A 60,948-nucleotide genomic window follows, 5' to 3' on the forward strand; every position below is an offset into this window, starting at 1 on the left:
ATACTCCGATCCCTCCTCTTCCAGGGGCTGGGTCTGGATTTCCTGGGCCAGGGCACATCAGAGGTTAAAAACCTGAGGCTATAGGTGAGCTCTGTTGGGGTTGGTCCTGCTTAGAGCAGGGGATTTGGACTATATGACCCCCTGAGGTCTCTTCCAACCCTGATCTTCTATGACTCTGTGCCAAAGCTAAAGAGGCTCCCACATTTCCTGAGCTGCCCACAGCCCAGATCCATGGCCTCCCAGCCCACAGCACAGGGGGCATTTTGGGGGTGCTCCAGCCCCCCCATACTATTCCATGGCTGCTGCATGGCCCGCTGACTGCCTCCAGGACTGCCCCAACTTGCGCTGTTGGTAGATCTAGCCCAGGCTGTGGGGACAGGTGAGGCAAGCCCTGTTCTTGGGCCTGGACCTCGCCCCAGCTCTGGGATGAACTGGCGGGTAAGCCCGAAGTATCCCAGCCGTGGCAGCTGGAGACAGGCTTCCCCTTTGCGTCTAGCTGACTTCCAGCTATTGCTCAGCATCACCATGGACGGCTGCCCCGTTCCGCCCCAGAGGTGGCTGCATCCGCTTGCCGGAGGACCCGGGTATTCCTCAGGGTTTGACCCCCTCTGTCTTCCCCTTGCAGAATCCCCACCCCAGCACTGGGCGTTTGTGCAGGAGAGGACGTGTACGGATTGTGGGGGCCGTGTGCCGCTCTGTGTGTCCAGGCATGTCTGGTAGAGTTTGTGTAAATGAACTGGCATCAGGGCTGTTGGTGGGATCATGAGTGGGGCCACCTGGGTCTGTGTTGGGGGGCTGTGGGGATGTTGTAGGTGTTGTGGGATGTCTGTGTGTCGTGGTATGTTTGTGTGATGCATGGGTTGCAGGGGGGTATAATGCTGGGGTTATGGTATGTTGTGTATGTATGACACAGGGGATGTGGGGAGATGTGTAGGGGTGTGTGATCCAGGGGTTATGGTGTGTTGTGCATTGTGGTGTGTGATGCAGGGGTTGTGGTGTGTGGGAAGGTGATGGGGGGGCTATGGTATGTTGTGTGTTGTGGTGTTTGTATGATGCAGGAGTTGTGGGGGCTGGGGGAAGTGTGTTGCAGGAGTTGTGGTGTTTGTGTGATGCAGGGGTTATGATATGCTGTGTGTTGTGTGTGTGATGCAGAGGTTGTGAGGTGTTTGTGTGGCAAGGGTGTTGCAGGGGTTGTTGGGTGCTTTAGTGTGTGTGTGAAGTAGAGGTTGTGGAGTGTGTGATGCAGGGGTTGTGATGTTTTGTGGGGGAGAAGTGTTTTACAGGAGTTGTGTGTTGTGGTGTGTTTGCTGCAGAGGTTGAGGGTGTGCGTAGGAGTGTTTCAGGGGGTATGTTGTGTCGCATGTTGTGGTAAGTGTGTGACACAGAGGCTGGGGGTCTGGAGTGGTGTGTTGCAGGGGGTGTGGTGTGTGTGTGGAAAGTCTGTTGCAGGGGCTGTTGTGTGGTGTGTGAGAGTGTAATGCAGGGGATGTGGAGTGTGATACATGTGGCATGGTGTGCTGTTTTGTGTTGTGGTGTGTATGATGCAGGGATTGCAGGGAATATATTGCAGGGGATGTGGTGCGGTGTGTGGGGGAAGTGAGCTGCAGGGCATTGTGTTGTGGGGCGTGCGTGATGTAGGGATTGTGGGGTGTAGGGAGGGGAAGTGTGTTGCAGGGGTTGTTTTGTTTTGGTGTGTGTGTGTGATGCAGGGAGTGTGGGGTGTAATGCATGGTGTGTTGTGGGGTATGTGTGATGTAGGGGATGTTGGGTATGTGTGTGGGAAGTATGCTCCAGGGAGTGTTGTGTTGTGGGAGGGTGATGCAGGGGTTGTGAGGTGTGGGGGTGTTGCAGGAGGCGTGTTGTGCTGGGGGTGTGATGCAGGTGAAGTGCGGATGTTGCAGAGGGGGTGTTGTGTTGTGATGTGGGGGTGTGATGCAGGGGATGTGGGGTGCATATTGCAGGGGTGTTGTGTTGTGGGGTGTGTTGTAGACGGTGTGGGTGTGTGGTGGGGGGTGCTGTGTGGTGGGGGTGTGATGCTGGGGTCATGGGGTGTGTGCAGGCAGTGAGTTGTGTTGTCAGGGGCAATAGAGGGATCATGGTATGTGTGTTGCAGGCCGTGAGTTGTGTTATGTTGTGGGATTGTGATACAGGGATAGTGGGGGCAGGGGTTTGAAGCCAGTGTATTGTGTTGTGCGGGTGATACAGAGGTCGTGGGGTGTGTGTTGCAGGCAGTGAGTTGTGTTATGTTGTGGGCGTGTGATATGGGGAGGATTGCAGGCAGTGAGTTGTGACATCTTGCAGGGTGTGTGATGCAGGCGGTGTGTTGTGTTGGGAGGGTGTGATACAGGGGGTTGAAGGTCGTGCGTTGTGTTGTGGGAGGTAATATAGGGGTCGTGGGGTGTGTGTTGCAGGCAGTGAATTGTGTTATGTTGTGGGGTTGTGATACAGGTGGGGGGGTTGCAGGCAGTGAGCTGTGTCGTGTTGCAGGGTGTGTGATGCACGCGATGTGTTGTGTTGGGGGGGGCAACGCAGGGGCTGGGGGGGCTGTTTCCCCAAGCGGGGCGGGGGCGGCTCTGGCACACCCTGGAGCTGCATTTCTGTGGTTCCCAACCGCCATGGCAGGGAGCCCCGTGGGCAGCCCGGCGGCGCTCGCTCTGCCCGCTGCTATTCCAGTGTGGCCGGCTCCGTTGGCCTGGGCAGCACAGATCTGGGGCAGCAACCCGCCACCCCCAGGCTCGGCTGCCCCCAGGCCAAGCCCCTCTCCCTGCCAGCCCATGGCAGCCAGACACTCTCACTGGGCAGGGTGCTAAGCACCCAGCACTCAACAGCTCCCTGGGGAGCGATGGAGACTCCCCACGCCTACCCCCACTGAGAAAAATGGCAACTGCTGGTGGTGGGAAGCTCACAGCACCCGAGGTCCAGGTAGGCACTGGCAGGGCACTGCTGGGGGAAGCTCACAGCACTGAGGTCCCAGGTGGGCAGTTGCCCTGCATTACTGGGATCCAGTAGGGATTGGCAGTGCCCGCTCTGGCAGAGTGGCAGAAGAGAGCACAGCAGCCCAAGATGAGCAGCAGATGGGAAGCAGGGAGTCAGGAGGGGGTGGAGATAAAAGCCCCACCTGGCACAATCACTGCCGACCCCGAGCTGCTTTCCAGACCGCACATACAGGACCACTGGGCTGCACCCACCACTGACATGCCACCACCTCTAGGATGGGGCACAGCAGCTGCTTCACACCAGCATACACAAGAGTTTTGAGTAGGAGGTGACGAAGACTTCAGGGGCAGAGTCCTCCCTCCTGGGGCAACTGGGAGGCCGTTCAGACTGGTACTCAGGGGCAGGTGGGCCCCAACCTGGAAGAGCAGCCCGCATGGTGACTTGCAGGGGCACAGGTCCCCTAGGGCCCCCCCATCCTTCCTCTAGGGCGACAGTGACTTAGGCCAGCTCTCTCTTATGGAGGAGGAAGGCGTTACCCAGGCTGGCCCTGGGTCTGGGCCCCTGGATCCCCTGCCCTGTCCTTGCAGAAGGTGCCCACTGGCCATTAATGATCCTGAGCCTCCACATTGCATCTTGGGCATACTCCGGACTCAGAGAGGAGAGCACCCTCTGCTGGCCCCCCCACACAGCGCCCCCTAGAGCTGCCCTGGAGCTGGCACTGACAGAGGGGAGAGCGCCCCCTACTGAGCTCCCTGCAGCACCTCCCTATTCCTTGGGAGACTCCCAGCCTAGCAGCAGCCCTCCCCTCAGCCCCCGACCCTGATGAGCGTAAGGGCCCTGTAGACTGAGAGCCCGACTCCACCCGCGCAGCGTCAGGTGATGAGCAGCAGGAGAAGGGGAGGGAAGTTCAAGGGCGAAAGGAGGACAGAGATTGGAGAGATTCGGGCCGGCTGCAGAGGAGAAGGCTCCTGTGCCGGGGTGGGGGCAAGAGGGTTGTGTGGAGGGGCAGGGAGGGAAGGGAGGAGAGAGAGGAAGTCTGGGAGGGAGGTTTGGGCTGGTGGGGTCAGAGCCAGCGCCAGGGCTGGGGGATGGGTTTGTGCTTCTCTAGGCTTGAGAGCAACCTGTCACCATCACCACGGCTTTGTGGGCAGGGCTGGGGCTATCAGTCTGTCCATGTCTCTCTCCTATTTCCTTGGCATCGGCTGCTCCCCCAGTGGCTATGACTCTCTGGCGCTGATTCCTGTGTAAACCCCCCCTGAATGGTTTGTGATCCGGCTGCCTGAGAGAGGCATCTCGCCCCCCCACCAGCCGCCCCTGGGACCCCCAAACAGGCCCTAGACTAGCCATCTGGGGCCGGGAGCTGGCTCTGTGCCTGGCATAGGAGAGCCCCAGCAATGAAGGGAGTGCTCAGAGCTGCTGCCTAGGGGCTGCAGAAAGGCCAGTTGGTGAATCGGACCTGGGGCTCCCTCCTGCAGGCTTTACACCATGTGATTCCTTTAACAGAGCTCCTCCCAGTCAGCACCAGTGTGAGACCAGAGCCCAGCGCCGAGTCCTGCTGGAGGCGGGCTGGATCTTCAGGAGCCTGCCTGGGGGCGGAGTGGGGCTGGCGCTCCAGCCGTGCCCGCTGCCTCTGGGGACCAGCCTGCCCTGCCATGGCTGTCTGACATCGGTGCTTAGAGGCCTGACCGACCCGACTCGTCTGCCAGGCCTTCCAGTTCTGAGCCACAGTGCTCCCCCTTACCTCAGGACGCCGATGGGAGCTGGCAAGCCGCTTGCGGAGGTACGGGCCAACCCAGGCTTGCCCTTGTTCAACTATCTGGTTTTTAGCCCACCAGCCACACCTCTTTCCTCATGACACCCACTGTGACTGGGGCTGCCGTTCCAGGACGGGACAGCAGAGTCCCTGTGGCGGGAAATCTGGGGCTCAAGCCCAACCAGCTCCTCGTCACAGACCCTCCCGCTCGCCCGCCCGGCTTCGACCTGCCCCAGCGGCAGTGGGCCCTTCTCAACCGACTCCGGAGTGGGCCAGGCCTCTGCGCAGCCAACCTGCCCCAAGACAGTCCAAGCTGCAGCTGCGGCGCCGATCAAACAATGATCCGCGTTGTCGAGACGGGCCCACACCACGAACCAAATTCCGCGGCGGCCTCCGTCAGCAACACTTGGCTACTGAGGTCGCTATTGCAAATGTCTCCCTTACACTAGGGCTCCGACACTGGGCCTTCAGTTGGTGGGTTTGTAAGATCTCCCCCCCTGGGCTAAGTGATACCAGGGTGTGAATGAAAATCACCCTTTGTGTCGGTCAGAGTCTCAGGGCCCTGCCTGTAGCATCCCTCCCAAGAGAGACCAAGGGTCAGGGGGCAGTAGCTAGCTGGGGTGTATCTCCACTTCTCTTCCTCCCAAGAAGGAGATAACCCAGTGATGCTTAACATCCTCCCCTTGGGGGCCTCCCCGCCCTGCCATTTAGCAATGCAGATGCTGCTGCTGTTTGCAACCCAGCTGCCGTCCAGGGGTCTCACTCGGGGTACAGAGCGATCAGTGGCATGATTGCAGCCCATGTGGAGATGTACCCCAGTTAGCTTTGATCTAAGCCGACTCCTGTAACAATAGCGGTGAAGCTGCAGCAGCCCAGTTGGTGCCCACTCGAGGCTGCACCCAAGGTCCCAGGTTAGCGTTATGGGCTACATGTGCAGCAATCCCACCTCCTGACTGCGGGGTAGAGAGACAAAGATGACCCACGATGTCAGTTCTGGGCGGGCTCAGAGTCAGCACAAGGCCAAGGAAGTTCTGAAACGCCCAGAGCTTGGCTCCGCGCGGGCTGCCAGCTCCCCGGCTCATCCGTCCCATGCTTGGCTTGGGAACATCAGCCAAACCCTTGCCCAGCCTCCTCCTCTTTTGGTTGTCGCTGCTCTTGTGCTGACGCCGGAGGCTCGGCTTTTTCCAGCACTGCGGTCCCCCAGCGAGCGGGGAAGGCCAGGGTTCCCAGGCCGCAGGCTGACGGCAGCGTGTGGTGCTTGGGGCTCCAGAGCAGGCCGGGCCCCGGCCGCGCCCCTCGCTCCTGGAACAATTTCCGATTGGGTTGCTTGAGTAAATCCACCAAGAGTGGCCACTTCCTGGAACGTTCTCCTGTATCCGAAACCACAGGAGAGGGACCCCGTCGCCAAAGGGAGCGAGAATGTGATCAAACCCAGATGGGGACCGGGGCAGGGAGGAGGGAGCTACACACCCACTCACCCCACTCCCAGAGGCGTGTACACATACACACACCCCCTCCCCCACATCACAGGCGTTCACATGCACACACACACACGCTCACACAAACGCACACACATACAAACAGAGACACCCATGTGCAGACACTCCCACATGCTCATATCCAGCCACATACACACAAAGAGAGATACGTTCCCCCTCTTATAGCACACACACAGAGTCTGTCGCACACGTTCACACGTGGTGGTGCACATGGACAATGATCCGACACATGGAGGATCTGGCCCATCATTGGCGTTTCTTGCTATGGACACAGTTTGTTCTAGGTTTTGCCTCTTACCGGGGCAGGAGGAGATTCTGGGTGGGGAGGGAGAGTGAGAGGGAGAGGGGAGATGGTGAAACCAGCCTAGTCAGTTTCACTCCTGGGTCCTGATTCTGCTTTTACACAGATCCTTGGCTCCGCTCCGTTGAAGTCACGGCAAAACTCCCACAGACTTCGCTGGAGCCAGCCTGGTGTGAATCCAGAGACCGACACAGACAGACACACACACAGAAGGGATACACACTCACACAGTCAGTTTCACTTTCCTCTTCCCATGCACTAATCCAGGCCAATCTGAAACAGAGGAAATAGAGAATTCCCGCCCCACAGACCGGGCCTTCCAGCTCCTCGGTGAGATTCGTTGCACCCCCAGAAATTCATGCCTTTTGCCTCGTTCTGTGCTTCCCAGTAATGTGAATGGCTGGTGCCAGGAGGCAGCCTAGATGGCTGTTCCTATGGCAATAGGCCCATTTGATTCATGTCCACATGGGGCTTCTCAGTGTTTCTGTGCTGCAACCATTGGCCATGTGGAGCTTCACTGCAACAATAAGGCTACCACTCAGATACCTGTTCCGCTACATGGGCTTCTTCCTCCTGGGCCAGTGGAGAATCCCCATTAGGTGTTAGCATTATAGAGCCTATGACACACAGTTGAACAGCTCTGACTCTAGTGGTTAGAGCAGAGGAATTGGAATCAAGATGACTGGGTTCTGTTCTCAGTTCCTGGAGAGGAGAGGGGCCTAGTGGTTAGAGCAGGGGTGGGCTGGGAGTCAGGACTCCTGAGTTCTGTTCTCAGCTCTGGGAGAGGATGGGGGGGGGGTCTATTGGGTTAAAGCAGGAATGACTGGGTGTCAGGACTCCTGGGTTCTCTTCCCAGCACAGTCAGGGGGATGGGCTCTAGTTGTCCAAGTCAAATGGGAGTCGGGACTCCTGGGTTCTATCCTTGCCTTTGTCAGTGATTTGCTACGTTGCCTTGAGCAAGTCACATGTAGAAAGGGGGTGATGACACCCATCTGCCAGGGGCCATGGGCTGCAGTCATTTCTGACAGCTTTCAGAATAGCAGCCGTGTTAGTCTCTATTCGCAAAAAGAAAAGGAGTACTAGTGGCACCTTAGAGACTAACCAATTTATTTGAGCATAAGCTTTCGTGGGCTACAGATGCATCCGATGAAGTGAGCTGTAGCTCACGAAAGCTTATGCTCAAATAAATTGGTTAGTCTCTAAGGTGCCACTAGTACTCCTTTTCTTTTTGCGTCATTTCTGAGTTTGCATTGCTCCCTGGGGCTGCCCTGCTGCAGTGTCTGAGCAAATTGTGCAGACCCTGACGGTCCCAGAGAGGCCCCAGGCAGCAGACTAGCTCACCCCAGTGCTATTCCCTATGAGGCGATGGGGCTGTGTTAGAGGGTACTGCAGAGACTGCTCCCTGGGACTCATCATGAGGTGCTGGGTGTGGCCGTGGCACTAGGCGGAAGAATCAGCCAAGCTCCCGTCGGGTGGAGGCTGTGCCAAGCAAACCTCTGTCTATCAGCCATTTTCGCAGCCCATGCTGGCCAGGCAGATGGCTGCTGTGGGTGGTCTGCAGGCTGCTCAGACCTCAGCCTGTGATTGCTCCGGCTGCCTGATCTCCAGCAAAACGCTCCCAGCCCGAGATGTAGAGGGCAGCAGCCCTGTGGCGAGGTCTCTGAGACTCCTCCGTCCTCGGGGAGGGGTGTGTACTGGGCTGCTCCCTTGGGGACGTCTAAGCAGCAGGAGGCCTTGTTCTGTTCTTGGATGGGAGACTGCAAAAGAGCAGCCAAGCGTTGCAGCATGGATCAGTAGGGGGATGCTGTCTCCTCTGAGTCAGTCCCGTGCTAACGCCCAAGTGGGTTGCTAGGGGGGCGCTGTGTTGTCGGGAACAGTGGGTGAATCAGTCGGGCACTGAGCTAATACCCCAGGCTGGTGCTAGGGGGCGCTATGTAATAGGGAGTGGGGTGGGTGATTCACTAGGGGGTGCTCTTCTCTCTGCTGAGTGCAGAGCTAATGCCCCAGCCTGGCACTAGAGGACACTGTCTTTCAGACGAGATCTCAAACCAAGGTCCTGGCTGCTTTAGGGTGCCCACATAGAAAGTGTGAAAAATCGGGAAAGGGGGTGGGGGGTAATAGGCACCTGTATAAGAAAAAGCCCCAAATATTGGGACTGTCCCTATAAAATCGGGACATCTGGTCACCCTACTTGTGGCCATTAAAGATCACACAACCCTGACAGCAAAAATCCGGGTGCGAGGCGAGAAGTCCTAGCGAAATTCATACATGGCTAATTTCTGCCTCCCTAAATCCTCCTTGGGCTTTCAGCTGGACGCATGATCCTTCTTCACTGCCTGTCTTACACTGCTGGGTGCTGTGGGCTGGTAAACAGCTGCACTGGCCAAACGGGCATAATAATATTTTATTATTGTGGTAGCACCCAGAGGCCCCAAACCTCTGGGCCTCACTAGACTAGAGGCTGTACACACACAGACCAAGAGAGAGTCCACGCCTGACATCCCAGCCCATCCTACAAACACACACACACAGAGTGCTGGGCCCAGGGACGGTATCACTCATATTCCTCCTTTGGAGTCACATTTTCCGCTCTGAGGGCAGCTCCTTGCCGACTGGCTGCTGCTCGGTCAGGTCTTTCCCTGGCCAGCGGCTTCCCCCCAACTCCCCCAGCCTGGGCCCTGGCTCAGGGCAGGCATTTCTGCCATTTTTCTGCAGTGACACAGCCCCACGTTGCTGGTGGTTTTCTTTAGGTCTTCTCTGCTTCCTCAGCAAACCTCAGCCCCTTGCGCCGGGCCCTGCCCTCTGCCAGCACAGTCTGGAGCCTCACCCCACTTGGGACCAGCCAGCTCATTAGCTTAGCGGAGGGAGCAGAAACGAGCAATGAGCGTTGTGTCGTAACATCTCGCTACAGCTTGGGGAGCAAACTCCTGTGTCCTCTCTGTGTCAGCTGGGCCTGTCCACGTCTACATCTGGGCTTTGCCAAAGGCTTCAGATTGAGGGCTTTCAGGCCTGCCCCATGAAACACTCCAATGTGGGTGCCAGAGCAGTTCCTCCCATCTGGCACAGCCTCCTTGGATCACCCTCTACTTCCCTCTTCCCTCCCACTGGCTCCCTCCCTGCCCCAGGTGCGAGATCCTTCCCCTCTGCCGCTCCCCCTCTTTAGATCCACCACTCCGAATCCCCCCGCCTCCTCAGCTCTCCTGCCATAGGTGCTGGAACTGGGGGTGCTGCCACACCCCCGGCTTGAAGTGGTTTCCATTATACACAGGGTTTACAGTTTGGTTCAATGGCTCTCAGCACCCCCACTATACAAATTGTTCCAGCCCCCCTGCAGCCTGCTGCCGCATGGGAGAAGAGGCTGTGCAAAGTGCGTTATTGGATTTCAAGGATCTGGCTCCCGACATCTCCTTGGACCCGGTTGTTGCTCTTGTGGCGGCTGCAGGGTTCGGAAACCTCCGGCTGGAACATGGGGGAACAGAAAGGAAGCACTATTGGTTCAACAGAGAAATGATCTGTCGATCTGGTATTTCTAAGACACCGATCGCTGTTGTAGCTAAGTTTCGGTGATCATTAGAGGGCAGGTCAGGAAGTCAGGGTTCTATTCTGTCCCTGACTCACTGCGTGACTTTGAACTTTACAGCCCCTCCCTGTGCCTCAGTTTCCCCATAATGAAACTGCCCTAGATATTGTGAAGGAAGTGCTGCTGAAGGACAGAGTATTATTGTTTATTAATATCCCGGACTTTGTGATTAGATGGAGCAAGTATATTTGCAGCAGTAAGCGTCGCTAGATGGTTAAAGAACATGGTTTTGCAGATGTCATCCACTAGATGGCAGCAATGGCCCGTTTTCTGCTCCTGCACCAGGGGAAGCCTTTTTCTCTGTAATTTCCTTCTCGGTCGCCTGAGTCACAGAGAACAGATTGAGGGCTTTGGTAACTATGCGCCACAGGGACGCAGCAACCCCAGATCTAGGCCAATCTCCAAATTCTGTTCAGCCCTCTCCACCTGCAGGTGTCGCTTCATCCAGAGCATTCATGTGGAAGCTCTTCTCCCATCCTATCATCAAAGCAGAGAGGCCTTTGCAGACTGCAGCGTCAGGAGAAATGTTCTCCCTCAGTTTTTTAAATCCATGAATGCAAACAGGACCTTGGAGATCTCCCCCTGCGGTGACTCGGCACCCCAAACTCACCTGTCTTCTGGGCTTGGCCCAGAGTCATTGTGGGAGCATGCTGAGATTGACCAACCTGTCCAGCAAATTTGGCCTGCAAACTGGCCTGCATTTCAAGTGATCCTGAGGCCCTGCAGGTTTCAATCAAGCCCAGACCTGTATTTCTGGGGAGCTCAGAGGGCCTATGTTCATGGCTGGGCCTGGCCCTTGGTTCTCTGGCAAACAGATTCCAGAGAACCCTAGTCTATTCTCTACGGGTGTTTATACCACGCTCATCGTGGGAGTGAGTATCTGAGAGCTTTCCAGTGCTGCATTAAGCAACAGGAGTGACAGCTGTCATGTGTTTGTTCCCTTTAATCTAACCAGCACAGGTAACAAGAGCAGAGACTACAGGTGATGGTATTGGCTCCAGCACGGGCTAGCGACCTGAATACAAATGCAGCATCCCTGGCAGGTTTGTACTCAGATGGCAAGCACATGCTGAAGCCCAAACCATCATGTCTACACTGCTACCGTTACCCACCCATGAGCTAGATTAAAGCTAGCCCAGGCATGCCAGCCCCTGCTACAATCAGACGTTCGCTTGCAGCATAAACGGACGGAGTGGGAGGTGGGGAGGTTTGGGATAGTCTTTAGTTCCTCGGGGAGTTCATTCTACAATCCCCTGAGAACCCTCTCTCTCCTACGTATCCCATTTTGCACCATGCAAAGTTGGCAGGTTTAGGTGACACTTAGCACTGAGCACTAAGGTTTGTTCTACGTCCGAAATTCAGCACTCCAGAGTACAAGGGCTTGATTTCCCACTGCCCTACACCCTGAGTGTCTGTTACACCCATGCGAAACTGCTGCTAACCTGATTCAATAGCATTCAACAGCCACTTTCGCACTGGAACCAATGATTGACACGAGGGTGAGTCGGGGCCTAATTCTTTTGGAGAATGCCTACATGGGGATAAAAAGTGTGGCTTTAAAATACATATGTTTGAAAACCTCAGGGCAGGCATGGCAAGTGGTAGTTTAACATGGGTTAGCAGCCTGGCCAACCCCAGGTATTCAAAAGCATGAGTCAGGCCCTGACAAAATTATGAGATTGTCTTAAAAAGAGTGATAGTTTAAAAACAAATACATTTGGGGTTCTTTCTGTTGGTCTTCTGGATTTTGAGCCTGTAGGGGTTATGTTTTCAAGCTTTGCTACAAAGCCAAGAGGGCTAGAAACTAACTTGTTATATTTTTTTAATGAAAGCTGAAATTCTCATGTAATCACATGACTCCAGGAGCTGGGGCTTTAATCCTCATCATCTAGCTCTTATATAAGCACCTTCTATCCTAAGGATTTCTAAGGAGGTCAGTATTGTTATGGGTTGGGTTAAAGCCATTAAATCGGTGGGTGTAACAGCTGCCCTTCCTTAGAGAAAAATGTAAGAAACAATTAAGCTCCTTTATGGAACCAGAAAGGTGAAACAAGAGCAGCCTCCACCCATTTCACAGGCACATGTAAGGCAGATGTGGCTGGTGGGGTTTCGCTGAGTATCATTTTAGTACAGGGGTATGTGTAAAAGAGAAGCAGCAAGAAAACACCACAGCCACAGAGAAGGAGCAGGAAGCCAAGCCCACAGCATGAGCAAACACTGGGAGTGTGGCCTGAGAAAAGCCTAGAGAGAGAGCTTTTTGGGCTGGGTGCTGGCTTAAAGGGGCTTGGAATTGTGAGCACAGAAATGGTCTCTTTTGTTGTCTAATTCCTCCTCTGTGGTTCAGGGAAACAGACTTTGTACGTTCTATGTAAAGCAACAGGATTGCATCAAAAGACACTGGGATCCATCATCCATTTCTCCTCCTCATGGAAACAATGGGCAGGACTTGGCTACCCGCTCAGGTCAAAAAGGGGTAACAGTATCATCATTCCCATTTTAGAGCTAGGAAAACCAGGGCACAGAGAAGTGATTTCCCTAAGGGGCAGCAGAGCTGGGATCAGAACTGACGCCTTTTTAGGCTCTAGGCACTGCTCCCACCACTAGGCCATGCCGCTTCCCTTTTAAAAAAATACCAACTATTCCGTGTCTCATAGGGAAATCATGTGAATTGGCAGCACCGTCTTGCTCCACCCGCACTAAGGTTTTAAAAACACACTGTTTACCCTAGTCTAGATATCGCCTTAAAGATGCTGAGCCCTCCACACTTTGAATTCACCAAGGCCTTTTCAAGGCTGGGAGAAAAGACACAGTTCTAATCACATTAATTGCTCCCTGTTATTCTGTAATTCTGTCTGCTACGCCACTGACCACTTCGGGCTTGTCTACACCTGAAACGCTGCCGCGGTGCAGCTGCCCCGCTGTAGTGCGTCAATGTAGACACTACCTATGCCAACAGGAGGTGTTCGCCTGTCTGTGTAGATAATCCACCGCCCGGAGAGGCAGTAGCTAGGCTGACGAGAGATTCTCCTGTCCACCTAGCGCTGTCTACACCAGGGCTTAGGTCGGTTGAACTGCATCGCTCAGCGGTGTGGATCTTTCACGCCCCTGAGCGACACAGTTTTACCAACGTTATGCGGTGTCTATGCTACACGCACACAACGACACAGCTGCAGCGCTGGAGCTATGCCACTGTAATGCAGACACTTGCTACAGCGATGGAAGGGCTGTTTTCATCGCTGTAATAAAGCTGTATCCTCAAGAGGCAGTAACTAGGTTGATGGAAGAATTCTTCCATCAACATGATGGTGTCTGCACCGGGGCTTATATGGGCTTAACTAGCTGGCCTGGTCTACACCTAAACCTTAGGTCGATTTAGCTATATTACCCTAGGGTGTGAAAAAAAAACTTTCTCTCACTGTAGCAAGAGTCTACAATACTCTGGCACTACAGCATCTGTAAGTGTAGACATACCCTCAGAGGCATGAATTTTTCACACCTCTGAGCGATGTAGCTAGGTCAACCTAAGGTTTAGGTGTAGACCAGGCAGCTATGAGGGGTCACTTGGAACACCTTAGCCATAGTCTGCTACCAGGCCTGAGAAAGAGGAAGTGAAACTGACTAGCCTGTTTTGCTCTCTCAGAATAGGTGAAGTGCAGCTATTCTTTGTGTGGCAATAATCTAAAGTGTTATTACAATACCTGATGGCCCTGATTCACTATCTATCCCCATACACCTCCTCTATCTACCTATCACACAAGTAAAGACTATGGGGGAGCCTAATCTTTAATTTAGCCTGCTAACTTGTGACAACTACAAACTGCCTTGTCTTCACTAGGGTTTTACTTGGAGGTCATGGTGGCTAATCAGCTGAGCAGGAGTTCTCAGCGCGACACTGTTGGCCAAAAGGGCTAATGCGATCCTGGGCTGCATAAATAGGGGCATCTTGAACAGGAAGGAGTAGAAAGGTTATTTTACCTCTGTATTTGGAACTTGTGCAACCGCTGTTGCAATCCTGTGTCCACTGCTAGCGTCCACTGTTCAAGAAGGATGTTGATATATTGGAGAGGGTTCCGAGAAGAGCCATGGGAATTATTAAAGGATTAGAAAACTTGCCTTATAGTGATAGACTCAAGGAGCTCAGTCTATTTAGTTTAACAGAGAGAAGATTAAGGGGTACTTACATAAGTAACAAATATTTGATAATGGGGGCGGCAATCTATGAGACAAAGGTCTAACCAGATCCAAGTTGGAGCGAGACAAATTCATATTGAAATAAGATGCACATTTTTAACAATGAGGGTGTTTAACCTATGGAATAATTTACCAAGGGTTGTAGATTCTCCAGCACTGGCAATTTTAAAATCAAGATTGGATGTTTTTCTAAAAGATCTGCTCTGGGAATTATTTTGGAGCAGGTCTCTGGCCTGTGCTATACAGGAGGTCAGACTAGGTGATCGCAATGGTCTCTTCTGGGCTTGGAATTTATTAATCTTGATCCAAAAATCTTGCAACCTGTGCAGATTGTTCCCATATTATATATTGATTGTCTCCACCCCACCCTGCCCCCAGCTCTCTTGGCCTGGTCCAAGGTCTACAGAAGTTATTACTGAAGACCATTATGTTCAACAATAGCACAAGGGGTTACTTAAGGATGCAGATGAGAATTGGATGGTTTAGGGGGTTGGAAATGGGATAAACCTTCTGGATAAGATTTCCAGCAGTGACTTGATTGGGGGAGAGAGGCTGGTATTCAGTGGGGCCCAGCTTAAAGGGGCTGATTCTCAAGAATTGCTGGGCACCCGCCCTCTGAAAATCAGGCCCCTTTCAGGTGACTCATGCTGGGCTCCTAAAATCACTGGCTTCCATCTCTAGGCTGTTCATTGACATCTACCCCAGGTAGATGAAGGTTGTTGCCATCTGAAGGCTGTCAGGTAGCTTATGGGAAAGGAATTTGTGTGTGTGTAGCAGGGGGATTCTCATTTGCTAGAGGCACAGGTATCCATACTGCATTAGCCACTAGCCCAGTGATCACTGTGTAACCCTCTACTGAACGATCAGGCCAAGAGCTGAACGGATCATGGAGACTGGACTCTGTTAGGTCACGGACAAAGGTCACAGACAGGAGGAGGCGTGTGTCTGGCGGTGGGAAGGAAGTTTGTGGGACATCTGCCCACACTGGCGGAATCAGATGTCTTTTGTTCTCCAGTCTGGCACGTTGCACCAATGCTAAATTCATTTTAAAAACATAAGGCAGATTGGGGTTTTTTCCCCCCCCTTTGTTAAATATTGGCACGAAGTCCTGGTCTGGAGGAGGATCCGGCCCTTGGCGCCATTGTAGTCTCAGCATGGAAATTGTAAATTAAGAATCTCTGTTTCGGCCACGACACACGAGTGTCTCTATCTATCTAGCAGAGGCCAGGCGCCGCCATCGATTCCACCTCTAGGGAGTGTCAGATGGGCGCTCCAGGATGCTCTAGCTTTTGAAGTGCACTGTCTGATCCTAAGATAAGGCCAAAGGGGACTGGGGCAGGAGGGAGATGAAATAGACAACTCTAGAGATCAAAGGATGGAGAGATAGCAGCCTAAAATCCAGAGAGAGGCTCAAGGAAGTGCCAAAGGGATGTTTTCTCTGGTTTAAAGGGGCAATGCAAAACCATATTCAAACCCACTCAGAACAGACACAGGATTTTAGAGGGGAACTGAAAAGCTTCAGAGCCAAACTCTCCTGAGCAGATTGCGCTTCTCATTCACGCCCTCACCAGAAATTGAACTCCTTTTTCTGCCCCCACAAGCTACTGTTAGGATTTTGATTATGGGTCCCCTCTAGCATCCCCCAACACAAAAGGCACCCCATTGTGCTGGGGGCTGCCCAGTGATACTCCCTGCCCCCAAAGCGCTTGTAGGCAAGACAGATAAAGGGTGGGAGGAGGAGGGAAAATGAACAAGGAAAAGCACCAAGATCTCCTGACTCCCCATCCAAGGGCATACTCCTCCCAAGTACACTGCCTCTCAGCTGTTTAATTCACAGCATCACAGGCTTTGCTGAGTCCATTTCAATGTCAAGTTGCTGCAGCTGTGGATGCAGCTAGGTACTTGGATGTCCAAACAGCCTAAGTGCAGAAGCGTTTGCAATGATCTGTGCCTGCATTTTAAAGGCACTAAAAGGGAGGCCGGTGTCTGTACTGCTCATAGAAGCCCCTTTCTGAGGTGCTGAATGGCTCAGTGGCTGCAGAGTGGTCTAGGGCAGGGGTTCTGAAGAGAAATTATTTGGTGGCCTCAGAGTGCGGCCACCAACTCTTGCAGGTAGCCGCTCTCACACTTTTCCTTAAAATATTTAATTAGCTTTAGGAAAAATAAATAAATGTGCACATAGACACGTCCAAATCATTGTCATTTATTATTTGCGTTAGTAAGTCTGTTGTGAAAAGCGATATTAACAAACGTACAATTATAATTTTTCACAGCAGAATTACTCAGCCTTGGCAAGTCTTGGGCAAATTAAGCTCTGGTTGGGGTGTCGGGGGGGCAGTGGGGGCCAGAGGTGATGTGGGTGGGTGGCTGGGGGAGGCAGTAGGGGGCTGGAGCCTGAAGCCCAGTGGCCAGAGGACAGAGCTGAAGCCTGGGGCCCACCACCGCACAGCCAGAGCCCGGGGCTGAAGCCTGAAGCCCTGTGGCCAGAGCCTGCCGCCCCACTGCCCCAGGGCTGAAGTCCAAAGCCTGAGCCCCATTGCCCATGGGAAGGCGGGGAACTGACTTGTTGCCTGCTCCTCCAGCATTGTGCCCCAGGTGTCCCCAGAGGTGGGCAGGACCCAACCCCTGCTGGCAACCCCAGCAACCAACACCAAGGTGGTGCATCCAGGAGCACCAGGGAGGGGCTGCAGCTTTGCTCCTCTGCCCCCCTCCCCCAAATCACAGCCCAGGAGGCTCTGGCCCCAAGAAAAGCCCCAGGTGGCTGCATGCGGCCACAGTGGCAGCATTTGAGAAATGCTGGTCTAGGGTGCCTCATGCTTAAGTTGCTCATTTGAACCCAGCCCTGGTTTAAAATGACTTGTACCAGCTGACAGGAGTCTGGTGGCTTGGGCCAGTTCCCCGGGCCTGGTGCCTGTACCACAGTCAGCAGAGAAGCCAAGGAGTGTATGAGGCCCAGAGAGACTCTCTCCCCACGTCTAGAGGGGATCACCGGTGGTTGTGTGGGGGGAGGGCTGTTGTAGGGGGGGAACCGCTCAGACTGAATCTGCTGTGTGGCTGGAGGGATGACTCCAGGGATGTCAATCCGGCACTTTTCACAAGTGTGACATGCACTTAAAAATACAGGCAAAGAAATAGCCTATTAGTGTGAAAGTATTGCCTGATGCTTAGAGCAGGGGAGTGGCTAGGCAGACTTCGTGGCTCTATTCCCAGTTCTCAAATGGGAGCTATTGTCTAGAATGCGGGGGGGGAGGGGTGTAAGCATCAGGACTCCTGGGTTCTTTTCCTGGGGAGTGGGATCTAGTGTTTGGTGAGGTGGCTGCAGATCAGGGCTCTTGGGTTCTGTTCCCAGTTGTGGGCGGGAAAATGGGCCTAGTGTTTAATAATACCTCACTCTTATATACCCCTTTTCATCCATAGAGCTAAAAAAATAAAAACACTTTACCACAGAGGTCAGTATAATTTGCCCCATTTTACAGAAACCGGGAAACTGAGGCCAAGAAGTGACTTGCTTATGGTGGCCCCACGGAGCAACAAATAGAACCCACAGATCCCGAGCCCCAGGCTAGTGCTCCATCGTCCACTAGGCTTCACTGACTTGTTAGAGGAAGGTGGATGGACACCAGGACTCCTGGATTCTATTCCCAGGTCTGGAATGGGGATTGAGATCTAGCAGTAGCTGGGACAAGGCATCAGGACTCCCAGGTTTGATTCCTGGCTCTGCTGCTGCCTTGCTCCAAGCTACCTTTGGCCCCACTCCTGTGCTGTGCCTCCTAAGAGACAGGGCACTGGATCGGCCCTCCTGTTGCTGACTCAGGGCACAAAGGCTGTGGAGGGGGAGGTGCGCCTTACTTTCAAGTTTCAGAGTAACAGCCGTGTTAGTCTGTATTCGTAAAAAGAAAAGGAGGACTTGTGGCACCTTAGAGACTAACCAGTTTATTTGAGCATGAGCTTTCGTGAGCTACAGCTCACTTCATCGGATGCATAGCAGTTTCCACGATATGCTATGCATCCGATGAAGTGAGCTGTAGCTTACGAAAGCTCATGCTCAAATAAACTGGTTAGTCTCTAAGGTGCCACAAGTCCTCCTTTTCTTCTTACTTTCAAGGTGGGCAAAGGGAGAGAGGGACAGTTGGGGTGCGGGAGAAAGGAGTAGGGTGACCAGGTGTCCTGTTTTTTAAAGGGACCATCCTGTTTTGGGGGACTTTTTCTTATATAGGCGCCTATTACCTCCCACCACCCACTGCCCCGTTTTTTCACAGTTGCTATCTGGTCACCCTAGAAACGGGAAGTCTGCGGGAACAGGACAAATGGATTCAGCAAGGCTCACTGCTTCCCATGTGGCAAAGCCAGCATGGAAAGAGGGTGACCCGGGTGGGTGGGGGGATGTTGCTCTCTGATCCGCCCCCCCCCCCCCCCCCCATCTAAGGCAATGTCCCCATACCGCAATGGGAGGAATGCTCAGCTAGAGGCTGGGGAGATACCTCCCCCCACACCCACACCCACTCCCTGTGGGGAGGAGATAAGCCTGTGGGGAGGGCTGGTGCTTCTGTCTAACCCCTCCCTGTGGTGTGCTAATCTAGATGACTAGCTGGGTGAGTCACCATCCACAGCACACAGTGCATGTGGGTGTGATGAGGAGGCTCAGGGAAGGGAGTGGGGGCTGGGCTAGTGCTTCTAAGCGGGGACTGGGAATCAGAATGCCTGGGTTCTGAGACCGTCTGCAGGAGGGAAGAGGTGGCTAATGGTTGGAGTGGGAAATTGTGGCCCTTCTGTGTGCCTGAGTTTCCCCTCCGGGCAAATAATACTTAAGAGGCGAGTGTGAGGCTTGACAAAATCTTGGCTGTAATGTGCTTAGGGGACCCTCAGATGAGAGTCACTCGAGCAGAATTATTATGGAGCCTGCTTTCTGTGAGGCTGGAGGTCAGACCTGCGACTGGCTGGGGCTCAACTCAGCAAAACACAAGGCTGCCTTGAGTCCATCCACTGTGGTTCGCTGCCCAAGAACATTCCCTGCCTGGATTTTGGTGGTGGCAGTGGGAACAGGAGGAGGGGTTGCAAAAAACCCCACCACTCCTTGCAGAAAGAGACTATTAACTAGCAGCTGCTCAGAATAGCTGGGGCCACCCAGCAGCTGGGTGTCTGTGTCTGTGCAGTCTCTGAGGGCAAGTCAGAGCAGCTCAGGCTAGAAGCCACACCCCGGCTGGCTGGGGTTTCGGGCATGCCTCACAGAGGTTTGCTTATAAAGCTGACTCCAACACTGGGCCATCCCCCTGCTTGCCAGCCCAGCCCCAAGCGGGAGGGGAAAAGGGATGAGAACTGGCAGCTTCACATGGCTTTGTTGTCTTTTCTTGTGTGTGGCTTAGTGGGATCAACCCATTGAACCGGGTTTTAAAGAGACAGGCCACCTTTTCAAACCATGGTGAAGGGTTGCTACAGGTCAGCTCCCTAGGTCATGGCTGTTAGGAACATTCATAGATTCTAAGTTCGGAAAGTTTCACTGTGGTCATCTAGTCTGATCTGTATAACACAGGCCACAGAACCTCCCCAGAAAATTCCTAAGGCAGATCTTTTAGAAAAACATCCAATCTTGATTGAAAGCATGAAGAGCGTCTCCTAGGAAGTACCTGTTGATTTCTTTTCTCCTTTACATTCTCCCTCTACTGTTATTTCATGGTGCTTGTACTCATATAACTGTAATATAATATATAAGAACACCTAGCTTTGGTCTGTTGCTTTTCTTCTGTTCTCAAAGCGCTTTACAAAGGAGGCTGGTATTGTTATCCCCATTTTACAGGAGGGGAAACTGAGGCACAGAGAGGCAAAGTGAGCCAGCAGGCCAGTAGCACAATCCAGGTCTTCTGATTCCCAGTCAAGTGTGCTATCCACTAGTAAACACTGCCTCCCATACTATGTTGGCTAGCATGTTTGCAGGCTGCTTTCTACTGGATGCAGAAGGGGTCAGGATGGGAGACTGGGCTGGGATTCAGGAGACTTGCATTCAGTTCCTTGTTCAACCACAGGCTAATCTAGTTCAATTGGTACAACTTTTGTATGTGTACAAGGCCAAAGAGAGGGGGGAAGGGGGAGGAATTAAGGCACAGAGAGGAGTCATACAGCAGGTTATTGGTACAGCTAGGAAAAGAACCCAGGTCTCCTGAGTCTCCATTAGCTTCTTTTGGTGGCATTATTCAAAAAAGTATTATTATCCCTATTTTACAATTGGGGAATTTAGGTCCAGAGAGATTGGGGCCATATTTTCAAAAGATCGCAGCTCCTGTTTAGGCACTTAAATTAAGTGGCCATATTTGTCCTCCATAGAAGAGCCGGGAGTAGAACCTATGCCTCTAATAGTGTGAATCAAAACTCACGCACTTAGCCATGCCAAAACAATCTACCAAACCTCCCTAGAAAAAAAAAACAGTATGTGATCAGGTTGCTAAAGCCTGTATTCTAATTGATATGCACAAAGGGGCCAGAGTTAAGGTTGGAGGGACAACCTTAATGTTGGCATTTGCTACTTGTTGAGTGTTTAACTTTGCAAACTTAATAATGTTTTTGAACAAATTTGTTGTTGTTGTTGTTGTATGAGACAAGGTGGGTGAGGTAATATCTTTTATTGGACCAACTTCTGTTGCTAAGAGACATGCTTCATAGAGTTCTTCAAATTTTCACAGTGGGTGTGGGACGGTTGTGTGTAAAATATACGCACATCCACAAACACATCAGCAGCTTTCACCAAGACTCTCCAATATACTTTAAAAACATGAGGCCTTGTGAAAAGAGTGCCCAAATCCCATAGGCCAGGGCTACACTAGAAACTTTTGCCAGCATAACCATGTCGGTTAGGGGTATGGGGTTTTTGCAACATTACGATACTGGCAAGAGCCCTAGTGTAGACACAGTTATACCTGCATAAAAGTGCTTTTGCCGGTATAGCTTATTTTGCTCACTGAACCAGTATAAAAGCTATACTGGCAAAAGCACTTTTTGCTGGTATAAATTGTCTCTCCAACAGGAGAGTCTGCTGGTATAGCTATAGCAGTATGGCCTCAGGCAGCTTTGAAAATCTCAGCCTTAATAAGTAAAGCCACCTAGCCCTTGCTGCCTGGAGGCAAATTGTCTCTCTGTTCTATAGAGGGGGGAAACTGAGGCATAGACCAACCATGACTTATCCAGCAAGTCAATGGTGGAGCTGCGCAGAGGATGTGGGTTTCCTGACTCCCAATTCTGTTCTTTAACCACATCCTTCCTTCCCTCTGTGATAATGATCTAATGTGAGGAGAGGGATGATATTTAACTCTGCAAACCCTCTTGGGATATGGTTGGTATGACAGATGCTCTGCAGAACGAAGCTGCGTTGTAATAAATAGCTAGTCATCCCAATGGCTCATGGGCTGCTATTCCACCAGGTTTCTGTTTTCCCTATAATATCTGGTTTCACTTCCTGCACCAGTAGTTCTAGTTCCTCCATTTTGTTACCCAGACTCCTTGCATTGGTGTACAAACATCTTAATTGTTGCTGCTTGGCTTCACCCACATTCCTCGACTAATTGGGTACAGTCATTCTACTGCCTATCTGACTGGTATCAGCACTATCCTTCCTCTTCATGTCCATTCGCATTGTCCACTGCTGTTCCTTTCTCCATTGCTGTATCCTTTCTTACTGTATTTTGCTCCCTCTCAATGTTCAAATCAAGTGTAGAGATTACCTGAGCATCTCCCAGCCGTCTTCCCAGAATTTCTATCTTAAATCTCTTTTAATCAGTTGTGCTGGCCTCCATCCCAGAAGCCTATTTCCTTCAAGTGGAGTCCATCTGATGAGAACAGTCCTCTGTCCATGAATGCCTCCCAGTGATCAAACATCCCGCCAAAGCCCTCCTTATAGCACCATTCCCTGGGCTATCTGTTGATCATGTCCTTCAATGTCTTCCCTTTGTTCTTGTCTTGTAGGGACAGGCGGAATCCCACTTAAGATCACCTTAGCCTCCATTTCCTTAAGCACCTTCCCCAGTCTGGCACAGTCTCCCTTAATACGTTCAAAGCTCTCCTTAAAACTTCCCTGTATTGTGAACCCTCCAGAACACAACAGCTAGATGTCTGGTGTGCTCTGACCACTGCTTATTAAAATTACCTTGAGCACTTCCCACTTGTTTGTTGTATTCACCTGTTGTCTCTCATCTTATATTGTAAGCTCTTTGGGGCAGGCACCATGTTTTTGTTATGGGTATGTACAGTGCCTAGCACAACAGAGGCCCGATCCCTGATTGGGGCCTCTTGCCACCACAGTAATACAAATAATAAGAACCAGTTTGAATTTTTGCTTGTACTGGATCCTTGTATTTTAAAAACCCGTCGGCGTTATTTTAATCACTAAAGCTGTTGCAATCTGTTGGCTGGGACACACTGTTACTGGTCTTTTGCTGCTCTCTGATCTCCAGGAGTGAAAAAAACAAAAAACAGTTCTGTCGGAGGTAGAGTGAGGTCATATTTAGTGATGGCAGAATTTTCCAGCTGCTGAGAGAAAGAAAAAAAAAGGCAAACAGCAGTCACTCTTAAGAGAGTCAGTCGAGGAACACTGAGAGGGATCAGACCAAGATTTTGACCTCTGACCTCTTGGTCTCAATGAAGCCTCCAAAATCAACAAGAAGAAAATGTTTCACTTCATCCCATCAGCATCAGGAAAGCCTATCATGTACTGCTGCAGAACTGTTCTGCTCATTTAAAGGGATTGTACTCATGCTGTAGCCACTGGCTGAGTCCACCAGACTTATTTGTATTTGTCATCATGGCACGAACAATAAAATACATCAAATTGTCTGCAAACCTTGCCATTTTCAGTTATCTCCATTTTTTATGTTGGTGTATTGCATTGCCACTAGACACAAGTGCAGTAGCATTCTAGTTTATGACTGGTGTCTGTAGGCGGCACACAATAAGAAGAATTGTGAAAGAACAACTGCAGAAAGCTGCTGCCAGCCAAACAACAGCAACAGCAAAAGTGTCTTTATGCCTCTGCCTTGGGCCCATTCATCTCAGCTAGGTGTGAACTCTACCCATTCAGCACCTCATTCGTTCAAAAAGGTGTCAATTTCACCTCTGTTGGCCCTATTGACTGCCACAATATTAGGATAAATCAAGAAACAACATACAATTGGGAAGGCAGTGCAGTAATTCATCCCTGGTGGAACTCCAGCTTCATTGTTGGATGTCAAAGAGATTCCCAAATGGCTGAGGATGTGAGAGAGATTCCCAAACCTGAGCCATTCTTTTTAGGTGACAAATCTGAGGAACTGTCCCAGATTGAGGTATCATTAAAGGAGGTTTTGGAACAAATTGATAAATTAAACAGCAATAAGTCACCAGGACCAGATGGTATTCACCCAAGAGTTCTGAAGGAGCTCAAATGTGAAATTGCAGAACTACTAATTGTAGTCTGTAACCTATCATTTAAATCAGCTTTTGTACCAGATGACTGGAGGATAGCTAATGTGACGCCAATTTTTAAAAAGGGCTCCAGAGGTAATCCCAGCAATTACAGGCCAGTAAACCTGACTTCAGTACCGGGCAAACTGGTTGAAACTATAATAAAGAACAATATTGTCAGACATATATATGAACATAATTTGTTAAGGAAGAGTCAACATGGTTTTAGTAAAGGGAAATCATGCCTCACCAATCTACTAGAATTCTTTGAGGGGGTCAACAAGCATGTGGACGAAGGGGAGCCAGTGGATATAGTGTACTTCGATTTTCAGAAAGCCTTTGACAAGGTCCCTAACCAAAGGCTCTTACGCAAAGGAAGCTGCCACGGGATAAGAGGGAAGGTACTCTCATGGATTGGTAACTGGTTACAAGATAGGAAACAAAGGGCAGGCAGTCCTATTCAACATATTCATAAATGATCTGGAAAAAGGGGTAAATAGTGAGGTGGCAAAATTTGCAGATGATACAAAATTACTGAAGATAGTTGAGACCCAGGCAGACTGCGAAGAGCTACAAAAGGATCTCTCAAAACTGGGTGCTGGGCAACAAAATGGCAGATGAAATTTAATGTTGATAAATGCAAAGAAATGCACATTGCAAAGCATAATCCCAACTATACATATAAAATAATGGGGTCTAATTTAGCTGTTTCCACTCAAGAAAGAGATCTTGGAGTCATTATGGATAGTTCTTTGAAACATCCACTCGATGTGCAGTGGCAGTCAAAAAAGTGAACAGAATGCTTGGAATAATTAAGAAAGGGATATGTAATAGGACAGAAAATATCATGTTGCCTCTATATAAATCCATGGTACGCCCACATCATGAATACTGTGTGCAGATGTGGTCGCACCATCTCAAAAAAGATATATTGGAATTGGAAAAGGTTCAGAAGAGAGCAACAAAAATGATTAGGAGTATTGAACGGCTTCTGTATGAAGAGAGATTAATAAGACTGGGACTTTTCAGCTTGGAAAAGAGACGGCTAAGTGGAGATATGATTTTCAGCTTGGAAAAGAGACGGCTAAGTGAAGATAAAATCATGACTGGTGTAGACAAAGTAGATAAGGAAGTGTTATTTACTACTTTTCATAACACAAGAACTAGGGATCACCAAATGCAATGAATAGGCAGCAGGTTTAAAACAAAAAAAGAAAATATTTCTTCACACAACACACAGTCAACCTGTGGAACTCCTTGCCAGAGGATGTTGTGAAGGCCAAGACCATAACAGGGTTAAAAAAAGAACTAGATAAATTCATGGAGGATAGGTCCATCAATGGCTATTAGCTAGGATGGGCAGGAATGGTGTCCCTAGCCTCTGTTTGCCAGAAGCTGGGAATGAGCGACAGGGGATGGATCGCTTGATGATTACCGGTTCTGTTCATTCCCTCTGGGGCACTTGGCACTGGCCACTGTTGGAAGATACTGGGCTAGTTGGACCCTTGGTCTGACCCAGTACGGTCATTCTTATGTTCTTATGTTCCCCAGGATGAGAAAATGTGATCTTATTTATAAAATATACTCATGATATTTTGACAGGTTTCAGAGTGATAGCTGTGTCAGTCTGAATCAGCAAAAGTCTCGAAGGTGCCACAAGAACTCCTTGTTCTTTTTGAGTTTTTCTTAAAGCTCCAGCTCCTGAAGTCTCCTGATTACAGGAGAATCAATCTCAGCTTTCATTTAAAAAAATAATACATCAATTTGTAGCCATCATCATTGCAAAGAAAAGCTTGGAAATATAAAGTGAATATCACTTAAAGGTTCAAAAAACAAGAGGCAAAGAAAAAGAAGACAACTTTGGTTATTTTGAAGCCATTTCATGATTTTTGGGAGCCTGAGTCATGATTTTTAAATGCCTCATGGGAAGCTGGGTGGGAAAGAACATGGCATCCATTCTCGCACAGCGCTGGGCCTGGCCTTCCAGTGAGGCCAGGCAGGGAGAACATTATCCACACTAAGGTGGGCTCAGAGCACTCTCGGTGGCAGCATTTTAGGGGACACAGGAGATGTGGTGACAACTTAGGAAACACCATGGTATTTCGGGGCGGCAGGGAGTGGTGCAGGGAGAATTTCAGGGGGATGCACAGGCATCTAGGGGAAACACATGAGCATCTTGGGAGAACATGGAGTGGATGTCTTGGGGGGACGTCTGTGTCTCAGACGTTCATGTTGACATGACAGGGTCTCAGCGTGTTGTGTCAGTATCTTGATGGGAGGCATGCGATGTGACATCTCAGAATAACTTGTCTACGTCCTGGGGGGACATGGAAAGGCTCTCAAGGACACTAGAATTAGGTGACCAGATGTCCTGATTTTTACAGGGACAGTCCCGATATTTGGGGCTTTTTCTTATATAGGTGCTTATTACCCCCCACACCCTGTCCTGATTTTTCACCCTTGCTATCTGGTCACCCCAACTACAATGTCCCATAACATTAACAATGTTTGGGATGACATGGGTGAGTTTTGAGGAGACGGGTATAGTCGTCCCAGTGGGATATGGAGGGCTACACACTCATGGGATGCTGTGATATTTGGGGGTGACCAGAGTCTCTGCAGGCCAGACTGTGACACGACTGGGGTGATGTGTCTGTATCCTGGGGACGGACATACTGACATGGTGGAGGCACGGGCTGACAGGAACTCTGGGAGATGTGTGGCTGTGACAGGGTGTTATGGGGGAGGTGCTGACATGACAGGATCTCAGGGGGACACGTGTTGTTCTGATGGGTCCCAGGGTGGGGATGCTGACACGACAGGGTCGGGGGGGGGACACAGTTGCCATCGTGAGGGAGTCTCAGGGGAACGGGCTGCTGACAGGGCCTGAGTCCTGTGCTCGCTGTCGTGGCAGGGTAAGGAGGCTGTCCTGCTTGGTCTCGGGGACGCGCTGGTAACACGTGTCCGTGGTGGGGACAGCGTCTGTGAGCACGGTGGGCTGAGCGGGGCGCGCCGTGCCACACGCCGCTGATGCAAACACGAGAGCGAGCAGGGCGCCTCCTCTACTAAATGGGGGCGGGGACAGGCGCTCGGAGCTCGACATAAAATGGCGCCTCTTCGCCCACATTCCCCAGCGCCGGCCAACCCAACCCTCCAAGGCTTCAACCGAACCTTTTACAGCCGCCTGCACGCAGTTCCCATAGGTCGATTTCGGTCTGCTCACCATCCTCATTGGGTCTGATCCCTTGGCCGGGATCCCGCCCGATCGCTGATTGGTCGCTCTACATGTCAGACTCTAATCCCGCCTTCTCCCGTCTTTCACATTATTGATAGCTCATTGGTGTTGTCTCGCGTCAATTGAATTTTAGTCCCGCCTTCTCTACATAGCTAGCGTCTTAGAAGCCCGCCTAACGGCCGATTGGTCAAATTTCACATCAATCACAAGTTCGTTCCATGCTCTCCAAGCCTCTCCCGTACGGGGTTTCCTGAGGAGCCCGCATGATCGCTGATTGGCCATCTGTCACGTCAGTTGTTCTTTCGCCTCATCCCTTCGTCCCACCCTTCCCCGAAAGGGCCTTCTGATTTTCTATTGGCCACAGCCTCCGTCAGTTCCTTCCGCTGCCCTCCCTCATTGGGCGGAGCCGCGAAGGGGGCGTATCCTAGGGCCGGGGCTTTTCGTGGACTGCTACCACTCCCTCTTAGAATCCGCCTGGTTTGCCATTAGCCATGCAACCTGTCATCCGCCATTAGTCCCGCCCACAGGGTGCCACCTTGCCTCCTGATTGGGTGGGACCGAGTCGGGAGGCGTGTCTCAGGGCCGGGGCCGTGTCGCACAGCTCCCCCAGTCCCTCCCTCGCCAGCCCTTTGGCGGTCACCGGCGGGGTTAGGCTGCCTCGTCAGCGAGTCGGACTCCCCCGCCCCTCCCCCCGCCCCGAGAGCGACTTGGGCTCGCCCCCCGCAGCGACCATGAGCGGTAAGGACGGCACCACCCCGGCCCCGGGGGACGCGAGTCCGGCCGACTCCGACGGGCCGGCCCCGCCCCGGCCAGCCCCCACCCCCGGGCCGAGGGGACCTGGGAGGGGAGGGACTCGGGGGAGGGGGGAACCCTCGGGGGGTGGGACCCGGGGGGAGGGGGCTCGAGACGGGGGAGGATCCCGGGGGAGGGGGCCGGGGAGGGCCAGGATCCCCGGAGGGAGGGGAACTCTCGTGGGGGCGGTCCCGGGAGGGATTGGTACCTGAGCCCGGGGGAGGGGAGAAACCTCGTGGGGGAGGTCACGAGGGGAGGGGGCTCGAGATGGGGGAGGATCCCGGGGGAGGGGGGACCTTTGTACCCTCGTGGGGTGGGTCACGGGGGGAGGGGGGCAAAGATCCCGTGGGGGGGCCATCCTTCGTGAGGGTGGATCTCGCAGGGACTGGGAGCCCTCGTGGGGGAGGATCCAGGGGGAGGGGCACCCCTCGTGGGGGTGGACCTCAGGGGAAGCGGAACCCTTAAGGGGGGAATCCCTGGGAGAGGAGGTAAGGATCCGGTGGGGTGGGGGGGGACTCTCGTGAGGTGGGGTCCCCTGGGGGACGGTGTAAGTGTAAGGATTGGGGGGGGGAAGCTGTTATGGGAGGGGGCTCTTGGACGGGGTGGGGGTAGGATCCAGGTGGGAGGGGGATCCCTCATGCGGAGGGGTGGCCAGGATCCTGGTGGGAATAATCCTGGGGGAAGGCACCTGGAAGTGGGGAGGGCGGATGTGAGGGCAGGGAGTGGAACCTTCCTGAGAGCGAATCTTTCATGCAGCCTTTGTGGAACAGACGGGGGGGAGGAGGGGGCAGGATTTTTGGGGAGGGGGAATCCCTTGTGTGATGGATCCTATGAGAAAAGGGGCTGGGATCCTGTTCCTTGGGGCGGGGGGAGGGGGGAACTGGGGAACTCTTGTGGTTTAGTCCTGGCATGAGGGGTAGCCCTTGTGGAGAATCCAGGGGGATGGGAGAACTTTGTGGGATGGATCCAGGGTTGGGGGTGGGGGGCAGAAACTTGGGGAGAGAGAGGCCTAGTGGTGCAGGATCCTAGGGCAGTGGTTCTCAACCTTTCCAGACTACTGTACCCCTTTCAGGCATCTGATTTGTCTTGCATACCCACATGTTCACCTCATTTAAAAAACAATTGCTTACAAAATCAGACATAAAAATACAAAAATGGCACAGCACACTATTACTGAAAAATTGCTTGTTTTCATTTTTACCATATTTATAAAATCAATTGGAATATAAATATTATACTTACCTTTCAGTGTATCGTATATAGAGCAGTAGAAACAAGTCATTGACTGTATGAAATTTTAGTTTGTACTGACTTTGCTAGTGCTTTTTATGTAGCCTGTTGTAAAACTAGGCAAATATCTGGATGAGTTGATATATCCCTGGGGGTACTGAGACGTCTTCCAGGGGGTACATGTATCCCTGGGTGAGAATCACTGTCCTAGGGTGTAGAGGGAACCTTTGCAGAAGTGGAATCTGGGTGGAGAGAGGTTGGGAAGGTCTGTGGGAGGGGGAACACTCAGGGGAGGGAGGGAGCAGGTGCAATGGGGCCCTGAGGAAGGGAGGGCATGGGGATAGAGGGGAGAACCCAGGGGGTGGAGAGGGGAGCAGAAGAAGGGACTTGCAAGAGTGGAATGGGGAGGAACCTGAGAGAGGAAGAGAGCACATTCCTCCTGTTTCCTCCTCACTGAGTTTCTGTGCTAACCCCCATTTGTCAATTTCTTCCCCAGTCTCTCTTCTCTACAGCTTAACAGCCCCCCTCCCCTCTTCTGCTTTCCCTTTCTGTCTCCTTCACCATCTCCCCCTTCACCATCCTCTCAAGCCTTCCCTTTACCTCTCTCTGTCCAGTTGAGTGCCTAGATACTAGGGGTGGTTGGTGCCCTTTAAATACTTAGAAAGACCCTCCTTCACCTTTCTAGTCCCACCTCCCTTCTTTCTGTTTTCACTTTCCTGGGTGTTCTCTTTTCCCTTAACTTTCCTGTTTTTAAACTGCTCTCATCACCCTTCTCAACCCTTCCCTGTACTCTGCTTCTTATAAACTTTTTACAGTTTAATTGTAACAGTGTTTATCGTTTTCCTCCCCATGCAGACCAAGAGAGTCCAGAAGAAATGGCTGTTGTGAAGTCTGAGAAGGAAGAAGAAAGTGCTTGTAGCAGAAGCAGTAGTATTGGAGGCAATGGTGAGGGTCAGGTGAGTGGAGTCCCAGCATGGTAGGAAAAGAGAAGATTGTGTATGGTGTCGGTGGGGAATGGGATTTGAAAGGAGGCAGGTTGGTGGTACCCTGGCAGTCCTCATGCACACTGTGAGACTGCAAAAACCCATGACTTCTGTGTGGCGAGGTTCCCTGTGATGGCCCCAATAGTAAAGGGTAGGGGCTAGCTTTGGGGTAGAGAGAGGAGAGTTTTAAGACTGGGGAAATCAGTCACTTCTTTGACCTTGTATAACATATAAAGTGCGTTCATGCATATAATTTCAAAACAAACGCTCCACTGCACACATGTCTTCCCCTGGTGGAAGGAGGAGAGAACAAGCATGTGATGTGTTAGTCATATTGCTTGATGCACACCTAGAAGGTGCTCAGCTGTTGTGCTGATGAGCACAGTATGAGACCCTATAGAGAATGGAATATGGTTGTCCCCCGAGATCATATACAAAACCTCTGCCAGTGTTAACATTTTTGCACCTCCTCCAAGAAATAGTGATGTTAGCCCTTTCTTTAATCCTCTTTTCTTTCTAGGGGATGCATCGTCTCAGGGTCCATAGGTGCCTAGTAGCAATAGTACTGCCTCTTAGGATCTCTCCTCTGGAGATGTGCCAAATATCACGGCAAAGGGAAACTTCCTGGTCTTGGGCTGAACCATGAAGGCAGTTTCTACCATCTCTCCTTGTGTTCATAGAAATCCTTCCTCCTTTGATGTTCCTCCACGTGCTCATGCCTGACAGCCCTATGTTTGCTAGCTGTATTTTCCAGCTGTGTGTGTCACTAAGGGCTGTTTCCCTAATCTTTAGCCGAACACTCCTCCTTGTTTTTGCTTAGTTCGCACGGGGCTGGCGATACTTAACTGCTTCTCCTCGTTTGTCTTTAGGAATCCCAGCCTTCCCCCCTGGCTCTGCTGGCAGCCACCTGCAGCAGGATTGAGTCTCCCAATGAGAACTCCAACAGCTCCCAGAGCCAGCAGGGGGGCTCAGGTGAGCTGGACCTCACAGCTGCTGCCGCTCAGCTTGCCCAGACTACAAATGGTTGGCAAATCGTTTCCACTGTCCCTGGGACATCCACCTCCTCCAAGGAGCAAGGGAGCAACGGCAGCGAGTCCTCACCAAAAAACCGACCTGTGACAGCTGGGCAGTATGTGGTTGCCGCTGCCCCCAATTTGCAGAATCAGCAGGTGCTGACCAGTTTGCCTGGTGTCCTACCAAACATTCAGTACCAGGTGATCCCACAGTTTCAAACAGTTGATGGGCAGCAGCTGCAGTTTGCCACCACCCCAGCCCAAGTTAACGTCCAGCAGGATGCCTCTGGCCAACTTCAGATCATCCCCGGGACAAATCAACAGCTCATTACAAACAGAGGTGGGACAGGCAATATCATAGCCGCCATGCCAAATCTGCTGCAGCAGGCTGTCCCAATCCAGGGGGTTGGATTGGGCAATAACGCCCTCTCGGGACAAACTCAATATGTGGCAAATGTCCCAGTGGCTTTAAATGGTAATATCACCTTGCTGCCTGTCAGCAGTGTTGCCACGAGTTTGGCGCCCACTTCTCAGACCGTCACTTTAAGTAGCTCTGGCTCTCAAGACAGCAGCTCTCAAATAGTGACTTCTGGTTCTGCAATCAGCTCTTCCAACATAGTGACGTCCCTTGCCACCTCTGGTGGTTTTTTCACCAATGCCAACAGCTACTCTACCACGACCACAAGCAGTAACATGGGTGTCATGAATTTTTCCAGCAGTGGGACCATGGGAACAAATGTTCAGGTCCAGACACCCCAGAGGGTTAGCGGCATTCAGAATTCGGACTCTCTGCAGAACCAGGTTTCTGGCATGGGACTTCAGCAAGGTCAGCAGAAGGACGCTGATCAAAATCAGCAGTCTCAACAGCAGATCCTAGTGCAGCCTCAGCTTGTCCAGGGAGGGCAAACCATTCAGGCCCTCCAAGCTGCTCCACTCTCTGGCCAGACCTTTACCACCCAAGCCATCTCCCAAGATGCTTTGCAGAACCTTCAGCTTCAAGCAGTCTCCAACTCTGGGCCAATCATTATTCGAACACCTACTGTGGGGCCAAATGGGCAGGTCAGCTGGCAGACTATTCAGCTGCAGAATCTTCAGGTGCAGAACCCCCAAGCTCAGACAATCACCTTGGCCCCAATGCAGGGAGTCTCTCTGGGGCAGACGGGGCATACCAACACGCTCACACCAATAGCATCTGCCTCACTCCCCAGCGGCACTGTCACTGTAAATGCCGCTCAGCTGTCTTCTATGCCAGGCCTTCAGACCATTAACCTCAGTGCCTTGGGAGCGTCTGGAATCCAAGTACACCAGCTACAAGGGCTGCCGCTGGCTATAGCAAATGCTACTGGTAAGTTGGACGTTTTGTTGAAATGGCTTCTGAATTATTCTTTTTGTTTCTGATCTCGCTTCCTGTAAGGCAGTGTCTCAACCGTTCTGTGCATTAGCTTTGCAGGCCCCCTAGGCAATTGCCCTGCTTCCTACCCCCTAACACTGAGCTTGCTTGTGACCCCCGCCCAGACTTGTCCCATGACCCCCTGGGGGTCATGACCCCACAGATTGATAAACACTGCTAACAGGGGAGGAACCCAAAGACATGAAGTTTCCAGACAACACAGCCAGCTGTGGGAGAGGTGTCAAACACCCAGTCTGCAAGCCAGATCTGACCTTTTTCGTTTATGTGGGCCATGTGACAGGTTCAGATTCAGCAGAATCTAAGCTTCCATTTTAAAAAGTTTCTACCCTTCATAGTTGTGAAGATAAAGTCCTGCACTAGGAACAAAGTATTACAGAGGCAATGTTGGCTCCCTGAATCTTCAGACAACCTGAAATGAACTCTGAAGAGGTGTGAACTAACTGCCCACCCTTCCTTAATCATGGAATTCACACCTAAACCCAATTATGAAGGTTAACTCCTTCATTGCTGATCATTTTAACAAATGAAATGGAGGGAAGTGATTGTGGCAGGCAGGTCTTGTGTTCCAGCTTTGGGGTTTCAGCCAGTCATCCACAGGGGTTAGGATAGAAGGGGATTCCCACTCCCCAGATGCATTTCTGGGAGGTGTCATTTTAATCTCCTCCTTTGGAAGCATCCAGTATGGTCATGGCTGGGGATGGGACATGGGGCAGGGTGGGCCAGGGCTGGGTGGCACCAAGCATCCTGTCTCTCTCAGGTGCTTGGCTGGCTGGTTCTTGCTCACATGCTCAGGGTCTAACTGATTACCACATGTGGGGTCGGGAAGAAGTTTTTCTCAGGTCAAACTGAGGAGGTTTTTCACCTTCCTCTGCAGTGTGTGGATCACTTGCTGGGATTATCTGGGTATACCTCATTTAATCCTTTCCGTGTCACTGCAGGAGCTGCAAGCACTGGTGCACCTCAGTCCCTCTGCCTGTACCATATGGTTGTCTAATCTGTTGGTCTCATATATTTTGGTCTCACATCCTTTGTTGAGTTAGGTGTGCGGGTGGTGTTAGTGGCCTGCGATAGTCAGGAGGTCAGACTAGATCTGTGATCCTTTCTGGCCTTAAACTCTATGACTTTGTGAAGTGTGGGAGTGAAGCCCAGGGAAGGAGGGAATTGGGAGAGACCTGAGCCAGACAGGGAAGAGGGGGATAGACAGAAGGGAGGATGAGGAAAGAAGAGAACAAAAGGCAGAAATAGCAGTGATTCTAAAAGGGAACATGTTCTCCCACTATGTACTGCTGAGAGCAACAATGAAGCCCTGAACAAATTACGAACAACTAAAATTCAGTTTCTAAATAAAGCCTATATTCTCCTCCTGATCTTTATCCAAACCCCTTATTGACATGAGTAAAAGATCCATTGTATGTTGGAGGAAGTATGTGGTCATTATGGAGGCCTAAATGTATATGGACCATCCTTAAAAGTGGAATTCAGTATGGGTTTGACTCCCCTGACCCAAGGGATAAGCCAGACAGGGTTGCAAACTCTACAAGGCAAAAGAGTCAAATTGGGGGAGCATTTATAATATTTCTTCCTCATCTTAAATTAGGAATTTCCATACAGTGACTTGAAGTTTGTGGCCAGAAGGAAGTAGGGGTGGGTATAAAATGCTATGATCTCATTACTTGGAGATGTTCAAACATTGAGACTGGCACAAAGCATCCTGATTGTTTCCATTGAATCAATACTGTCGTCTCACAAGTGGTCCCTCTCAACAATCGATACTGTAGTTGGTACAGCCTTATGGTGTCATAGTGCAATGTGCATTTATGGTCTTGCTAGTCTTGACACTCGGAAATTTTGTTCCTACTTTTGAGACAGAGCATTTCTTAATTTCTTTCACTGAGTGAACTTAATGCTGAAGGGTAATATTTTTAAACTATTGCCTGTACTTGGTAATAGCTTCTTAGGATGGTGCATGTCACATCATTTTGTATCTTACTTAAAAATGCAACCACTCAAGTGAGTCACGTAATTTAGAAGCAGTTTAAATGTTGTGCAATTCAATTTCTGTTTCCTTCATGAAAGAGAATAAAGCCACTTCCTTGGAATTGTTTTGCAGTGTTTTATGACCTGTTGAACTGCTGTTAAATTGATTTGGGTTTTGTATGTCTACAAGCTGTTTTCATATCTGATTAACTGTAATTATTGGTTTTCCACTGTATGAAGTCAATGAAATAACGTGGATATTTCTCATAAGCATTGTGTGTGCGTCGTATAGAGCCTGTTTTTGTCATTTCATTTGTCTGATTTCTGTGTTCAGTGGATTCACTAGTATTGTCTAGTATTCTAACATCGTGGTCCTCCCAAGTACATCCTGTGCAGCCTGCTCTGAGCCTATTCAGCTTGCTTGAAGCATATAGGCAACTCCTAGTTCCTGTATTTGTGAGATGGCTTTGCCCTGGATGGGTGGATCAGGGAGGAACTGTCTTGGAGACTACCCATCAGATCAGGGGTGGGAAAACTTTTTGGCCCGAGGGAATAGAAATTGTATGGAGGGCCATGAGTGCTCACAGAATTGGGGTTGGGGGGGCAGGAGGGGATGAGGGCTCTGATTGCGGGGGCGGTGTCCAGCGTGGGGCCAGAAATGAGGAGTTCAGGGTGTGGGAGGGAGCTCTTGGATGGAGCTGGGGATGAGGAGTTTGGGGTGTGGGAGGGTGCTCTAGGCTGGGATCAAAGGGTTCGGAGGGCAGGAGGGGGATCAGGGCAGGGGTTTGGGGTGCAGGAAGGAGTGCAGACTCCAGCTGGGGGTGCAGGTTCTGCGGTGGGGGTGGGGATGAAGGATTTGGGGTGCAGGAGAGTGCTCCAGGCTGGGATCAAGGGGTTCAGAGGGCGGGAGGGGGATCAGGGCTGGGGCAGGGGGTTGGGGCATGGGGAGACGCTCAGGGGTGCAGGCTCCGGGTGGCGCTTACCTCAAGCGGCTCCCGGAAGTAGCGGCATGTCCCTTCTCTGGCTCCTACGCGGAGGCGCGGCCAGGCGGGTCTGCATGCTGCACCATCCACAGACACCAGCCCTGCAGCTCCCATTGGAGTGCTGGAGGGGGTCATTAGAGCGCGTAAGAGCTGGAGGCGGGCCATGCCACTGCTTCCGGGAGCCTTGTAGAGCGGCCCCTGACCCTGCTCCCCAGCTGGAGCCCCAGACCCCGCTCCCCAGCGAGAGCTCGCTTAAAATGACTGGCGGGCTGGATCCGGGCCGCGGGCCATAGTTTGCCCACCCCTGCATCAGATGGCTTATTTCTGAGCAGCCATGTTCTTTTTTTTTTTTTTTTTTAACCCTGAGAACCATGTGTTAGAGTAGAAAGAGGGCTGCTCTTAGTGGAAAACCCCTCATTTGTGATGACATGTTTGCTGCCTTAAATTTTAATTGTCTGACATAATGCATTCTGCAGCAGAGATGGCCAGAGGCCTTTGTCCTCAACTTGGAGGATACAATGTTCAGGTGACTGGTAGATATTGTGGTGCAGGCTTCAAGAGACCTATGGGAACCTACTTGGATGTTTTTGGCCAAGCTCTCGTGTGGTGAGATATAAATAAATTATAGGCCGAGCTGGAAGTGATGCCTACTGTTAAAGTTGCCTGACGTTTTCTATTATGAGCCCCTGTTGCTTATCACTGTGCCAAACTTTGAACAGTTTGTGCTGGGACTTTCCATGCTTGCACTCTGTGTAAGGACTGTTTTGGGTTTTTTTGTTTTTTGTTTTTTTTTTTTAAGTTTTGGCAGAAACAGTTAATGCGCTTCAGAGAATGAGGTGAAGGGAAAAGTGAAATTGAAATGTTGTCAGGGGTTAGCCGTATATAATCATTAATGTGCCAGCCCTTATTGTCCGCATCAAAACCTAACCGGATCTTGCCGAATTATGACTCTGAGCATCATCATTTGTATGTGCTCCGCAGAGATTGCTCGAGGTTTGCTGCTAAAATCGCTGAACATTCCACCCGCACTAAGAATACTTGCTGACCCATCCTGTACACCGAGCCTGCTCCCGGACCCCACGGAGCTTGAACTACAGATGGGGAAGAGCAGAAGTTGCCACCCTGTCCTCAGGAAAGTGGTGGGAGCTAAGAGAGCAGAGCTGTCAGCTTGGTTCTTCCACTAACTCTATGCACTTCCTGGCTTTTGGCTGTATTATTGAGTAAGAATATTGTTTTTCTCCTTTAACAGAAGTAACTGAGTGGTTGCACAAGCTCACTTATAGAGAGCTGAGGGATAGAACCCTGGTCTCTAATATTAGAGATTCAAATCTTCTCCGCAGCCATTCTGAGTGTGCGTGCGTGTGCGCGCGCGTGTTGGTGCTGTCTGTAACCACCCAGATCTCATTCCCTCGAGAGCCAGGAAGTACAACTGTGGAATCCTGACTTCCACTTTGTTTCACTGCTTTGTGCAAATAGTCGTGTAAGCCAATGGTGAGGTGTGTGTTGTCTGTACCTTTAATGGCTAGCCCACGCAGAAAGCCGAGTCTACCACTGCTATTATTTATACTCCTTTAGCTCAAGTGATAATAGTTTATACTGTGGATCTAATGGTTCTGGGTTCCAACCCTGCTGATCATCCATGCAGGGAATCGGTATGGCTCCATGTGATACAATTTCTGTCTTTCAGTTTTCTCTTAAAGTCCAAGGGAATTAAACGAACTAAGGTTCAAAGTCAAGTGCTAAAGAATTGGCAGGTACAGGTACCAGAAATAAGGGTGCCTATGCAGTCTTAATTCTGCTCCTGTGTGTTCTGCAATTTTTAACTGCATGGTCACGTAGTACTTGTTCTATAGGACTTCTGCTTCTTTCATTGTTGTGGATGAATAGTAAATGGGACAGAGGATTATAAGAAGAGAGGATGTTCTCTTGTGGCAAAAGCACTGGATTGGGACCCAGGAGAGCTGGGTTCTTGATTGTCTCTGTCCTAGACTCCCTGTGTGATCTTGGGCAAGACTCTTTTGTGTACGCAAAAGTGGGTAAAATTAAATTTGCAGAGACTGCCTGAATTCTAGAATTCCCTAGCTCTTGGGTGGCTAAATCCTCTAGGAAGCCTTGGAAATCTCATCCACCCATAATTCTCAGAGGCTATTACATTCCCAGAGTCCCCGTAATGATTTTCAGCCTTAATGGTGTTTTTAATATAGTTTGTTGCATGTAATAAATATATACATAAAATTAGGCTCAATTATTGTGTTGAGGATGTAATAGTGCCAGGCAGTGTTGCCTGGTGAATAGAACACTGGACTGGTACTCAGGAGACTTGGGGTCTATTTCTGGCCTGCTGATGACTTTGAACAAGCCACTTAACCTCTCTCTTCCTCAGTTTCCACATCTGAAAAATGGGGATAATGATGTTTATCTCCTTTGTAAAGTGCTTTGAGATCTCCTGGTCTGAAGGGCTATATAAGAGCTTAGTGGTATTATTATCATCTCAATAGTCACCCTCAAACTGTGGCTGCTTCTGTTTCTTAATGGGAATGAGGATTGTCTCGATGAAGTGACAAAGGGGATTGTGGTCAAACTTTGTCCTACATGCAGCTCCAGGACAACTCCAGAATTTGGTTTTAATTTTACATGTTTGTAGTGTGGGATTGCAACCTTCAGATAGCTCATGAAAGCTTATGCTCTAATAAATTGGTTAGTCTCTAAGGTGCCACAAGTATTCCTTTTCTTTTTGCGAATACAGACTAACACGGCTGCTACTCTGAAACCTTCAGATACCATTCATCTAAGGATCAGTGAAAGAGACATCACTCCTGCTATACGTCTTCTAAAGATGTAATTAAAATGTCATCTGTGTCAAAAAATGTAAGCCTGCATAGAGCAGGGAAGCCAGTTTGAATGTTGATACCTTTTTTGCGATGTGGAAAAGACTTTGTGGACATTCTGGGGCATGTGACACTTACAGAAGTACTCGATCCACTGTAGTTTCTTTTCCCCTTTCTGCTTTACTTTAAGAAACCAACCTTTTAGCTTTAGGCCATTAACTGCAAAATCTGTGGCACACGTGGTGAAATGGACAAGGTTTGCATGTTGGACACCTAGTTAATAGTAAAGCACTTTTATATAGTACTGTAAGTACTGCTTTGCTTTTGGTGTTGGTTGCCTTCAAAAGATAGGGATCGTCTACTGCCTGGGTAAAGTATGTGCTAGGTATACAGGCTACTGTAATGTGTTCCCATTAGGTGTCTTTGATGCAAGGCACTCAGGGCCTTAACTGATGAATGCATGCATGAAAGTACTCAGCTGAGGCTCTTTTTGTAGTGCAAAACAGCTGAGTACAAAAGAGGAGGCTAACATTCATGCCACCTGCCAAGCCCATGCAGCCAGGGGGTGGAGAGTGGAGCTCACAGGGTTTTCCACCTTCCAAACACAGCGGGCTAGTGGCTGGAACAAGGCTGCATTTTTAAATTTCAAATCATTGTTTACCTTTGTGATCTGGATGGAAGCATTCTGTGTGAATTGCTGAAGAGCACAAGCTCTGAATGGCGGCAACTTGGGTCAGGGCACTTGTTTCCTAATCAGGGAGTCCCACAAGAAGCAGCGGCCTGTGTGGTCAAACAGAATTATTGTAATGTGTTTGTTTACAAAATCTGCAATTTCTCCTCCTACACTCAGTTTGGCTGTCATTCGACCACGGGGCAACTTGGGCCCCAATCCTGTAGAGGGATCTGTGCAGGCAGACCCTTACGCTCTCACACTGTCCCATTGCATTATGAACCCCACTGGATATTCTCCTTCTCATGTTCCCCTCAATTGCAGTCTTGAGACATTTTGTAGATACTAGCTTTGAGCCTATGCCATCAGTTATAGTGTGAGTTTCTGCTAAGGGTGGTGTAAAATTTTCACTACTTTAGTTTTCTCTGTAGCTCACGAAAGCTCATGCTCAAATAAACTGGTTAGTCTCTAAGGTGCCACAAGTACTCCTTTTCTTTTTACGAATACAGACTAACACGGCTGTTACTCTGAAACCTTAGTTTTCTCTGTCATTCTCGGACTATTTGTACCTCAATCCCTTGTGATTAGTTTTGCAGCAGTTTCTTTCCTCTGGCTTCAAATAGTGTTTTGTATTCCTGTGGAGCAGTTAGCAGAGATAGTGCTGTCACACTGGGTCTCTCTCTATAACCTTCATCAAAATATGGTGCATCATTCATGCTTCAGCCATGTTTGAGAATGTGAACCAGTTTCTTCTCCTCTTTCCTTTTCCCACTACCTGCACAAGCATGCTGGCAGAAGGAACTTGGCTTCAGGGTTCAGTAAAGTATTTGAATAGATGCATGCTAAGCCATTGAATGTAGGAGAGGAACAGAGCAAAAATGTTGTTTTTAAAGGCCCATGTCAAAGAAATAACCCTTTGAAACATGTTTCCTTGTGACAGGTTTCAGAGTAGCAGCCGTTTTAGTCTGTATCCGCAAAAAGAAAAGGAGGACTTGTGGCACCTTAGAGACTAAGGTTACCAAATGCATCCCTAACTTGCCCAACTGTGTGTCATAACTCTGTTCTTGTGGGGTTTCCCATAGCTGTTGGGTTGCTGGCACAAATACATGATTTTTTAAATATTTTTTTTAAAGAGACCTTGTATCTGGGGGAGATGAGACCTCCACATGGTACGTACTCCTAGGGGTGGGAAGAGGGGTAAATTAGGTTCCACTTTAGGGCAAGGAGCCTGGACAAGATCCCTTTTTAACTTACTGTAATTGTTTCATTGATCACATCAAATTACCCAACTTCAGAAAATAATTCAGTTGTGTAATACTTAACGTTCAGTATCTCAGCTTCTTGTAGATGGTTTGTTTCTCTCCCCTCACTCTCCACAAAAGATAGTTTCATTTTAATCGAAGAAATATCCACAATACTGGTGATCTGAGAAGTCGAGTCCCCACCTTGTATGATTCAATAAGAGGAAACCGGTTTGTTTGGGAGTTTTTTCCCTGAAACTGTCAAAACAAAACCTTGGTACTGCATGGCTGGCTTCAGCCAAATTTGAACTCTGTTCAGCTTCAAACCCTTGATAATAGGAAGTGTGTACTGGAAATACTCAGAACATCTTGCCTCATATTACAGCATTGTATTTGCATAGGCTTTTATACTGTCTTTAAGTCAGAGGAAAGTATAAAGGAAAGCCATTAATTAGTGAAAATGCTCATGTCTTTCATATAACAATGTTCTGGAAATTTTCACTCCATTTAATTCCATCCATTGCAGTGTTCAGGTTGTGCCAATTTTAAAGTCACTCTCCCTTCTGGAGCCAGAATGAAGTTTCTGAGAACTGTAACTGAGTTGATTTAGCAGACAGATACCACAGGGCTGCTGCAAACTAGTCTGCTCAGAGACCTGTTCCTTAACTTGCACCTCGCTTTAGAACTTTGACTTGTACAACTTATGATTCAGGAAAGTATTGGCAGCTATACTGGTTTGACAGGTTTGGTATTCTGTGCAAATGTCCTGCATTGTTTACATCAGATCTGACTGTAAGTAGCGTCTGTTAACAAGGGGTTAGAATGGGGGACAGGGGATGGATCACTTGATGATTACCTGGTCTGTTCATTCCCTCTGGGGCACCTGGCATTGGCCACTGTCAGAAGACAGGATACTGGGCTAGGTGGACCTTTGGTCTGACCCAGTCTGGCCATTCTTATTTATTACTCAGTTGCCACTGTGAAACCAAACTTGTTCTCTTACGTCAGGAAAAAGCGGTTAAAGTTTTGTGAGGTTTTTTGTTTTTTTTCCCCCGAAAGAATTCAATTTAATTTAACTTGCAGCATAAAAACCTCTAACAATTAAAGGATATCATAGAACTTGCTGAGTAGCTTCAAGTCATTAAACACCAAACTAAAATACAATTACTCAATATGCTTTAGTATAGCTTCGAAGCAGCACACTCTTCTTCAAGGAGTACCATGTGTTCCCCACTCAGCTGTCCATAACTCAAAAGAATTAACATAGAGCCTCTCCAATTTACACAAATGACTATGATTGCAGATTAATGAATTTTGCAAATTAGCAAGTTAAGCAAACAAGATAAAAATCAAGGATACTGCATTGCAAAGTGTACTTTACTACTTTATGTGGCTAGTGTAGTTTAATTTTATTTGATCTGCTAGAGTATCTGTAGTGCAATATATTTTAGAGAAATTACAAATACTGGATAGTGTAGGATCTTGCTGTCGTTCTGGGCTATAAAATCTGCTGAGAAATGGGAAGAGAATGGAGTCTTGGGAGAATTATTGGATTTGTGAGCTAGAAAGCTTTTTTTAATGTTTTTCTGAAGCTACCAACTACCACAGACCAAAAATAAACTTTCGTACACAGAAATATTGCATGTATAAGAAATATTTTTGGGTGCGTTTGGATTGGTCACGGTAGTTCCTCTTTTTGCTTTATTTGTACTTGGCAGTGTCGCTTTAATTAAAAAAAATCTTGTGGCTTTTTTTGTCTCTTTGTAGTATCCCTTACATTTCAGAGTTAAAATTTATTTTCTCATTTAGTGATTTATTTATTTATTTTGCTTTCCTCTTTATCCAGGATGGGTTTAACTGTTGCAAACATTGCAGAGTTTGCATAAGACACAGTTGTGTTCGGATCCTACATAAAGGTGAATATTGTGGGCATTTTTTTCAAGGTCAACAGTGGCGGATCTAAAAATATTCTGTCTAGAATCCAGAGGGCATTCCTCATCCAGTTTTAGAACATAAAAAAAAAAATCCCAACCTATCATTTTGCTCAGACCAGTGGCTTGAAAAACAAGAAACCACTTTGTCTGTAAAAACCATCTGCCAAGACTCTCTCGTTTTTGGGTCTTCCGTCTTTAGCATGAGACTGATGCAGAATTAGCATAGTGCTTACAGCATTTTGAACCCCACTCCAGAGGCAATCATAGGCCCCCCCGGTCCATCTTCATACACTGTTACCTACAGGATGTAGTTTGTCTGTTTCCTCCTGACTGTGGTCAGTGAAAGGGCTCCTGTTTTGCTGCATTTGTGTCATCCTCGCTCGTCTTACTTGCTTGTATCTTTCATTTGTACTTCATCCAGTTGGATTAGTAATGGCCACCTAAATTGTGAGACCTTTACCTTAATGCGGTGGCACATTTGGTTACCCTTTAATGCCTGCTTTGCTACCGCTTCACCATTTATTTTTAAGCACCGGGGTTCCCCTTTGACACTTACAATTAAGGTGCTCCAGTGTCTCTGTCAGTGTACTGGCACCTGGTTGGTGTTTCAGCACCAGAAAGGGGTGGGTGTACTTTGTCTGCAGGTATGTCTGGGAGGAAGGGAGGAGGTATGTCTGTGCTCGGCGTGTTCAAACTGTGTTCATACAACAGGATTATGTCCATGATAGGCAGTCTTGTTTCATGCCGGCTTTTGCCATGTCAGGTGAAGGAGCAACAGATACACATGGCCAAAGCAGGGGTGAAACTGCTTCAAAATTAAAGGGACCGTATTAAAATTGGGTCAGCTTCATTTTGAAGATGCTGGAGCTGTACATCCATGGCAACTCTCTCATCAGTCTTATCTGAAAAAATATTCCTTATTGTTTGGAACCCAGAGCATTGAAAAATATACTTGCATAGCTATTAATATACATCAGTAGGTCTCAACATATTTACCGTGGTAGGCCACATATGCAGTTCTCTGTGTTATGTGGGCCGCATTCACACAATATATATACTACTTGTATGACCCTGAGGATGTCACATGGGCTGCAGCTGTATGCTGATCCTGCCGTGGGTTGAGAACCACTGATGTACATTCAATGCTTCTGTAACCTGGGAATGGTCTGTGATCTGGGCAGAATGATTTGACAAGCAGTCTGTATTAATGAAGATGATAAAAGTAAATTGTCAGGCTTTGTTCCTTCTCCATAAAATACCGCTGTATTCTGGTGACTTCAGAGCATTCTGCTATGTGAAGAATGAAGAGTGCATGTCTTCCCTTTTTTTTAGTGGTCTTTTTTCCCCCTCTTGCAATAATTTGTTTATGCCATGATTAGAATCAAATAACTGCTTGCCAGAATGCACCCTTTTTTTTCTTCTGTTTATGAAATGCCAACAGAAGATGGCGTAGAAATGTAGTTTTTTGCATGTTTGAAGATTGGAATGAGGCTAGGAGTCAGTAATGACAGGAAGCTGGGGTTTTTCAGGCCCATTGTTGTGTTTGTACATATCTCTTGTGCACATTTTTACTCATGTAACAGCAGTTCCTCAAAGACGGCACACAAATGATAGAGTGTATGCACAGTGCTATACAGGCTGTTGTTAATTTACGAAGTTAAAAAAAAAAATCCTTGTTTCCCTCCGCTCTGTTGTCAGAGTGTAAACATGTTGCAAGAACTTGAGTAATGAAAATGTTCTGTCCTAAAATTGCTAAACTTTGTAGGGAGCCTGGAATGCTGCTGCTGACTAGTACAGGAGCTCCAAGCCAAGACTTTCAAAAGTGACTAGAAAGCTTGTGTGGGTTTTGTTTGTTTGGGGTTCTTTTTTGGGGGGAGGGGAGCTTACCTTGAGACGACAGCCCTCTTTAAAGGTGTTACAGAAAGTGCTAAGCCGCCTATAGTGGCAAACTCATGCATCCGATGAAGTGAGCTGTAGCTCACGGAAGCTTATGCTCAAACAAATTGGTTAGTCTCTAAGGTGCCACAAGTCCTCCTTTTCTCCTAGTGTAGGTGCTTTTGCTGATATGTCTTATACCTGCTTCCCAAAGGAAACAAGCTGTAGTAGCAAAACCACTTTAACGGTGGTATAAAGGCATAGGGCTTTTGCCAGTAGAGAAATATCATTTAAAAAAATGACACTCTCTAACTGACATTACTGTGCCAGCAAAAATTTCTAGTGTAAACCTGTCCTGAATCACTAGCCACTTAAAAAAACCATACTTCAGTTCATGGCGGTAGCTGTTTTAAGTAATCTAGCAAGTGTTTTCTGGGGCAAGATACTGCATTTGTGTCTAAAAATTGTTACGTTGTGTTTACCTGAGAAGCCAATGCTAGTACGGCCTGAAAAGGAAGGCCAAACTGTCCTAAGAACTTAAATTTAATTGTGTGAATGGGCTAGTCACATGGATTTTATGTGCAGTTTTTTTCAATTGGTTCTAACCTGGTCAGTCAGCCTGCAGTGTTTGTCGTTTCCTTTCCCTTCATCCTTCTCAGTGCTGTTTATATGATGCCATTTGTTTACATATGTTCCTAGCAGCATTGAAGAATTTGGAGTTGATTGTGTATGTTCAGATACCAAGTGACCAGATCAGATAATGAATTGTACTGCGCTTCAAAAATGTCTGAGGGAAGTGTTGTGCAATGCATGGTTGCTTCTGAGAGTTCCCATGGGGGATGCTTCTTCTAGGACTGATATTTTGTTGGGTTACAGAGTAGCAGCCGTGTTAGTCTGTATTCGCAAAAAGAAAAGGAGGACTTGTGGCACCTTAGAGACTAACCAATTTCTTTGAGCATAAGCTTTCGGATGCATATGCTGTAGCTCACGAAAGCTTATGCTCAAATAAATTGGTTAGTCTCTAAGGTACCACAAGTCCTCCTTTTCTTTTTGTTGGGTTAGTTGCTGCTAACTTGTGTAAGTGGTAACAGAAGTGGTAGGGGCCACATGAATGCAAGCAACTTGCTGAAGAAGGCACAGGATATTGCATGGATTCGTGACTTGTGGACCATCTGGATTTCCTCTTGTAGCAGTGGGACTGCAGAAAGATGATTCGCTTTCCCAACGTGTTAAAGTATGATTACCTTTACATAGCTGCATAGAGTTGTACCTTACATCCACATTTGGGCTGAAGTGTTGATTTGACTGTAACTGTTCTTTCTAGCATGCTTATTCTGTGCTTTCACTTATTCCCCGGCATAAGGTCTGATTCCAGCGCACAGAGACAGGGCAACTCAGAATCTCTCCTCTAACCTGTATTCTCAAAGTATTCACTGATGATAACCAACCTTCTGAGGAGTTGTGGTGGCTCTGTAGTTTTCCCCTGGGCTTCTAAAATGCAGCCCCATCATGCATTCACTTTCTGCCTCCTGCCTTCCTGCTTCATAAGCCCCTCTGTATCTTACTCCGGACAGACATGCTGAGCTGCTGCCCTTTTATTTTAAGTTCCCACTTTTGAGGTGCACACTGAGCTTATTTGCAAATTGTGACTGAGCTCCCTCATCCAAAAAATAGTGTTCATTAACTCTTTCCCTGCAAAGTAAACCATCAGGGAAGAGAGTCTGATTCTCTTCCCTCCCCCCCGCCCCCCAAATTGGTTTTGGCTGGTGCTCCTGGCCATATACTGGTTCTTGCAGCCTAAGGCCTCATCTGATTACAGCCATGAGTGCAAGCGCTTAGTGCAGGCAGGCAAAACCACCAATTGCACTAGTGGTATTTTCCCTACTTTCAAACAGTCGTCAGCTCCCTTGGTGCAAATAGTGGCTTTGCCTGCAGACAGTAGGGCTTGTATTGATGCAGCTGTTCTGATGGCTATAAGCAGGGCAAATTCCGTGCTTGGACAAGGCCTAATTTTGGGGGTGGGAGAGGAAGAGAAAACGTGTAATGTTTAAAAGTATATATAGTCATTTTATACATATTCTCTTGCCCACAGTCAAATATGTAGCTTTTCATGCACTTCACAGGTTTCTGGAGCCCTTAACACATGTTAGATGGTCACTGACATCTGAAGTTAGCCATTTATTTATATATTGTTCTTAGCTTGACTCTTGGGCCTTCTGCCATGTCTTTATTCTGATAGGTTTAGGACTATAGTGACACCTGCTGGTGAAAGCAGACTTTTATTAATCAACTAAGAATAGTTGGTTAGGTCTCAGAGGGGTAGTAGCCATGTTAGTCTGTATCCATGTTGTAATCCTCGTTGTAGTAGTTGGTTAGGCAACTTCTTGTGAACCTTTTACCCAATCAGTATTGCTCAAAGTGGGACACTGTTCTTCAGCTGCAGGAATAGAGTATAATACTGATCGTTAAGTGCTGTGTTTTGACTGGAGAGTCTCAACATTTAAATTCTGTGTGGCTGTAACATCTCATATCTCAGTGAACGTGTTTTCATGTTTGAAGTATCTTAGAGTGAAAATTTCACAGTGGTCTGGGTTTAAATCGAATAATTTTTCCTGTCTTGCAAAGATAGAGGTGACCTTTTCACTTCACACCCAATCCCTCAAACAGTCTCATTCTTTCTGTTCAAGTCTTTGCACTTTGTGTGTGTGTGTGTGGTGTGGTGTTCTTTAACAAGCATGTTCTAACTATGGAGAGTGAAGCTTCTCGTCGTTATGTATAGAGAGAGTTATGGGAAATAACAGCTGGGTTGAGGCTGCAGAGCTGCTTGACAAAGAATGTGCGTGGGTGCTGCCTTTGCAGCCTCTGAAGGCTTGTAATCTGTAGCTCTGCTTCTCTCCATAATCACCTCATAATCCCAGAGGAAGAATTGAATTTTCAAAGGGTCTCAACCGAGTCTAAATGACACATGCAAGGTTTTGAGGCAGCTTTTGAAAGTGGGGATCAGTAATTCCAGGATAGCTGCGTTTATCTCTTCCGGGCAGGTTTCTCCAAATACTAGCCTTTGAAAGCACACCCCCTTTTCCATGACACCCCCACCCAACCTCCCCACGCGATATTACACTAGTACCTTGATGCACTCAAAAAAACCCACCTCCGCTAATGGCATAGCATGTGTCCCAGCGCTAGGGCACTGTCTACATGGGCGCATTACAGAATTAAAACTTGCTGTGCTCAGCGGGATGTTTTTTCACACCCCTGACCGAGAAAATTGTAGCGCTGTAAATTGTCAGTGTAGACAAGCCCTAAGACAGCACTTAGCACAAGGCAGCTGCAAACGTGAAGTGAGACGATCCCTGCCCAGCAAGCTTTCAGTCTAAGTAGAGGAGTCCAGCAAAGGATGGGAGGGGAAACAGAGGCATCAAGAGGTGGGGTTGCACGATGCCACGCAGCAAATGAGTACTGGAGCTGGGAACAGAACTCTGGTCTTCTGAGACCTGGACTAGTACATTATCCGCTGGCCCATGCTTCACCTCTCTTCCTTGGTTTTCTGTGTCTTGAAGACGACTTTAAATCAGGAATTTTAAATGGTCCCACACACTCTAATGGGTTTAAGCTAGTCCATACTGAAAGGCTTATTTGTGAGCTCTCTACAGGTCTGTTGTCTATATACTTGAATTGCTTTAGCTAAACTGAGAGAGCCTAGCTTTGGATCTGCTAAGCTTTAACTAGACTGGTCTGTATTGTGCAGAACTAATTCATGTGAATTGTCTGTGTCCAGTTGGTAGGCCTGTCTGTCTGAGTTGTTTTTAATGCACAGTTCCTTAACCTTGTGGTATTGTTTATTGATTTACAGCAGTGGTTCTCAAACTTTTGTACTGGTGACCCCTTTCACACAGCAAGCCTCTGAGTGCGACCCCCCCCCCTATAAATTAAAAACACTTTTTTATATATTTAATACCATTATAAATGCTGGAGGCAAAGTGGGGCTTGGGGTGGAGGCTGACAGCTTGTGACTCCCCCATGTAATAACCTCATGATCCCCTGAGGGGTCCCGACTCCCAGTTTGAGAACCCCTGATTTAGGGATATAGATAATCTTTTAGGATTCTAATAAAGACAAATTACTAATCTCACTTGGTTACAATCTGCATAAATGCTATACTTGTGGTATCCCAGATCCTTCACTTCATAACCGTTCTCCATATCGCTAAAATAATTCCATACTTTATCAGCCACCTGAGTAGTAGCTTAAATGGCTGTTAATGAGAGGGTTAACCTCTCATTTTGCTCATTAGTATTGCACAACAGAGGATTGATTCACTTTTGTACGTGGACATTAACAGTCGTTTTGATTTGAATCAATGCAGACTGTGGCAACTCCACTGAATTCCTAACCATACCTTAGTGCCCAAATTCACATTGCCACAAGAAGCTTCCTTCTGCTTCTAACTGATAAGGAAACTCACAACACATTAATCTCCTTCAGACTTGCCTACGGAGAAACTGTAATGGAGTGGCACCAATTGCAAGCTGACTGGAGCCTTACTGTCTTCATTTATTTGCTCTGATACAAGCCATCTGTGATAGCTGTTGGTGTACTGCACCAGTGCAAACCCCGAGCTGCTATAAAACAGTTTGCACAGGCTCGGCCTATTCCAGTTTCCTGCAGCGTGAGCTGCACCTGTGCAAACAGCAGCTGATGATGGTTGTGTTTTAAAAATCAGGTCACTCTTTGGGGGAGGGCCTGTATCTTATCAACCAAATGGCCCCCCAGATTTGCACCTCAGACTACACCCGGGATCCTGAAGCGACATTCCAAATTTCAGACTGATCACAGTATGGATTTTAGGAAAGGATCAAAAATTTGGCTTTAAACAGCAACCTTAACTATGCTACAGCTCTTACAATGCCATAATCACTTCATGCATCAGTCCAATGAAAACATATGAGTTTAAATCTGTCGTTGGACCTATTGGCATATGTTAATTGCAGCTGAAAACAGATTACACAGCCTGCTGTTTCTGCACCACTTACTGTGTTTTCAGCATTAAAATAATCACGCAGTGGAGCTTGAAGGAAAGTAAAACACTTGAGAAGTGTAGCTAGGGTTATTGAAGAAGCAATTAGATGACAGCATAAGCGTGGAGCAATAAAATGGAAATGAAAATTGATAGGCTTAAAAGCTTGCCATCCCTCCCACCCCCCTTTACAAATGTTTAATATGTTCGTCTGTATTTGGAAGCTTGTCGGTGACACGCTTTAGTTCCTATGGTTTTTGTAATTAGGTATCGCTCCTTGAGGTGGAGAATGCCTCGCGTGAACCGTGCCAGACGATTTTTCAACTTTATACATCTCTTTCTGTGCTCGCAGTCATTAGCCAGCTAGTGAGCGCCAACAATATCTTCGCTGATAGATGCTACTAAAACTACAGTCTCTCCCAGGCTGCTTTATTTATTGCTGTTCCTCATTTTATTGTTGGGAGGCTTTGCATCTGTTTTGTGGATTAGCTCCTGGATTGTTGCTTCAATCATTTTAAACTAAACAGATACTTAAAGGAAAACTGTCCTCATTCTGATCAGCCTAGCAGTCTAAAAGTACCAAAGAGAGAAACTTTTTTGCCTTGAATAAACCGTGAGACGTTATTAAAACCTCTAAAATTTGCACACATCTGGCCTTTGTGTTGCAAGTGGAAACTGACTATGTTTTTTTCCATTCCTGCTTGCTGCCAGTATCTGAAAGAATGTCATTTTTAGTGTATGGCTCGTGCTGGGCATGGAAATGCCAGCTTGCAGTGGAAAGACTACTCCATTTCTGTCTGGGCAAGGTGAGAACTGCCCTTCTGCTCCTGCTTCATCTTCGCCTGTAAGCTCATCAAACACACAATCTACAACTGTTGCCTTGACTTGGGAATAATGTTAGCTAAGTAGTGACCTTGGCGAAAATACAGGCTGTCCTATGCCCTAACTCTCTCTCCTGCCCATAAGACACAAGTAACCAGCATGTTAGGATGTTGGCTGTAATAGTGTTCTGGGTTATACCCTGTGTATTACTCAGGAATCTGCCCATTTCAGAGCTGTGCCAGAGGAAACTGTACATTTTCCATTCAGTAACAATAAAGGAGTTCTTTAGTTTATGCTGATGCCGTCTCTGGTAACATGTATTTAACATAGTTTGAACTTTTTACATTTGCAAACATACTGTATGCACTTCTGAAAAGTTCTACTTACAAGAGAACTTCTGAGACTGAGCTTTCCATTAATCCAAGGTCTGTTTTGTTGCCTTGAAATCTGCATAGTGTGAGAATTGTGTAGATTGTCTCTGGGGTCTGTATGTTTAGAATACTAAAGTTCTGGTTGGACTTTATGCTCACAGTTCTTGCCAGAAGTGGTACATGCTTGGCCTAGGGAAATGCTGTGTAATATAACTTGGCTGCAGACTTTTGTGTGTACTCTCAGGTTTAGCTTTAAAATTGTAGACACTTTGTGGAAGCTGGGGGCAAGAGAAGAGTAAAGTCACAGTCAGTAATCCAGAGTGTGTTTTCCTGAAGTACATATTTTCATAGCTATGATTATGTAGCCCAGCTAATAAAGTCTCAGACTTACAAACAAGTAGGAGAAGAGACACCCATTCTTTGGAAATCTGAACATCTGGGGTGAAATCCTGGTCCCCGAGGAGTCAATTGCAGTTTTGCTACTGACTTCAGTGGTGGAGTTTTGCACGCTTATTTTGTCTTTGTTTTCCAGAGTGGGTTAACCGAAATAGTTTAAATAGTTGACAGATAAGAATATTGACTTACTCAATTCTGTCTTCCTGAAAGACACATGCTCTACAACTGCCTTAAACCTCGATAACTCTGGCAAATCTATGGAGTAAAGAAAGGAAGTTTTGTTTTGATCTCCTCTCCTGGGTCCATTTTGGATAACGATGCCAGTGATTCGCTGGGGGAGGATAAAGGCAAAAAGTAACTTGTTCAATGTTCCCTAAGGGGAGTGGGGGAGGATTGGACCAGGTTGTTTCTTTTTGACCCTGACAATGCTTTGTGTAAGGAAGCTTTGTACAGGAAATGGGGGTGGGGCAAAATTAATAACTTCCCAAATCTAAATTGAGATCGCAAAAGGGTCTGTAGAGGGGCAGCTAACTCCTGGCCACATGACTGTCTAGAAAATACAATGGGAGAATTCACCAAGATTAGTCCATAATAGAATCCAACTGACGCCATCAAGATCCCCATCCATAGGTAATAGTAGAGTTTGGTCGGGATTTTTACATCTACACTTAGCAGAGCATTTATGCTCTTTGCTCCATTTACTTGTATTTAAAGCGCCTTGGCAAGGGTGGAGCTGCTTTACAAATATCACTGTGGACTTCCATTCTTCACCCAGGATACCCCCTTCATAGGAGCTCCTTCAGATGTGTGGCGTGACTCTCCATCACGTGTATAAAATGCCAGCTAGCAATTAGACCAGTGATTGTAGTTGTTTTTCCTTCTTTTTAATTTCCTCATTGCTTAGGGTTTGCTGGTTAAGATGCTGATCCAAAAGTAATGCAGATATTTCCCTCTAGGTGATCATGGTGCTCAGTTGGGCCTGCATGGTGGAGGGGGTGACGGAATGGGAGACGAAAACGCTACTGTGGAAGAAGGGGAGACTAGTCCAGACCCACAGCCACAAGGCCGAAGGATGCGGAGAGAAGCCTGCACCTGCCCATACTGCAAAGACAGCGAAGGACGGTAGGATTTGCTAACTGGGTACCTCAAACTGTAAGCGGGATCGTCAATATGATGGTAGGGAGTTTCAGAAACCCGGAGGGATGGAGACTGTAGGTCACTTAGCAGCCTTGGCCTTCAAGAACTAAAGTCAATCCAGGCTGCACTCTTAATAAAATCGGTTGACAGGTCGGATGATTGCAGTAGTGCTCTCTCCCGGGAGCCCTAGGCCAGGTCTGGTGAAGGGTGGGTAACAGTAATTTTGGGGCACATGCTGGGTGCCTCATTTTAAACTGACATGGTCAGAACTTGAGCAATCTTGGTCTCTCCGGTTCCCATCCTTGTAGGACTGCAATAGTGGAGTGAGGGGCTGATGATGTCAGACTGGGTTGGCATCAGCTCAGTTGCGTGAGAGGAGGAGGGAAACTTGCACTAAATCTACTAACGTTCTGCTTTGGTTACAGCTAATGTGTTAGTCCCTGGGTGCTCCTGAAACTAAACTTACACATGAAAGCTGTTCAGAGTCTTTTGTTTTGTTTTTCCCCTTAAAACTTTGCCTTGAGTAACTGAAAGATTTGTACTGTCTCTGGATTGAACGTGCACTGCGTTTGTGGTCATCAGGTTATAAAGTGTTTGCTTCAGTGGCTTCCTCTTCCATCGCTAAAGTATTATCGGGTGCAGAAAAAGGGCTAAACCTTATGGCTGAAATGAGCATGTTCCTGTTGTGAGAAATTGAGGGCTGAGCCCTCTATATTCCTGTGGCCTGGGTTCTTCTGCCAGAGAACAGTGCTCCAGAATGGCAAAGTTTGTTTAAAAATGGGGAGAGACTGGTCAGAGTGAGGCGGAGTGGAGTCTAGGCTCCTAGTGTCTACTCTGCTTCGGTTCCTGCATTGGAGAAATGCAGCTAGCTCCCTGCTTCGCTGGTGAGGAGACCTTAGCACGTGTTAAAGCTTTGAGAGCGGTATCGCAGAAGGTGCTAAAGTAGGGCTGAAACAAAATACAGAGTCAGCGTAAACCCCACAAGGCCAGAAACATGCATCGGAGACTGTAATTCCCTCCCTTTTGGCACCTCGTCATGCCTAGGTCTTTAGGGGGTATCTCCAAACAGTGGCAGGGCCATTGGTGTACATTAAGGACAGAATTTCAGTTGTCAGCTATGTGACGGGTCTGCCTGGCCAGTAGCGGTCGCTCGGAATGAACAGCAGCTTGAGCTCCCCTTTAAAACCTGTGAACGCAGCCATTCCCGTTCCCGCTGTCCCCTCCCTCCCACTGCCTCTTCCTCTTTTCCCATTGACTTGCTCTTCATGTCATACCCCGCGTGCCCCATTGCTGGGCCCGGCCCGCATGCCCCATTGCTTTCACAGTGGCTTTGTTACACTGGAGAATTTTTAGTTAAAAATGTACTGAAAAGGGGAGTGGGGAGAGACCCCATGGAACAAAAAGTTTCTTACACACACAGTGAAAATAGGGACAGATTTGTTGAGGAGCCGCCTGTCGGGCCGTGTCTTCTGACGACTCCTGAAGAGGCTCCTGGTTGCAACCTCTTCTGTTTTTTCACTGAGGATTTAAGTGACTCCTCTATGGCTCCCCTGAAGCCCTCACACCCACCGTCTCCCCCCCGCCCCCCTTCCTCTGACTTAGACTTTTTAAAACTAGCAATTTACCTGCTCGTAACAGTTCCCAGTCTGACTTTAATTGGGGAGTGTTTTCGTGCACATGTGGTACAGGTTTGACTCTCCCAATAACACTTCATTCTTTATAAGAACCTGTCATCCAAAGGTGTGGATACAGTTACCAACCCAATAGTGCTCAGCACCTTTTATCTCTGGAGTACCTTGTAGTCACCAATCCCCAAGGACGCGGATGTCCTCTTAGTTTGACAGAGGGTTAGACTGAAGCATCGAGTGGGAGCTGACTTGCTGGTGGTCATTGAGCAGAGCCAAGACTAGAGAGCCCTGATTCCTCTAGCCAGGAGACCGTCCTGCCCACTTCCCTGTGTTTCTAATGTCAGCCCAGCATCTGAGCAGTAAGTAGGCATGTCTAGTCAGTGCTCTGATCAGTGACTGGTAACCTGGGGTTTCCATTGTGTGAGCTCAGCAGCCACGCCGGATGCCACGTTTAGGAAGCTGATGTTTCACCTCCCTGTTAGCGAGAGTGGAGAGACTCTGTAAATTAATGCCTTGATTGATCTGGATTCTTCCAGGGGTTCTGGGGATCCCGGTAAGAAGAAGCAGCACATCTGCCACATCCCAGGCTGCGGGAAGGTGTATGGCAAGACGTCCCACCTGCGGGCTCACCTCCGGTGGCATACCGGGGAGAGACCTTTCGTCTGCAGCTGGATGTTCTGCGGGAAGCGCTTCACGCGCAGTGACGAGCTGCAGCGGCATAAGCGCACGCACACAGGTAAGCCCGGGAACCTGCCCTGGCTGCGAAGGGAGCAAAGGCGCACTTAAAGCCAGGGCTGGGGGAGCCTTCACATTTTCTCTAGCCTTGTATGTGTGTTGCAAGGGTTTCCAAGATCCTTGTGATTGCCAGCGCTCTCCACTATGTGCTTGGTGTTCGCCCAGTGTTCATCATCTATCGCTTTGGGTTTCTGCAGTACAAGTATATTTACAGGTTCTGTCACCAGCTGTACAAAACCATGACTCTTCTGTTCGTTGACAGCTGCATCAAGTGAATCCTCTGCAGTACTTTCAGCTGCGATGTTTTCCTCGCCTTAGGAGCCCCGAAACAAGGAACAGCTAGAACTGTTCAGAAAGCCGCCCACGGGGGGAGTAACATTCAGAGTAGGGGGAGATAAATGTGAGAGGGTCTGAGAGGCCATCATGGAGACAGAGCCAAAGAAATAACACATCTGAGCCCGATCTCACTCTTGAGAGCATCCACACTGAGCAGAGCCCTGTTGAAATCCGGGGGGGCTCTTTGTGAGTGCGTGATTCACAGTTCAGGGTTAGGGCTCACAATGTTATGGGGGAGAGGGTGTGTTTTACTCCACATAATAAATTCAGTTTGGCAAGTGGGTGGATGAATTCTTCTTTGCTACATCCCACATAATTCTGAGACTTTGGTTCTAGTGCTGTAACTAAATGTGGCTTTTGACACCTGGTATGTTTTCATCACCAGTAAATCTGCTTTGGTCAGAAGTTGTATAAAGTGAAAGAGAAAGCCGGTGAGAGGAGAATAGGAAGACACTTGGATGTTAGCAGCTGGCAGAAGGCACTGACTGCAAGTCTTGTGAGAGCAGGGCTCTGCCCCTCAGAAATAAGCTATCTTTCACTGAAGGGCAGTTGAAAAGTGCTGCCCCCCCCCCTCCCTTAATACCTGTCGAGGTTGCTCTGTGAGCTTCATCCAGGCAGTAGCTGAAAATTGCTTCTTATTCAGAGTTCAGTTTGTATGTTGAACCCTTGTTTGTTTGTTACAATGTGGCTCTTCCTGGTGGAAAGGTTTGGCTTCCCATAAGGACGTTAAGCAAGCGCATTGTTGCAATGGCTGAGCGGTTCTTCTCTCCCGTTGCTGTTTACAGGTGAGAAGAAATTTGCCTGCCCGGAGTGCCCAAAACGCTTCATGAGGAGCGACCACCTGTCCAAGCACATCAAGACTCACCAAAACAAGAAGGGAGGCACAGCCAACAATGTGGCCATGAACGTCTCTGCGGTCTCCATGGACACAGGGACTTCGGAAGGAAACAGTGGGCCAACCCCATCGGCCCTCATCGCAACCAACATGGTGGCCATGGAAGCCATTTGTCCCGAGGGCATCGCACGCCTTGCAAGCAGCGGCATCAACGTCATGCAAGTGGCAGATCTCCAGTCCATCAACATCAGCGGGAATGGATTTTGAGACTCTGTGAACCACAAGTCATGGACAGTGTCCAAATCTGGGGTTCAAGGTAGCATGGGTCTAAGAGCCGACTGGAGAGGGAGAAGATAAATATTTCGTTGCTAGTGTGCTGAGAGGGTAGGGTCAGTCACACCTTCTAGCACGAGAGCCCAGTTCCTCTCTGCCAGGAATGCTACTTGAAAACAAGGCCCGGCGATCGGCTCAGACCTCTGAGGCCCAGTGACTACATGGGGATGCCAGAGCTTTTTTTGACTCGACTTTCCCTTCTCCCCCATAACTTCTCCCCTATCTTTCCCTCAGTAGGTACCCCTGATGCCAACATGCCTTGGTAAATGTATATGATCATTGAAATACTTTTTAGCGCAAAAAAAAAGATTCTATATTATTATTATATATATAAAAATATAAAACATGTTCATTTGAGCAAGGGAAAAAAATTGCTGCGACCAAAGTGTTTGGTCTATTTTGGATGCCTTATCTTTGAACAGATGACCCCGTGGGTAGTTAATGAGACAATACCCAAGCTGTTGTTCAGATGCTATATTACATTTTACATTGTAACCTTAAGAAAATTAGCCTTTTGTATGCTCTGCTTTTAGGTTTCTTTTTTTCCTTAATTTTTTTAATTATTTGGGTGAGGTTTTCTTCATATAAAACAGTCACCCTCTTCCTTCCCCGCCTTAATCCCTTCATTGCTTTATTTTAAATTGTATTTGCTGCAGAGATTCTCTTATCCAAGTTATTTTAACCCTTTCTGTTTCATTCGGAGCATAAGTGTACATGTAAAATTGATTGTAAAGGTTTTTGTGCGGGTTCACTCGAGCTATTTACCAGAAGAGGGTCCGGGACCCATAATGCAGTCTGAGTTTTTTGCGGGGGAGGGAAGGGGAGTCTTGGGCAAATTTATTTTTCTGCAGTCGGTCTTAAAAACAAAACGCCAATGTCAGTGCGTCCAGGGCTGGTGAGATGAAGACAACTCAAGTGTCGAGTGTGGCAAAAAACAATGAATTAGCTGCAAATGCAGTGGAGAAGAGACCACCGATAACACTGTGTCTATCCAGAGTATCGTGCCTAGTCTGATTAAAATGTAGCATGAGGAGATGCCTGTTTGCATCCCTAATCTGAGGGTTACTGCAGAGCAGCTGCTGATGCTAGTGCAGAGGGTGAGTAGAAATACACTGTTGGTCAGACTGGCAGGCTGCTGGTACATTTGTAAGTGGCAGGGAGTTTATCTGCCAGACATGGACATCAGGCATCGGGTGCTTAGTGGACATGTTACACGGCCCCGTGCTGGGGCTGTTTGTTAATGGGACGCAGGTCTCTTATTCAGATTAAATCATCACATCATCTTGCCGGATTTTTTTTCTTCCAACACTACATTTCTTTTCTGTCTCCAAGGCTTCCCCGTTCTTTCAGAGATTTCCAAACCAGTAATTGGAAACAAAGAAATTTCCTGGCCGTCTTTTTCAAGCCCATGGTGGGTCTGGAGGCTGGTAGTTCTGAATCATTCTAGACTCCTCTGTCCAACTGACTCTTGGTCCCCCGCCTTTCCTGCTGCAGCCACAACAAAGTGGGTGTTCCCTAAGGCCCGTCCATTTCCCCTAGCCCTTCTGTGAAGCCCAGCTGAAATGGAGCGAGCTGTCCCTACAACAGCATAAAATTGCAGGAAGAGGACATCGTGCACTGTAGATTATGTGGGGGCTTCGGGATTTAGAATCCCTCCAGATGAGAATTCAGTCACCTTCATGTGTGTCACCCACCCTCCCTTGACCCACAAATCATCCTTGATAATGAAGCTGTGTGTCATTCGTGAACTCATGCATTTCAGTGCTTGGTGACTTCTTTAGTAAATCCTTGGGTCAGAGACACCTGATGGAAAGACAAGGGCTTGAAGAATCCTCTAGGAATGGGGTGAATTTTATTTAATTAGGACCATAAGCAGTGTTCTGGTGTGTTTTCATATAAAAATAAATGCAGGAAACTGCCATATACTCCTGCAACCTGGTGTTTGATAGCTTATTAGTGCAGGCAGGTGGTGGTGGTTTTAATTTGTAAGCTGGATCTTCTGTTGAATCCCTTTGCTAGGGAAGGTAGAAACATTGGGGTTTGCATTAACCAGAATCAAGGCTGAGCTGCAATAGAGCCCTTGTCTGGAAGAGCAGGAGGCAAAGGTCTGTGTCTGATGTGTGGAAAGGTTTTTATATTTGGAACTCTGTTGGAAAATGCAGCAGCTTTGGAAGTTAAAAATTAAAATCCCTTCGTATGGGTTGCTGTTGATTATGTAACTATATATAATATCTATCAAACCATGTAAAACAAATCTGGTGTTGGGTGCAGAGGATAGTGTTAGGCCAGTGTTAATTGTTCCTCTCGGAAAGAGGTAAGTAGCAGGTGGGAGGGCAGGTATTATAGTGGAATCAGTGTCTCTCTTCACATTTTGGTCCCATGGTTCTTGCTGATTTTCAGCACACTTGGAGGTGTTGGACTCTCTTCCATTCCCTTTTCATGCTTTTTTGCTGGGAGGCTTCTAGGGAGTTTTTTATGCATGTGCATGGAATTGCAGGAAGGCAACCTGTTTGGTAGGGAGAAACCCCAAACAACGTTGGGGTGAAATAAAACTTTATATGAACCTGAATCACACCTGTAAATGGTGCTTACTTTCTCTCTAACTAAAAGCAAGTGTGATTCTGCTGTATATTTTATATACACCTTGCATATAAACACTTCTTTTCACCTGTTCTACCTAAGGAGAATACACTTGAAATGAGGCAAATGCCGTGTGCTTAGGGGCTTTATAAGAAAGTTCAGGAATGGTGGATGTTCTTAATTATTTCAATAGCTCTCCTAGACCAGTTGCTGAGAGCACAGAGGCAGTTTTGATAAGAAAGCCACTCATTGGCACCGACACTGAGAGGTGGTTTTTGCTGAGTCTAGTACAGCAGGTTTCTTCTTTATTCTAGTGTTGCTTGGAAAGTGAGGGAGATGATGCATCAAGGCTTTTGGGTCAGGAATAGCAAATGAGACCATGGTGTTCCAATCAAACAGAAGCTAACAGTGTGCCTCTCGGAAGATTACTGCTTGGACACTGTGCAGTTCTGGGATCTAAGCATCCTTCCTGCGTCAAACCAGCTGAGTTCTAGAGAACTGAATTCTTGGCGAGGTGGGGAAACAGATGTGTTAGTCAGACTAGTATCATGGGATAGCAGTAACAGATCATTCTAAAACGACCAGGGGCTTCTGTGCTGCTAGCTTACAATACCACAGACGGGCAACTTCTCTCTGAATTCCCTTTTCTCTTCCACGAGAGCCAAATTCTTTCCCCTCGTCATGGGATGTGATGCAATCCAGCACACCAGGAGCGGGTATTTCTAATCAAGCTGCCATTAAGACACACAGGCTGACCATGGTTGCCAAGGTAGCTGGGCTCTGAAGAGCCGATCACTCAGAAATAACTATTTTAGTGTAATGCAAACTTCAGCACTAATCCCCAATTGTCTTGTTTGCTTTAAAATCCTGTTGTTTTTTTAACTCTGTATGAAAATTCCCTGCAACTGGGGGATATTACAGGTTCCTTTCTCAGATCTGAGTTAAATTTTTGGCAAGGTCTGTCTGTCAGCCAGTTCCCTCATCTTCATTCTGGGTGTGGCTCGCTCACTTAGGTTTGGAGAGAGATTTCTTCCACAGCGGGATGTGAGAGTTTTGTACCTTTACCAATTCATGACTGCTTGGTGACCTTCCCTCACCAGACTCTGTGTCTGTGTTGTCAGATCATCAGCATGCTTTGTCAGTTTCAAACAGCAGTACCTCCCCCTTTGTACCTGCAAAATGCCTCCTTGTCTTCAAAGCAGAAATCGGTGCATGCTGGCAGGAGGCAAAGTCCTGCCAAACTGTGAAGTGTGAACACATTTTTACCTTTTAAAAAAAAATAAATACAGGGAGGGAGGAATCTTAGCTATCACTGTAAATTCCTCTGGCTGATTTCTTTCTTCTCTCTATCTCTATTTTTGGACTTGTATATTTTTATATAGGAAACTTTAAACATTTGTATTTTTTTAACAATCTGTGAAGCACTATGAATTCCAGTTGTGTCAAATGTCAATATCTTCCGCATCTTGTGAATACTGGAAGCTACGGATGGTTAGTAGAAAGCAGTGTTTAAAAAAAACAAACACACATTTCAGTAACTGCCTCATTAGGCTATTCGGGTGCCCATTGCTAGAACAGCTACCTGAGAACATTGCCAATTCCTCCTTGTCACTTGCATTCTTTAATGTATTGAGGTCCAAGGTAGATTTAGAGAAGTTCTGGAAACTACCCAGGTTACATCACTTGGTGACCACATTGTCAGTAGTTATCCAATATGTCAAATGCAGCAGAATGCTGGGGGAGCCCGTGTCTCCACTGAGAACATAACGTACTTTCATCTTCCGTCCACATAGCTGTCCACTAATCCAGGATTGTCACTTAAGAAGCCTAGTATAACCTGAGAAGAGTTCGAAAGGATCCCTAATTGTAATCTCCTTATCCTCGTGGGGCTGTGTAACCTAACTAGAAGGGAAAGTGGTGGTCAGCCTGGACGGTATTGTCTTGTTTCTAAAGCTCCGTCTTTGAGGAATATTCTTTGGACTGAGGTTTCTACAGGTTTCACTGTGACATTGTTGAACAGGTCCCAGCAATGGAAAGTTCACCACAGAGGAATGGTGCTTTTTTTCCCCCATTAGGGAACCAGAATTAATCTGTAGTTTCCTGTGGAAACAAATGGCCCTGCATGTGTCTCCGCTCCTCAGTGATTTAAAATCTTAAAAATCAGACCCGTTACACTCAGGGCTGTGAAAGATTGTGAGCCCTGAGTGCTGTAGATAGGTCATCCTAACTCCCGGTGTAGATGGGGCGAAGTCAATGGGATCTTCTGTTGACCTGGCTACTGCCTCTGAGAGGTGAATTAGCTCCATTGACAGGAGGAGTTTTCCTGTCTACATAGGAAGCATGGACACTTCGGCACAGCTTGTAGACATGGTTATACCGTGTGTCAGATCCAAGAGCAGCAGCACCAACGTAGGCGTCAGGACAAATTTTTACAGATTGGAGATGGAAAACAAGCAGAACACCATGGGTATGGACTGTGCCTTGAACCTATGTGAAGTGGCTGGTCCTAGCTGCAAGGGCAATGCAGTTCTTGCCCAAATCCAGGCAAACTGTAGGATAGATGTTTGCTAAAGGCTAATTCCCAATGTCCCGTCCCCACCCTGGTCCTGTTAACGTACGTGATGGACCAGCTAATACAAAGAACATAAAGTATCTGAGAACCTCGGTACAACCTGGCCCAGATCCACAAAGGTTTTTGGCTTCTAACTTTCATTGATTTCAGTGGAAGTTACAACCCTAAATACCTTTGTGGATCTGGGCCTTTGTGTCTTAGATAAGCCCAGCTTTTTGGGGGCAGTGGGAAGAAGAGGTGAGAGGGAGAATGTACTCTTGGGCTGCTGCAGCTCCTGGGGATCTGAACAGCTTCTCCATTTGCAAAAGAAAATTTCGCCTTGGGGTTTAG

At 48.3% G+C, this 60,948-nt stretch overlaps 1 protein-coding gene and 1 long non-coding RNA gene across 2 annotated transcripts; both read left to right on the forward strand.

Moving 5' to 3' along the window:
• The first annotated feature begins 27,410 nt into the window (after nucleotides 1-27,410).
• SP1 (Sp1 transcription factor) lies at nucleotides 27,411-59,569 on the forward strand. The gene is made up of 6 exons (XM_037883769.2): nucleotides 27,411-27,657; nucleotides 29,797-29,897; nucleotides 30,794-32,282; nucleotides 51,419-51,584; nucleotides 53,764-53,963; nucleotides 55,084-59,569. The coding sequence occupies exons 1-6, from the start codon at nucleotides 27,651-27,653 to the stop codon at nucleotides 55,398-55,400; spliced, it is 2,280 nt and encodes a 759-aa protein (XP_037739697.1). The 5' UTR covers nucleotides 27,411-27,650; the 3' UTR covers nucleotides 55,401-59,569.
• Nucleotides 39,439-51,407, forward strand: LOC122463365. The gene is made up of 3 exons (XR_006286637.1): nucleotides 39,439-40,839; nucleotides 41,894-41,963; nucleotides 49,585-51,407. It is a non-coding gene; the product is annotated as an uncharacterized LOC122463365 (long non-coding RNA).
• Nucleotides 59,570-60,948: the final 1,379 nt, after the last annotated feature.

This window comes from Chelonia mydas, chromosome 20 (genome assembly GCF_015237465.2).
Source record: "Chelonia mydas isolate rCheMyd1 chromosome 20, rCheMyd1.pri.v2, whole genome shotgun sequence".
NCBI lineage: Eukaryota > Metazoa > Chordata > Testudines > Cheloniidae > Chelonia > Chelonia mydas.

Excerpts from the sequence above, each read along its gene's own strand:
- SP1 (XM_037883769.2), top strand. Across the intron at positions 29,898-30,793 it reads GAGGCAATGGTGAGGGTCAG|GAATCCCAGCCTTCCCCCCT; the intron begins GTGAGTGGAGTC and ends GTTTGTCTTTAG. Across the intron at positions 32,283-51,418 it reads GGCTATAGCAAATGCTACTG|GTGATCATGGTGCTCAGTTG; the intron begins GTAAGTTGGACG and ends ATTTCCCTCTAG.